We start from the raw sequence: 72,089 nt of genomic DNA, 5'->3' as shown, positions 1-72,089 counted from the left end.
TTAATTAAAAGCAGACCCAAAACGTAGGGTAGTTATTAAAGTAAGTGTAGCTTCAGCATCTATCCATAGAGATCAAGAAGTATATTGGATCTGAACTGTTTATACATAAGATACCTTATATAGACTGGTAATTCATACATTTGATTATGTAAGCTGGTAATAACACATAACACTATATTTTGTTTGTTTTCTCAATGCATATGATATTAGTGAATTGATTAAGAATCAACTGTAAGTTATAAACACGATGCCCTTTTGAAATTGTTGGAGTGATTTGCACTACTGCACATGTGAAGGTGCCGCTTCTTTTACAATTATAATTATCAGTGATTGTAGTCTAGCACCTTTCTTTAACTTGCTTTTATTGGTATTATCTTATACTAGCTGCCATGGTCAACTCAGCTTGGGCTAGAGTAGGCACAAGTGACAATAATGAATAAAAGTGTACCAATAATAACAATCTTGTAGAATCCGATGTTGACGTAATGTGTGAGCACTGACTGGTTTCCCATGTAGAACTAACCAGGAGCAACACGTAAAGGAACCTAAAATTCTGGTTCTTGCTTTCAAATCTCTACATAATGCTTACAAATACCTACAAGGAGAGTATTTGAACAGCTTTATCTAATTTTGTTACACCTACGGCAATGCATTACTGCCTTTATTCTAATGTTCCAGACACTGTGTGAAATACTGCAAATTCAGTGATACTATATAAAGCTTTTTATTCCCCTAACTGTTTCTGTAAAGGATGAATGAAAAAAAAAAATCCCAAATCTGCATTTATTTTTAATGTCCGTGTGTTGCAGTCTGAAATTACTTGATCTTTAGAAGACTTAGAAGCTAAGCAGGGCTGAGCAAAACAATGCTATATTAGTGATTCTCAAACTTTTATTGAGAAGTACCCTCGCAGGGATAAAACAAATTCCCATGTACCCCTGAAATGGCCTGAGCTTAACAGGTCTTGAAAGCCAAGCAGGACAGGTCCTGGTAAGATCTTGTTAGAGAGACCATGAGAATGTCATCGCACACTGCTCTTGAAACAAACTAATCATGTTACGTTTTTCCTATATCACCAATGGTGCTAAATACAACCATACTTATTGTCGGTTTCGGTGATACTTCAATTTTGATAGTTATGGCTCGCTTCAGGTATGATGTGGACCTTTACCGACAAAAGGTCACTCCGGGTCATTCTAAGCTTAGCGTGTCTTTATGCAATCTATAGCTGTATACGGAGTAGACCCTTCCGTTCCCAAATTACTTATAAATACTGTTTACCTTAACCATTCTAGATGATAATTTGATTTATCACTAAAATAATTCAGTGTCTGAAGACCCAAAAAGGCACTGTAAAAATATTGTAATAAATGAAACAATGACTCAAATAAATATAAGATAAAAGTGTATTGGATGAATGTAACAGAATGCAAAAATAGTCAGTAAATAATCAATCTTACCAAAGTATTAGTGACAGCATATGTCCTTGTGTATGATGCTCTGCGTGCAAGTGAGAATGGAATAATGGTTGAATGACAACATCCTATCCTTTCTCCTTCAGTTAAATAGCCATTTTGTCCTCCATAAAGCAGCCCCCACCTGTGTGATTTTCCCAAAAAGGTTTTCTAACTTGTTACATGATGTAAAGTATTGCATATCTAAGTTCGGGATATTCCCTAAATGGCTCTTGCCTGTAATTAGCTTACGAAGTGTTTTTGTATACATTTAACTGACAGCACATGTGTTTTTGGAATATTCTCTAGAAGGCTCTTGCCTGTAATTAGCTTACAACGAGTTTTGTATACATTTGACTGACAGCACATGTGTTTGTTCTAATTTAACTTTAACCTTGTGGAAATGTCATTGAAAGTGTTAACTTTATCTAAGCAAAAGGGCCTGCAATATGAAAATACACCTATTGTATACAGCTAAATGTACATTCGTATTATATATATATATATATATATATATATGCACCATACCATATATAATACACATATATATTGCAAACTGCACATTAAATAATGATCCATACTCCACACTTATTACCTACATTTTTACCAAAAAAAAAACCTTTTGTCATTTACCTGAGTCCAGCAGCGATGTTCATCGTTGCTGAGTCAGGCTCTGCCTCTGCTCCTCCTTCGCCGTCGGGGGGACCTAATGCACATGCGCGCTGAGCACAGCTATCACATTAGGACTTCCCCTAGGAAAGCACTGGATCAATGCTTTCCTATGGGGTTTTAGCTGACACGGAAGTACACGGAAGCGCTTTTAGAGGCTGTTAGACTGCCACTAGAGGTGGAGTTAAACCTGCACGGTAATTACTGCAGTTTCCCAATAACTACAATAATTACAATTGCAGGGTTAAGGGGACAGGAGCACTGTACCCAGATCACTTCAATGAGATGAAGTGGTCTGTATGCCTATACTGTTACTTTAAAGGTGAGTTTTCGAATTTGAGGCGAAAACAGAAAAACTGTAAAAAAAAATAAATCCCCAAGTCAGCGATGTTTTCAGTTTGATTATTTTGGGCTACAATGTGAATTTATGTCAAGTCACACTTTACTGAATAATCCTGTTGATGTGATCAATAATTGGTACCAGACTGTTTATAAAGCTATCACGTGACCTGGAGTCGCAGGTAAAAAAAAGTTTTTATTACTATATAATTTTTATACAAGATGTTGTCATGTGAGATTTGTAGCCAATCAACAATGATCACATGACCAGACAGGAAGTGGAGGAGTCCAGCATGGTGAGTTAGAGATTGCATAATGCTAGGAGAGCAAGTATATACACAGATACAGAAATAGCTAAACTGCCTGCAATGCCTGAGCTGTGTACACATGTCATACCGGAGAATTCTAATCTAAGTACATGTATATATCACATCAGGATCACTTTATATTACCCAATGTTATGTTTGTTACCTGTGTGCACACTATCTGGTAGAATTATGTCCTGATGTGTGTATACTATTAATGGTATTATTACATGTGTACATCCTATCAGGATGCCTTATATTACTTAAACCAGTAAATGCTACCCAGAGATCAGTGTATTCATGTCATAGCATCTAATGCATGTACCTATTACTTCAGAGGGCTAGTTTGTTTTTTATTGATCATGTGAAAATCTTCCACTTAGCAGTGCGTACAAGTGTCATAAGTTTAAATTTGTACTTTAAAGGAACACTATAGTGCCAGGAACACAAAATGTATTCTTGACGCAATAGTGGTAAAATAACAGTTTAGGGTCTCGGCCCCCTCTCTTTGCTTTAAAAAGGTGTTTTTTTGCTCAGTTTATTTCCAATGCCGTGGCTGAGATGGGGTCGCTATTGCGCATGCACTGCAAAACACAGTGCTGCGCCAATCAGCATCTCCTCGTAGAGATGCAGGGAATCATTAAGTGCATCTTCATGGGCAAAGATCAGTATCTCCATACAGAGCATGGAGACGCTGAACGTCTGTGCAGCACTGGTCTAGGAAGCACCTCTAGAGGCCGTCTGAGTGACTCCAACTTGAGGTGTTACTAGGCAGCAATGTAAAAACTGCCTTTTCTGTGAAAGGGCAGTGTTTACATTAAAAAGCTTGCAGAGACAGGCTATAGACACCATAACAACTACATTAATATAGTGTTCCTTGAATACATATCACAATATTTTATATTACATATCTCCCAAGTGTCCCTATTCAGGTCCCAAATACCGCTGTCCCTCTACTATCCTAATGCCCCTCATTTCTAGGAGCTCCATATTGTTGGTGTGTCTGAGTGTATAACAGAGCTCCACAGCAATAATACTCCCAGTAATGTGTCTGAGTGTATAACAGAGCTCCACAGCTATAATACTCACAGTAATGTGTCTGATTGTCTAACAGAGCTCCACAGCAATAACACTCCCAGTAATGTGTCTGATTGTCTAATAGAGCTCCACAGCAATAATACTCCCAGTAATGTGTCTGATTGTCTAACAGAGCTCCACGGCAATAACACTCCCGGTAATGTGTCTGAGTGTATAACAGAGCTCTGCAGCAATAATACTCCCAGTAATGTGTCTTGGTGTATAACAGAGCTCCACAGTAATAATACTCCCAGTAATGTGTCTGAGTGTATAACAGAGCTCCGCAGCAATAATACTCCCAGTAATGTGTCTGAGTGTATAACAGAGCCCCACAGTAATAATACTCCCAGTAATGTGTCTGAGTGTATAACAGAGCCCCACAGTAATAATACTCCCAGTAATGTGTCTGAGTGTATAACAGAGCCCCACAGCAATAATACTCCCAGTAATGTGTCTGAGTGTATAACAGAGCTCCACAGCTATAATACTCACAGTAATGTGTCTGAGTGTATAACAGAGCTCCACAGCAATAACACTCCCAGTAATGTGTCTGATTGTCTAACAGAGCTCCACAGCAATAATACTCCCAGTAATGTGTCTGATGGTCTAACAGAGCTCCACGGCAATAACACTCCCAGTAATGTGTCTGAGTGTATAACAGAGCTCTGCAGCAATAATACTCCCAGTAATGTGTCTTGGTGTATAACAGAGCTCCACAGTAATAATACTCCCAGTAATGTGTCTGAGTGTATAACAGAGCCCCACAGCAATAATACTCCCAGTAATGTGTCTGAGTGAATAACAGAGCTCCACAGTAATAATACTCCCAGTAATGTGTCTGAGTGTATAACAGAGCCCCACGGTAATAATACTCCCAGTAATGTGTCTGAGTGTATAACAGAGCTCCACAGTAATAATACTCCCAGTAATGTGTCTGAGTGTATAACAGAGCCCCACGGTAATAATACTCCCAGTAATGTGTCTGAGTGTATAACAGAGCTCCACAGTAATAATACTCCCAGTAATGTGTCTGAGTGTATAACAGAGCCCCACGGTAATAATACTCCCAGTAATGTGTCTGAGTGTATAACAGAGCTCCACAGTAATAATACTCCCAGTAATGTGTCTGAGTGTATAACAGAGCCCCACAGCAGTAATACTCCCAGTAATGTGTCTGAGTGTATAACAGAGCTCCACAGCAATAATACTCCCAGTAATGTGTCTGAGTGTATAACAGAGCTCCACAGCAATAATACTCCCAGTAATGTGTCTGAGTGTATAACAGAGCTCCACAGCAGTAATACTCCCAGTAATGTGTCTGATTGTCTAACAGAGCCCCACAGCAGTAATACTCCCAGTAATGTGTCTGAGTGTATAACAGAGCTCCACAGCAATAATACTCCCAGTAATGTGTCTGCGTGTATAACAGAGCTCCACAGCAATAATACTCCCAGTAATGTGTCTGAGTGTATAACAGAGCTCCACAGCAATAATACTCCCAGTAATGTGTCTGAGTGTATAACAGAGCTCCACAGTAATAATACTCCCAGTAATGTGTCTGAGTGTATAACAGAGCCCCACAGCAATAATACTCCCAGTAATGTGTCTGCGTGTATAACAGAGCTCCACAGCAGTAATACTCCCAGTAATGTGTCTGATTGTCTAACAGAGCCCCACAGCAGTAATACTCCCAGTAATGTGTCTGAGTGTATAACAGAGCTCCACGGCAATAATACTCCCAGTAATGTGTCTGATTGTCTAACAGATGGATTAACCCTCAATGTAAACATAGCAGTTTCTCTGAAACTGCTATGTTTACAGCTGCAGGGTTAAAACTAGGGGGACCTGGCACCCAGACCACTTCATTGAGCTGAAGTGGTCTGGGTGCCTATAGTGGTCATTTAATATTGGGTTTTGGGGGAGTAGAACCATGGGGGGGGGGGGGAGGGAGCAGTACTGCAGGCACTATAACACTTTTAATGAGATGAAGTTGTTAAAGTCCATTCAGTGTCCTTTTAAAGGGTTTCTCCAAGCACCGTGACCACTTCTGTGATTTGAAGTTGTTATGGTGCCAGTAGTCTGTATGTGCAGCATTTTGCTATTAAACGCTGCACATACAGAGTTTAAACCCTTTGCAGCTAGAGGTGGAACTCAACGTCCGGCAGCATCTTTGAGGCATCATTAGCCAGACCGGAGAAAGAATTATGGACTGGCTGGCTGGCTAATGTCTATTCTTTGCATACTTCTATGTACAGAGTTACATTCATTGGCTGTGAGTAGTCAGTTGAGGCTCTCAGCCAATGAACGGCCGGTGGGGTATGTCACCAGGTATAGAGGATTCCTGGCGCCTCAGTGAGACCCAGATAGGAGGACAGACCTTCACTGGGAAACAAAGCCAGGGTACTCCAGACATCATAACCACTACAGCGGGATGTTTGGCAACCATTCCACAATTCATCTGTTTAATTTCCCGCAGAAACATTTACGTAATTGGTAAATACGCTTTTTGTGTAGATAGAGAAAATAATCCAACTAGAATTTGAAATTCTATTTTTTTACTAAAATGGCAAATCCAGATATTTGGTTATTTCAAGCAATGTGCACCATCTCATTTTGTACAATTCTGCTTTAAATTCAGTAATGTGCAGTTGCAAACCCCAAATAAAATATAGGATTTGAGCTATGGCAGCCCAGACCCTAAAGGCTTCATCCCATCCTATAAATTTACCAAGAGACTTGCCACTAGGCCCTCTGCCATTCCCCATGATCAAATTCCAGACCAGAATTGGCACCATGCTGATGAACTGTGAAGTCCATGTCTGGTTTCTGGTCACCAGGGCCGGTGTAAGACTATGTAGCGCCCTTAGCAAGACCAAGAGTTCTTCTGTGTGCAGTTCTTCTGTGTGTCTCTTTGCCCCCCCAGCCCCTCTGTGTGTCTTTAAGTATTCTCAGTATTAATATTCTAAGTGCCCCCTATTGTGTATTTGTTATTATTAATATTGCTGTGTGGAGAAGTTATGGTGTATAGGGAGCTTTTTCAGCTGTTAGAATTTTATCTTCACTTTTTGACTGCCTTTTCACATTTGTCTTTTAACACTAAATATTAAACATGGTTTTATTTTGCAGTACACTGATAGGCAAAATTATACACCATTTAATTCAAAGACCAAGTAACCAATAGAGATATAAAAAGGAGGCAGAGTAGAAAAATCTAGATTATATATTTATATATACAATATTTTTCTTTACTGTTCCTCATTTTTTCCCCACTCAATTGTCAACTTCTCACTGGATTTGCGACTAAAAGCAACATCTTCTGTCTGTCCCCAAACCACCAATCCTTGTTTTATTATTTTATTTGTTTATGTAACCTTTTTGGTGCCACGCACGGAACTCTGCATAACAAAACCAACGAAACAGCTTGTTGATTGTTTGTTTAGTAATTCAGTTATATGGCAATTCGAAGTTACAGAATTCAGACAACTTGCTCATTCTTTTCTATATTTTAATGTTTTGTAATTGTTTGTAGCCTAAGAAGATGGCTTCAAAAAGGCAAAACGCAGAGTGTGGGGGCACAGAGTCTGGGGGTGATCGAGCTGCGGACCCTTGTTGCTGCAGAACAGGAAACTTCACTTGATGTGCCTTTTTTCCGGTTTTAGACATGAATGAATAAAGTGTTTTGCAAATGATTTTTTATTTTTTTTAACCATATATGATTTTTATAAAATTTGTCTCTTCTCCTTTTGTTTTTATACCATTACATCCTGATAAGAAGACTTGGAGGACTACACACAGTTCTGGGATCTGAAGCATATAGTGAGTGTATTTGCATGCTTTTGTATACTCTCTATTATCTCTATTTAGCAGGGGTTGCTCTATTTTTTAACTTTTTCTTCTTTTTTATGTATGTGCTGCTTTCCCTACTGGCTAAGTGTTTGCATGAAGACATCAAGTAAAGGTCTTGGGAAAAACATAACTCCACAACAGGGGAGTGTATTTTGACTTTTCCCAATCTTCATACAAGAGAACACAACTATCCACAAAGGCTCCATAGGCGCATATAGCACGAAATTACTGATAAGGATGGCAAATCGGGTCTTCCTAGTAATCTCCAATAGATTTGATTATTGATCCTAGACTCCTACAAGGCGGGTGAATACCGCGAGTTTGGTACATACTTTTAAAAAAAAGTGCACAACCCATATATTCCTGTTCAGAGGTGTTATATGTACAAGACTGTATGTTGAAATGTGAATGCGGCTGTATTTTTGTAATTGCTGCGCTTAACAAAAATAAAGAATTACAAAGAAAAAAAAAAAAAAGAGTACATAACTATTACCCACATTATGCAATCATGAATACAGCAGGAAAATTTGCGGCTTCAGCCCGCATTAACAATCACTAAACAAAGTCAACTACAAGGTGTTCATATTATTACAGTATTTAATAAGGACAACTTATCTCTATGTACTCTGTACCCAATATTAGTTTTGTGTCTGTAGCCAGGGAATGTTATCTGCATCATGGAGCCTATAGTGCACAACGTGTTAACTCCAAATGAACAGAAGTAGCGAAACAGCCAACATAACAAAAAAGCCCAAAAAACGAGAACAAAAACAAAATCACTGTATACTGTGTATCCTGTCCAACCAGTATTTCATATACCATATATGGTGTAGGACCATCAGCATGTTTCTGCACATGCAAGTGGGGTGTGCGCTATGTGACTACCTGCCCTATGGGTCAATCACTTCTTCCAGAGAACGAGAGCCTAATTGCCAATTGGCCCATATGGAGTAATAAACTTGTAGGGTATTATTTAGTCTGTGGCTCATTTCCTCATAAATTCTCGTGGAGTTAAGTTACTCCATCACCACTGACAACGGGGGAGGTTGGTTATTCCTCCATGAAGTGGCTATACTGCTTTTAGCAGCTATTGGCACATGGATGACGATTATTCTCATCGATTTGGTTAGTTGGGCAGGTAGCATATGTAATATATAAACTTCTATTCGGAGTGGTAGGGAGATCCCTGATAGTTTATGTATCACTTGGTCTATTTTCTCTCAAAATGGTCGTATTATCCTGCAGTGCCAGAACACATGGCTGATGGTCCCCACCTGGTCCCCACATCTCCAGCAGTTTGGGGTCACATTTGTAAAAATGTGAGCTAGCCTATGTGGCATCATATACCATCTCATGCAAATTTTGTATGTTGCTTCTATGTGGTCTAAGCATTTTGTCTCCTTTTTGGTGTGCCTCAGTGCCCTGAGCCACTGCTTGGTAGAAAATTGAGTGTTAAGTACCTGATTCCATTTAAGCATGTATGATAATTTTGTGGGTTTGGTGTGTTCTTGCGAGGCTTTGTAGCAAAGTGCTAGTGGTTTTATGCCTTTCCTTATTCCCTTGTACAAGTGGATAATATCTCCCCCGTCTTTTGGAGGTCTCTGGAGGGCAAATTATATTTCAGCTCTATGTCCGGGAACGGTAGAAGGCCATTTTCGTTATATAAGTGTGCTATAGTTTCTATCCCTGCGTACCCCCACGGTTTGATAGGGAGGTCAGGTGTATAATATTGTAGGCTCAGAAGAGGTGCATACATGAGTGGGTGGCTAGGTGCGAGGAGTCTGGTTGCCCAGGGTCGCCAGACTCGTCGTGGTTAATGGTTTGAGCCTAGGTGGGTGGAGACAGGGAGTGCTATAGAGAGTGGTTTTGTAATAGTATTTTCAAGTGTGTACCATGATGGGGATTCTGGTGCATGAATAGTAGCTCCTATTTGAGATAAAGTGGTAGCGATGTAGTATTTGTGGATATCAGGAGTGCCTAGGCCTCCTTAATAAAATTGTAGTAAATGTTTGTGGCTGCAATTCGAGGTGGTTTATGCTTCCATATATGTGCGTTGAGCAGTCTTTGGAATCTTGCCAATATTTACTTTGGGATTTCAATAGGGAGTGTGCGGAACAGAAAAAGGATTTGCGGGAGCACCATCATTTTGACCGAGTTCCCTCGGCCAAGCCAGGATGTAATTTTATCCTCCCATTTCTGCATAGTTTGTTGCAGGGAATTGAGCAGCCTTATATGGTTAGCCTGGGTCAGTGTGTGTTTCGTTGACACTAGCTGTATGCCTAAGTAAGTTAGAGTTTTTTCCCGACAGTCAAATTAGAATTGTGTAGATAGTGCTGATTTTGTTGATTTAGTCAAGTTTATTGGGAGTGCTTGAGTTTTTGTGATGTTATTCTTGTAGTAGGAGACTGTGCCATAGGTGTGCAGAAGGCTCATTACATGCGGTAGTGATACTGGAGAATGAGTAGAATATCATTGGCAAACAATGCTAGTTTATGTTCACCTATGTCTGTGGGGATACCTTTAGTTTGGGTTTGTAATTGGATGTGTTTTACCAGTGGTTTCAAAACTAGTATGAAAATGATTGGGAAAAGGGGACATCCCTGGTGTGTGCCATTGGAGAGTATGAACCCTGAATTTAGGACCCTAGCTAAAGATATTTGCTTATAAAGCTTAGATTGCTCTAAGGAAATTAGGTGGGAAACCAAATTTGCAGAGTACTGTTTCTATGTATCTCCAATGGAGTCGGTCCAGCGCCAGTAAAAGCCCCGACTCCCCCCTTCTTTTTAGAATTTCTATAAGGTTTAAAAAAAAAAAGTCTGGTGTTGTCCCCAGCCTGGCATCCGGCACCAAACCTGCCTGTGCTTTGGATACTAAGGATGTTGGCGGTGGCTTGATGCGGTTGGCTATTACTTTATCGAGAATTGTAGTGTCTACATTCAGAAGCGAGATTGGGCGTAAGCTTTCGCATTTGGTTGATGGTTTACCTGGCTTTGGCAATGTGATAATATTCGCCTCTAGCATTTCCGGGGGTATGTCGCCTGTTGACATAATATTGGTAAAGAGAGAGCTGAGGTGTGGTGTTAGTATGTCTGCACAAGTAAGGTAATAAAGATTGGATAGACCGTCTGCCCCAAGGGCTGTTTGTGCAGTGTTTTTACCGCTTCGCAGACCTTCTCCACAGTAAATGGATCATCCATCCCATTTGCCGTTTCTACAGGAATTATAGGCAAGTCAGTATTATGTAAGAAGTCAACTATGGCCCTGTCAGAGGGTTGATCAACTTCCCTGTTCTCTTTCAGATTATAGAGGGTGTTGTAGTAGTTGGTGACTTCATTTAGTATATCAGTCCAATCGCCAAAGTCCCCTCCCGTATGCAGGGTGCAGTGCCTCAGCGCACCAATGCACTAATGTGTTTGACAGACTTTGGTCTCCTTCTATGCTGCATTTTTTGCAAGCTCATGTCTTTTCATTTTGTGTGTCTCACAGTATGAGATCTAGTCCATAAAGCCTCATTCACCCTAATTTATACTCATAATTTTCAGCCTGTAGAGCAATGAATTTCTCTGCCAGCAGCAACTAGTTACTAATATGTATGAAGGTAAAGATGCTGAAAATATCAGCTCACTCCCTGCTTTAAAACAGTACAGGAAGTGTGACTGGGTGATAACATTCCTACAGTCCGGGAAGGTGGAGGAGTGAATGGACTCATCTTACTGTCAGCCTTGGGTTAGCAGTCCAGAGATTGATAAAGATTGCAGTTTTAAATACCTTTATTTTAGAAATAAGATTTAAAATGTATTTATTGTATGTGGGCATTATTCTCAAATGCAGTGTTTGCATTCTGTTACCATGTTCAGTAAGTTGTACTGCTAGTAATACCTTCAGGGTCCTTACAAATACCTATAAGCAAGGTTTTTGACCATTTTTATTTATATATTTTACACCTACTATGAGAGAGAACTGCATTTTGTTGTTATACTAGCATTTCAGACCCCCCCCCAATAATTAGCCGAGGCTTGATGTAGGGTACAACATGAACACTTTATTGAGTAAAAGTAGCCTTTTTACAAGACAGTTCCCAGAAGGGGGATGGTCAAGGAAACAATACATTGTGCAATAGATTTCACAATCATGCTGCCATGGTGTCTGGGACATGACATAGCTTGATCAACTGAGAACTTTATTAATGGCCAGACACCAGGGCACATAAGTGTCCCTTAAAACCCCTTCCCCTGAGTCTTAGTCTCAAAAAATGACTGCTGGCAGGTCTGGTACATGAAGCTCCCTTAAGCCCCTCGATCACCATTCCAAATAGCACCCTGTGTGCCGAGAGCTAGGTTTTAGTTTGACTGGACCATGGCAACCCCCGTGATCCGATCTACAGTTCCACAAGATTTTAGAGTAGCTCCCGTTCAGGCACGCCGTGCTTGTAAGGGCTTCCTGTTAGTCCACGGTGCTCTCTGGATGGATAGTTTGTCTCTAGTCGAGAGGCACAGCAGTGAAGGGATTAACTAAGTGAATTACAGCCCTTTAGGGGAAGGTGGTGGCTGGGAGTCCTGTACCAGTCTATAATGAACAGGTGGTTAAATTATGTTAGCTGTGCATCCCTTGTTTCAAACAAATGTTATGCTAATATTTTTTCCCAATCCCAAAATATTCTGTATTGAAGGGATTAAAGATCCAAACTATCAAATGCACTAAAGTTGTTTTGGTGCCCAGGGTGTTCCTTTAAGGTGCACATGGCAAACTGCTGCTCCTATGAATCTTCTGTTTTCCATTTGCAGGAGATCATGCTCAAATGCAGTTTTTACGTTTTGTTGCCATTTTCAGTAATTTGTACTGCTAGTAATACCTTCAGGGTCCTTACAAATACCTTACAAAGTCCATTATAACGCTGGGTGTTAATGTCTTCTTTCTTCATTTCAGACAGTCATGGAGGTTGATTGATAGCACTGGCTGAAAAGAAGGGCAAGTAGTCAGTTTTGAGCAGCACATCCTCATCGGAAACCGGATAATACATTATCAATTCTGTCTGAAAATAAAATATTTGGAGATATTGGTCTAAAGATCAGTTCTGCTTGTATCTACTGCAAGAATTTGTTGGCTCAGCCACCTCGGTGCAAAAATACTTAATGTACAGCACTCCGGTCTTTAAAATTCAAATATTTATTAGTTCAACAAAATAAAAATGATCAATGTTTCAGTCCCCCCTGGGACTTTCAGGATCAAAAACATACAATACATACAAAACTGCTGTAATATATACCCATGTACAAATAGTGTAAATAAAGAGTGTATACAGTATAAACAATGAAAACAAGTGTGGTAGCTAAAGTGCTACAAACCACCTGAGTGGGAAAACCCCTCACACCACTCAATATAACATAAATGAATACATACAAAAGATGGTAAATCACACTTCCGGATATGTCTGTAAAAAATAAATATAACACACACAATAGTGTAATAGAGTTTGTATAGCTGAGCAGTGCAGAATTCTCAAATGAGGTATCTTGAAATCATCTGGAAATCAAGTGGGAGGAGAGAGCCAGTCAGGAGAGGGACATCCTTCCCAAAAAACGTCCCAAGGCGATACCAGTGAGAGCCACACGTCATTGGCTCCAAGTTTGTGAGTACCTCATTTGAGAATTCTGCACTGCTCAGCTATACAAACTCTATTACACTATTGTGTGTTATATTTATTTTTTACAGACATATCCGGAAGTGTGATTTACCATCTTTTGTATGTATCCATGTACAAATAGGTTAATTAACTCACCCCAGTTATCCTGTATCATTCCTGGCGTCTCCCAGAGTGAACCGCGCATGTGTGGGCGTGTTCCACCACGTGACCGCCGTAGTGATGTGTAGCCATATGCTCCGTTGCCATGGCAATGCAGGATACCGCTAAAGAGCCATGGCAACATGTAAACAGTGTACGACTTTCTCTAGTGGGCGTGATCCACCCCCTGGCTGCCGTAATGGCGAGAGCTGTTGACTCGGTTGTCATGGCCACGCGGGATGACGCTATAGTGACCTAACAACCTGTCAACAGTAAACTGGTCTTTCTAGTACCATGGGGTTCTAATATTTACAGCCACATGAATTAGTCTAAAAACGTGGTTTACAAAAAAAGCCTATTATTTTCGCTGAAAAGCCAGTGTTTACACTGGAAAGCCTGCATCGGCAGGCTACAGACACTAGAACAACTGCATCAAGCTGCAGTGGTTTTGGTGATTATAGTGTCCCTTTAAGAATTGCATTTGAAAAAAATTTGCTCGTTGAAAAGGACTGGCTCCTAACTTTTCTAGCTGGCTCCTAGATTTCAAACAAATTTGTCAAGCCCTGATCTAAGCCAATCCAGTGCTTTCCCATAGGAAAGCATTGGGAGGCTATTGTGCATGCACGGCTAAACGCCACACTGCACTAATCAGCATCTCCTCATAGAGATACATTGAATCATTGCCACTCAATGTTTACCCAGAATTCCTAAGAACCAGCAAACACCCCCAGGTAGACGCATAATAAAGCGTTTAAGTCTTGCAGAGCGTGGGGACGTTAAATATCAGCGCCTCCCACTATAAAAAGGCACTGGTTTGAATTCAGATGAATTCTATAAACTGTAGGGAAGCACTTTCATGCCCTATCTGAAAGGAACATTTAGAACACTTGGATTGTCATACTCTGACAGTAGAAGTCACCCATCCTCTGCACAGTCTGGGAGCACACCACCTATTAGAGACACTTCTGAAACACATCACAAGGCAGGAAAGTCATGATTTCGGTGCACACCTGCTGCATACATTTCAGATAAACTTCTAGTGGAAGGATTGACCTGTATAAAGAATGGAAACTTCCCCGGACAGACGTGTAGTATTGATAAACTTCTTCCAGTCATCAAACACTCCTGATTAGCATCACCTACACAGAGCTGGTGATGAGAAAAGGGCTATTTCTCCTAGAGCCAACAGCTAGTTTTAAGATCCCATCTGGCTCACAAACCGGGTTATTTACTAAAAAGTGAGAATTCAAAGTGAATTTCAAATTTAAAGGGACACTATAGTCACCAGAAAAACTGCAGCTTATTGAATTTGTTCTGGTGCGTAGAATCATTACCTTCAGGCTTTTTGCTGTAAACACTGTGTTTCCAGAGTCAATGCAGTGTTTACATTACAGCCTAGTGATACCTCTTGTGCTGTGCTGACTCTGCCTCTTTGACAGTCTCAGCCAATCCTATGTGAAAGCATTGTGATTGGCTGAGACCACCACTTCTGATGAGGTCAGCCAAGCAGGCAGATTAGGGGCAGAGCTAGCAGCAACAGATTGGAATAGAAGTAACATTTTTACTTTATTTACAGGGGGCAGATGGTGGTTTTAACACTATAGGGTCAGTAATACAGGTTTGTGTTTCTGACCACATAGTGTTCATTTAAGGCAACAGTAACCAAACTGAAATCATTGCCGACATAGCAGAATTATTCCAGTTAGGTTATTTCGACATTAAATTTGAAATTCACACTTTAGTGAATAACCGGAAACTTAATATCAAATTTCTCTCTCCACTCCTGGCAAACAAACAGTTAATAGCTTAGTGTCTTCCTCTCTGGCACACAAATAGTTAACTATTGCAACCATCTGGCACACATACAGTTACGCCAACACCCATTTGGCACACAAACAGTTAATAAAACACGCCTGTCAGCCCATGTAACTACTAAACGAAAGGAAAGTTTCTTACCTGAACCACACAGACACACTTGGGGACCATCCTGTAGTGAAACACACAGGTAATGAATGATGGATACAAAGTAGAATCGTCCCCCTCCTCTAACACCGCATACCCACCCACCATGGGTGGATTTGATTTATAGATCTGGTCTCCACCCCCTTCCAATCAGAAATCAATAACACCTGGTCTCAGTGATGCATTAACTCTCTCCTGGCTGCACTGACCAATCATTAACCCTTTCCTGGCTTTCTTTCTTCCAATCAGCAATAACACCTGGCTAATTATGTAGGAATATCTACATAATTTCCATCCCGTTGTGTATTTTTTTTATGTGATTGTGGGTTAAGTGGATACTACATGGGAGTGTTTGAGCATAACCACCATTACTACTGTGAATATTCTACACTATATATGGAGATAATGCAATTTATATAACAAGGAAGGGTAGTTGTTGGTTTTGCCAATATCGTTATGTTATGACTACCATTCTCAATGCAGCAATTATACACATGGAGAAGGAATGTTTTCATAATATAATCTATTATATCTATTAATCATTTTATAGATTTTGAACTGAAATACCTTAAGCTGCAAATCAAAGCTTTGAACATTTAACCCTAAAAATACATTGAGCTCCTGCTCCGTGCTACCAAGCGCCTGTGGTTATGGGTATGAAACGTGCCGATGGTAAGAATCCTCCCAGACTCTTCGTGGTTGTTCACCAACAGCTGTGTATGATGCCACATCTACCAGTTACAAGGCTCAACCTCTGGATTTGGGGAACAAATGAACGCCTCCTGAAAATAGTAAGTGGATGCAAAGCAGGGTTAGATATAAGCCCAATAATATTTTTTATTTATCCATTTCTTGCATTTATAAAGTGCCAACATATTCCGCAGTGCTGTACAACTGGGGGAAAGACATTACAGTCAGTACAATATAAACACACCAATACAGAAGGTGAAGCGGGCCCTGCCCATGAGCTTACGAGGTATTTAAAGGGTGATGGCAAAGAGAATTAAAGCAACACTGTAACTCCCACGCTCCACCCTGAAGATACAATCTTTATGAAGTACTCATTGTGACTGAGTTGAAATCTCACTAAAATTCCAACCCAGTCAAGAGATATACAAGGACAAAGTAGGGACTACGGTATTTCTCCTTCGCCTGACTTTCTTAGACTCAAGGTGGAGTGTAAGGGCCAATCTCAACAGCCCTCACCTGAAGAGGCACTTACTATCTGTAAGATACAGTGTAATACTGCTAAAATGGTTTGATGCTGAAAAAATGAAATACAGAACAGTAACTTTCTAATAAAATGTATATACAATATATAGATAATAAATCCTTACAATAGAAAACATACAATCATTTTAATATGCAGCAAACTAACATTAAACGATTGTGTACCATAAAGTAAAGCTATAAGTATAATGTGGATATGTACCATACAATCCAGAAATGTGGATGGGCAATACAAAAACAAAATAATATAACTAGCCCCATGGTCCAGCAGCCGGTCTGCGGCTTGTCCCCTTCCCTCTATGCATGGAATGCTGGGATATGATGTCATGCTCCCATTGGCCATTCGCTCTGTGCATCGCAAGTAGCGCCCTGCTGCTCCTCGCACCTTCTCATGCCTGCCTGGCGGTGTACTGCGGTCCCAGCCGGCTGTAGGATTCGGCAGGAAGTTATTCCACCACATCAATTACAAGTATTCCCCCCTATCCCTGCAGCCTTGCCACTTGCCCTCCGCAGGGCTAAAGGTAAAGAAAAACTGCATGTCCCGGGCAACAAGCGATGTAAAATTCCAGATCCCTGCTTAAAGGGATGCTATAGTGCCAGGAATTCAAGGCTGTATTCATGGTACTATAGCTCCATCTGCCACCCCCCTCCCTTGCGTCCCCCCATCAATGGTTTCCTAGGGAGAAAAATCTGACGCTGGATGTCCTCATGCAGAGTGTGTCAGATACCGGACCAAGGGTCCATTAGGATCCAGGAAGCCCTTCCGGTGGCTGTCCGGTAGACATCTACTGGAAGCAGACTTAGTGCTCCAATGCGAACATGGCAGTTTCTCTGGAACTGTAATGTTTAACATTGCAGTACTAAGGGCAATAGGGAAAGAGCACCTAGACCACTTTAATTAGCTGAAGTGGTCTGGGTGCCTATAGTGTCCCTAAAATGTCCCTCTACTCTTTTTCAGGTTGTAAAGAACGTATAGAATAAACCTGAAATTGGCCTTACTATTAATCTAACAGATCAGTCCTACCTGGTAACCAATAACCCTAATCCTCCAAAAGACTAGTAAAAAAAAAGGACGTATGTACAATGGTACACCTGGACCAACACCAGAATGAGCAACCGATTATCTTGAGAGAAGGTGACTCTTTGACATGAAATGGACCCTAATCAGGTTTTACTCATCAGTCAGTACCCATATAGGTCATCCAACATACATCAACAAACAGAACAAACTGATGGAGGCATACATGAAAAACCTTATTAGCATTCCAAGTATACTCAAACACGTCCACAGTATTCCTATTCACTTACCCGATCGTAACCGTTCCACCGCCGGCAATCCGTGTTCCTCTCGGGCAAATTAGTACCCTGCGGGCCATGTGATCGCTCTGAAATAGCGGTCACATGGCCGCAATAGGCGCCCTTAGAGCTGCCTTCAGGTGAAGTGCCTAAACTGACAGGCATTCTCCCTGCTGGTGAAAAAAATAAAAAAATGTTAATAAATAAAAAAATAAAAATAATATATATATAATGTCATACTAAGTGTATTTTTTTAAAATTAATATATACATATATTAATACAAAAATACACAGGGTAAAATTACACTATATATATAATATATATAATAACTATATATATATTGTATATATATTATAAAAAATTATAATTTTTAAAAAATGTACAAATCATTTTTTCATTTTTTTTTACAATTAAATATATGTAATTTTATTCTAACTGTATTTTGATTTTGATATTAATATATATATATATGTACCTGGCACCCCGACTGGGTACCTCCGTTGAAGGATGCTCCTAGCACTTCCTGAGGGCTCCAAGCACTCCAGCCAACACCATAACCACTGTAGACTCCTTCAGAGAGAAAGACAGGAACAAGCTCTTACAAGAGCTTAGGAGTTATAGCAAGGGAATATGCAGAGCATAGCAATCCCTTGTAGCAGATTCCCCCAATAAGAGACAGCACTCCAAATTGAGGGTGAAGTAGAACTGAAGCTTTAATCCAACACTCTGCTTTTATGCACATTTTACACACACAGTACCGCCCACAGGGTTTTGAAGTACAACCAATCAATACGTACAATACACTCAGACACTCCCACACAAAATCCTCCCCTCTGCCTGTGATACAATTACCTTACACAATGGGGTAATGTAATTATCACAGGCAGAGAAATACAGTTTTTACACATGAACTATACCATTCGAATTGTCGAATGAACGGTCGAATGCATTAGTTCCAGGGAAGGTAAAACTTCAGCGGTGTTTGTGCCGTTCTGTAGCCGATTTTAGTTCCATGAGTTTGACGGCACACACTGCTGACTGCATTCAAATGAATCAAAATGGCTGCCGCCACGTGTTCGGTTTTCTAATGGCGGCCACTTCGACTGCATCCGAAGTGCCATGCCAAAACGGCAGGTCCTTTCCCAAAGTACTTAAAGGGACAGAAACAGCACAATAAAGTACAATATGCCCAAATAATGTCTTTAAAGGGCAATACATCCCAGGAGCCATAGTCACATGGCAGGAGGCTGGCAATCAGTCTTCTCCAATGCCCAGTGGCGAGGTCGGTTTTGCCACAATATATATATATATCAAAATACACTTAGAATGAAATGATATGTATATCTAAATAAAAATAATAGGAAATATATAAACATCCATATACCGTATATACTCGAGTATAAGCCGACCCGAATATAAGCCGAGGCCCCTAATTTTATCCCAAAAAACTGGGAAAACTTATTGACTCGAGTATAAGACTAGGGTGGGAAATGCAGCAGCTACTGGTAAATTTCTAAATAAAATTAGATCCTAAAAAAAATATATTAATTGAATATTTATTTACAGTGTGTGTATAATGAATGCAGTGTGTGCGTATGTGTGTGTGTATGAGTGCAGTGTGTGTGTATGAGTGCAGTGTGTGTGTATGAATGCAGTGTGTGAATGCAGTGTGTGCAGGGCCGGTGCAAGGATATTTGTCGCCGTAGGCAAAAAAAATGTTGCCGCCCCCTCCCCCCCCCATATGTCCTGACTTCCCCTCCTCCTCCCTCAGTGGTCCTTACCTCCCCACCCCCGTGTTCCTTCACCCCCCCCCCCAGTGGTCCTGACTCACCCCTCCCCTAGTGGTCCTTACCCTCCCCTCCCCTAGTGGTCCTTACTTCCCCCTCCCCTCCCATAATGGTCCTTATCCCACCCCCTCCCTCTCATAGTGGTCCTTATCCCCCCCCCATCCCTCCCATAGTGGTCCATATACCCCCCCCCCTCCCTCCCATAGTGGTCCTTATACCCCCCCTCCCTCCCATAGTGGTCCTTATACCCCCCCTCCCTCCCATAGTGGTCCTTATACCCCTCCTCCCTCCCATAGTGGTCCTTATACCCACCCTCCCTCCCATAGTGGTCCTTATCCCCCCCCCTCCCTCCCATAGTGGTCCTTATCCCCCCCTCCCTCCCATAGTGGTCCTTATCCCCCCCCTCCCTCCCATAGCGGTCCTTATACCCCCCTCCCTCCCATAGTGGTCCTTAACCCACCCCCTCCCTCCCATAGTGGTCCTTATACCCCCCCCCTCCCATAGTGGTCCTTAACCCACCCCCTCCCTCCCATAGTGGTCCTTATACCCCCCTCCCTCCCATAGTGGTCCTTATACCCCCCCTCCCTCCCATAGTGGTCCTTATACCCCCCCCCTCCCATAGCGGTCCTTATACCCCCCTCCCTCCCATAGTGGTCCTTATACCCCCCCCCCCCCCTCCTATAGTGGTCCTTATAACCCTTTTTTTTATTATTATTTATTTTATTTATATATTTTTTTTTCGTCCCCCCTCCCTGCTTGATATATGGCAGGGAGGGGGGCTCTCCTTCCCTGGTGGTCCAGTGGCAGTTCAGTGGGGGGAGAGGGGGGCTGGCAGAGCTGTACTTACCTGTTCTGCAGCTCCTGTCAGCTCTCTCCTCCTCTGCGCCGTCCGTTCTGCTCTTCTGTCAGCTTACACTGTAAGTCTCGCGAGAGCCGCGGCTCTCGCGAGATTTACACTGGGAGCTGACCGAGGTGCTGAACGGACGGCGCAGAGGAGGAGGGAGCTGACAGGAGCTGCAGAACAGGTAAGTACAGCTCTGCCAGCCCCCCTCTCCCCCCAGTCTGTATTATGGCAATGTAAATTGCCATAATACAGACCTTGACTCGAGTATAAGCCGAGTTGGGGTTTTTCAGCCCAAAAAATGGGCTGAAAAACTCGGCTTATACTCGAGTATATACGGTACATAATTACATAAATAATTTCATAAATATACATGTAGACTTCAAATATACAAATATGTATATATATTTAAATTCTACATGCATATTTATGTAAAAATTTTACATAATTAAGTAATTTTATTGTTTGCAATTTGAGGGACCTGCCTGACAACCCAGGCCGAAAGTCCAGAGAATTTAATTTGCTAGCACCGTAATTAACCCTGTAACTTTCCCAGACACCCTAAAACCTTTACATGGGGTGTACATTTTTACTCGGGAGACTTCGCTGAACACAAATATTAGTGTTTAAAAACAGTAAAACATATCACAGCGATGATATTGTCAGTGAAAGCGACTTTTTTTGCATTTTTCAAACAGAAACTGCACTTTCACTGATGATATAATTGTTGTGATACGTTTTACTGTTTTGTAACACTAATATTTAAGTTTAGCGAAGTCTCCCGAGTATAACAGTACCTCCCCCCCATGTACAGGTTTTATAGTGTTTTTGAAAGTAACAGGGTTAAATATAAGGCTTGATTTTCAGTTTTTTCACATTGAAATTCGCCTGATTGGTTATGTTGACTTTGAGAGCGTATGGTAGCCCAGGAATGAGAATTACCCCAATGATGGCATACCAATCGCAAAAGAAGACAACCCAAGGTATTGCAAATGGGGTATATCCAGTATTTTTAGTAGCCACTTAGTCACAAACACTGGCCAAAATTCTAAAAAACTGAGTTCTGGTCGCAGTTTTTTTATTCTGCGATCAGTCGTTTTATTAGAATTTTTGGTTGGGTGTTCTGAGGATGTGTGAGGTAGTGGATATTAGGCAGGTAGGAGAATTAATTTTGGCACATTATTATTTAGCAGAGAGGAATAGCAGGCTCAGAAAGTAAAACTCTTTAGACAGGGACACTGAAAGCCTCCAACATTGAGCCCCTAGGTGGATCCACCAGTGAGTGCTCCACCAGAATCTTCAAGAAGGTGCTTAGGCTGTCCCGCAGTGCCAGATGAAAGTGGAGTACCCTAAATTTCAGTGCCCCAGATATACCTCCTTTCATGGTTACGCCTTCCATCACAACTGTAGAGGTTTCTGAGCCAGTCAATAATTTTATGCCTTTTAGGTTGGATGACATATTTGAGCGTATGATTGCACAAACCAACCTGTATGCCATCCAGTACCTATCTGATAATGAGCGGTCAAACTACATCTTGTATACAGATGTGTACATGCGATCTACAATGCACGACGAAAGTACAGTGTCTGTCAGAGGATTAACTGAGCATCTGAAAAAAAACAAGTGGATTGTAGACTATAGTAAAATATAGGGGGAAGTAGATTAAGTTGAAAAACGGTATCTGGTCAATTGAAAGACTAGATGTTGGTACAACATTTTTTTTTTTTTTAAATTGTCCGATATTTTATTTACCCAGCCCTCCATGCCTCCCACATTGGATGTCCACAGAATTTGTGACAAACACTTTCCATCTGGAATCTCAGAGAAAAGGCAATGTTTACATTGTTCCCTAGGTACACCTCCAGTGGCAGTCACTCTGCTGTTCAGTGTCTCCATGCAGAACTTTTTGTATAGATGCATTGATTCATTCCATCTCTATAAGGAGAGGCTGATTGGCCAGGGTGGCATTTGGTTCCACCACTGTCCGGCTTTCTTGGCTGAGATCCAAAGAATTGACGATTGCAGCCAAACCAATACTTTCCCATAGGAAAGCATCGGATTGGCTTAGATCATCAATTCTTATGATCTCAGCCAAGGAGAAACATCGAAACTCGAATGTGACGGCAGATAAGAACCATTCGGCCCACCTAATCTGCCCAATTTTTAAAATACTTTCATTAGTCCCTGGTCTTATCTTATAGTTAGGATAGCCTTATGCCTATCCCACGCATGCTTAAACTCCTTTACTGTGTTAACCTCTACCACTTCAGCTGGAAGGCTATTCCATGCATCCACTACCCTCTCAGTAAAGTAATACTTCCGGATATTTTTAAACCTTTCCCCCTTTAATTTAAGACTTTGTCCTCTTGTTGTGGTAGTTTTTCTTCTTTTAAATATAAAGTCTAATTTACGGCGTTGATTCTCTTTGTGTTTAAATGTCTCGTCTTTCCTCAAAGATATACATGTTAAATTCCTTTAATCTCTCCTTCTGAGTTTTATTCTGCAATCCATTAACCAGTTTAGAAGCCCTTCTTTGAACTCTCTCTAAGGTATCAATATCCTTCTGAAGATAGGGTCTCCAGTACTGCGTACAATACTCCAAGTGAGGTCTCACCAGTGTTCTGTACAATGGCATGAGCACTTCCCTCTTTCTACTGCTAATACCTCTCCCTATACAACCAAGCATTCTGCTAGCATTTCCTGCTGCTCTATTACATTGTCTGCCTACCTTTAAGTCATCAGAAATAATCACCCCTAAATCCCTTTCCTCAGATGTTGAGGTTAGGACTCAAATACTACATACTCTGCCCTTGGGTTTTTATGTCCAAGATGCATTATCTTGCACTTATCCACATTAAATGTCAGTTGCCACAACTCTGAACATTTTTTCTAGTTTACCTAAATCATTTTCCATTTGGCTTATCCCTCCTGTAACATCAACCCTGTTACATATCTTTGTATCATCAGCAAAAAGACATACCTTACCATCAAGACCTTCTGCAATATCACTAATAAAAATATTAAAGAGAATGGGTCCAAGTACAGATCCCTGAGATACCCCACTGGTAACTAGACCTTGCTTCGAATATACTCCGTCGACAACAACTCTCCTATCCTAAGGGGGGTAACGGGCCTAAATAGTGTTTGTAACACTATAGGGTCAGAAATGGAGGTTATATTCCTGATCCTATAGTGTTCCTTTAAGTTACTGTTTATACTGCATGTCTTCCATAAAATGCTCAATCTGTTTTATGCACAATATTTTGTCCAATATTAAACACACCTGTTAACCCAGTTACTCTCCATTCACTGAAGTGGTGATTTGACGTGTTCTACAGTAGGAGACAGGCTGAACTCTTACTGTGTACCTATATATTGAAATGCTAGCTGATAAGTCACAACATTTAAACCTTCTATAATTAACATAGCTAGGTTTCGCAACTGCAAGGCAAGGACAGGAAATAAGAGACTTGAGGTCAAAGGAAGATGATGTCCTATATACTGCAGTGGTCATGATACTTGTAGTAAGGCACAAGGGTCTAAGGAAAGGAAAACGAAGGCACAAGCGTCTAAGGAAAGGAGACACTACTTAAAAGATGAAAGATTCCGGGCTGACAGGAGGGATATAACAAAATATGTGTCCCAGCAGCTCCATTCTGAAGCCTTCAATAGCATAAGGAGAAAAAACTATTGACAGAACCCAAAAGGACATAAGACAATTAAAGCCACCAAGGTCTTTGGGGAAATTGGGATCTGCAACATATTGTGATTGACATAAATCAACTCTATGCACACATATTGTGATCTCCTACACACGGACAAGACCCCAATGTCTCGCCATCTCACTGACAGAGGTCTTGCATGTGCACAGATCTACGCACTGTAACAGACCAACCAAGGTAATTGATGGTCGAAAGGCTATGCTACGCCTGTGACAGAAGATATTAATATCATGCGTGTAAACTGGGATCTCCTACTCACTGACCGAAGCCACCACCAAGGTCACTCTGTGTTACAGGGATCTCCTATGTGCGGTGACAGAAGACACCAAGGCCAAGCAAGGATACTGGGATCTCCAACACTGCAAACAGAATACACCAATATCATGTGTGGATACTGGGATGGACATTGCATGTTCATGAAATTGCTTATCTAAAGAGCATTAATGGATGCATTAAATAAAAAGTGTCTCTGAAACAGTTCATCAGCACAAAGATGTGGGTTCTCTCCAAAAGTCAATAAGAGGAGAGAAGGACCTAGATGGTGTGCACACACATCGTTATGATACTACCAGCACCCAGACTTAGGTTAATGTGTACATCAAGTTCCAGTTACTCTAAATGGGGATTCATGATATTCTTTGGGTTATTTTTGTTCTTCAATCCCAAACCTGCTCTTACCCTTTGCCCAACAAATATTTCTGTATGTAGACTGTCACAACATACTTTTCTGGATGTTTTAGTTCAGCAACAACTTGCAGAAACATTTGCTGTGCCTATAAACACCTGTAAGGAGCCCATCAGCGTTAAAGAAATGTACACAAGCACTGGATTGGAAGAGTCGCTTCCTGGTTTGGTGAGAACTATGATCGCTTCAAAGTATACAAAATGCATCAAGAATCTTTGGTCCCTTTTAGAAGCACCACACTTACCAATGTAGTCACAAAGTAAAAAAGATTCCATTAATTTATAGTTTCATGACAGATTTCTCTAACACAAATTACTTTCAAAGTGAAGTTTTATTTAGGGTGGAAATAAACTCTGGAAAATTTGTGAACATGATACAAAGAGATGAACCCATGAGGGTCGACTTTTAAATACAGGCCAATATGCCACCAGCAACCTCAGAGCTGCAAAATGTGTTCATTTAGTCCATTATAAATTGAGAAGTTTCTCGTTCAGGGCGATCTGTGCCTGTGTCAAATTAGCCAGATAGGTGACCATCAGAAGATCCTGAATAGGAGATAAAATGAAATGTGTTAGAGATATTTAAACAATTAGCACCAAGCATAAACTTTGTTTAATCTATCCAAGGAGTACGGTGAAATACATTTCAACATACTATTCATTATGCCAAGAATCATAGTAGTTACGTGGAGATTTCAAATGCAGTGTAATAGCTAACAAAAATAAAATCTCTACAAAGTGTCCCACATTAAAGGGACGTTATAGTCTCCAATACAACTTTAGTCTAATGAAGCAGTTTTGGTGTATAGACTGTGCCCCTGCATTCTTACTTAATATTCTGCCATTTAGGAGTTAAGTCACTTTGGTTTTGGTTTATTCAGCCCTAGCCACACCTCTGCTGGCTAAGACTCCTGCTCTGTAAATTAAACTTTAATTACCATACAGGAATCTCCTGCAAAGTCTAGTAAGCCATTATCATTGCAGGAGATAAATTCTAAAATTAAACAGAATTTGCAATAAAGTTTAAATATTAGACGACTCTTTACAGGAAGTGTTTAGGAAGGATGTGCAAGTCACATGCAGGGAGGTGTGACTAGTGCTGCAAAAAACAAGGCGATTTAACTCCTAAATGGCAGAGAATTGAACAGGGAGATTGCAAGGGCATGATCTATACACCAAGACTGCTTTAATAAGCTAAAGTTGGTAACAGAGACTATAGTGTCTCTTTAAAGATCATATCTCTAGTAATATAACACACACACACAGTTTAAGAGAAGAGCTCAAACAATTTAATATCTATCAAACAGATGGTGGTACTTTAACCCTGCACCACAATTATATTAAAAGACAGCTGTGATAGAGTGAACAATGCGACAGAATTACAGGTAGCACTATGGAGGGGGCGAAAAACCCCAAATACAACATACAGATAACACTGTGTATAGGCCCCGAGCATTAACATGTGAGTATAGGAGACATTGAGAAAAAGAAATGGTACTTACATTAATATTGCTGTTCAGCATGGATTCAAAATCTTCTGGAGATATTTTAGGTACTTGGTTGACGAGATCCATCAAGTAACGTCCAACGTTGTTGTCAGCAGTGACCTTTCCAGACTACAAATTACAGAGCGATACATTTATACATCAGGTGTGTTCAATGTCAAGCAGCTGTACTACAGTTACTATAATTGAGCGCCGACCAATAGGGCTCAGACACTACAGACACACTTACCAGCACATCCTCTGCATACTGGATCACTGAAGACAAGGAATCTTGGAGGCGATTGCCCGCTGATCCCACTTGCTGCAGGTCGGATGTCAGCCCAATGGAACGGTTGGGATTGAAGCAAGTTTTTGTTATCAGGTCAACTAAAAAAGAAAGAAACAGCAAATATTTTAATTTACTGCAAACATCTCACACAAAGATTATAGCAAAAGAAACGTTAAGTGTTGTATACATTACTTACCTCCTATTCGCTCTGTGTCGTAATAGACATATTGTACGGTAAGTGGGGTAAACATGACTCCCATTGTTTTTCCAGGAACACCCATTGGTGTGCTACACAGGAAAAAAAAAAAAGGTACATTCTTTATCTTCAATATTATTTTAATCGTTACCCATCAGGACGATTAAAAGCAGGAATCTCAGAATTATAATATGGGGCACTAATGAATGAGCCGTTTTAATTACAGGATCACTCTAAGCACAATAACCATTACACCCTGCTGTATTTGATGTGGTGCCGGGAACACATGGGCATCATCCCAGCACAAAAAAAACCCACAGAACTAACCAGCGTACCCCGGGCTCCTGCACAGCTGATATGGACTGTTCATTGGCTGACACTCTCAACCAGTGAGAACAGACCAGGAATCCCGTGCTTACCTCAGAAAAAAACCCACATCCTTCTAAAAGCAGAAGTCTGAATCAAAAGTTGCAGCCAAGAGCACTCAGCAGGATGCAGATAAGATGACAACCTGTATTAAGACTGTTTGACCATTTACTGTGGGGTGATGTAAAGGTAACTCCTGGCTTCAAGACCACTACAGCCGGCTGTTATGGTTATGATACTGGTGTCTACACAAAAACTTTAACCCAGAAAAGAAACACAAACCTGCGTCTTACTCAATGGTCTTTGTTTTCCAGGCTATAAGCTTTCAGTAGAGGAATGACAGCGAGAATATTTACTTTTTTTATGCTACAGAGATTCGAATAATATCCCAGAAACACTCGTCTATTATGCAATTCAGCTCACCTGATATAGGCCTTAATGCTCATTCGCCCGTTCTGTAAGCTTGTGTCCACTGTCATATGGATGGGGTTGTTGGCTTCACGGCTGTAATACTCGTGGATCAGCACGGAATGTTCTGTGATGTCATTTCCTGTGGCGTACCTGGAAACAATTACAGTAAAACAGCTGATCAGAGAAATGCATTGTGGGAATTTTTTTTACCACGGATTAACACAAAGAACACTGTATGCAGAACGCCGTAAATACAAGACAGGAATACATCTGTTCATTGAATAGAGAAGGAATAAAAATTTAAAAACAAATATATATTATAGCAAAAATCTGGAATTCGTCCCGATTTTTGCAGAACCACATATATTCAATTTGAAAAGAGGAAAAGGTGCACAGGCACCTGACATCATGGCTACTTTCAGTGATGGTTATACAAATGAAACTGAACACAGACGTCTGAATCCCAGAAACGTGCTGAGAAGCGGTTCATGGGAAACACTCACTCACGTTTGTGAATCCACAATTGAGCACAGCATTGTGGGATATGAACATCCCTACCATAAAAACCTAATAGAGCATCCTGATAGGAGGAGCGATCACAGCGATTTCTGATGTTACAGCAGAAGCCACAGATCCAGATGACATAAAGGGGTCAGTATCTTATATGCTGTTTTTCCCCCCCCCCCAGTGGTGGCTATATGATCAGAAAGACTCTCCTGTATAATTTCTCCATAGATTATATGCAGATAGTTCTACAAATCACATTTACCAGGGAGCAAATGTCACTGCAACAAATATAAAATAATTACCAGCCCAAGATCTGCTCTGTGGATGAAACCTTCTTGTGAAGTTCGTACATGTTCTTGGCAAATTCCATGTCAACAGCCACCTGATGGATAGACAGAATATACAGGATTTATCAAAATGTCACTGTAGCTAAAATACTGTCACACACACACACACACAAAATGAACTTTACACTCTACAATATTTGCAGTATGGACCTGCCCGATGTTCAGCTGATTTAGAACCAGAACTCAAAATTTCACTAGCGAGCCATTCACTCACCAAGCTTGTAGTCGGGAGTAACTTTTACAACCTGACTAGGAGCATAGGACTTGATATTTCATATTAAATGTTTGTGACTGGTACTAGATTCAACACAGTTACATGGGTGACTTCCGTACTCCTTTTTGGAATTAGAATTTAAAATAAAAATAGCAAACACATAATACGGGAGTGCTTGTATTTTGCCAAGGATTCATTTAGTGAGGATATTTACCATAATGCTATAGAGGAGTTTGTAGTAAAAAGATACTGGGCTCATCTTCCAAAATATTAATCGATCGGGGTAACATTAGGTCATAAAACCCCAATCTATGATTTTGCGTGCCAGCTCTATATACTGTACATCACTATGTGCCGTTTCTTTCTTATATTCTAGCATCTAGCTGTATCCCGTTTTTTATCCTTATCCACAAAACCCCAAAGACTGAGGTATCTATGTACTAAGTAATCTATCAGCGCTCAGAGAAGGAAAAACACCTCTTAAACTACTGCCTTTCACTCAGGGCAATAAGAGGTAAAATAAAGAGTTTTAGAACATGTACCGGATCTTTTTATGAGCAAATTAAATTGACATAAGTTGAAGCAAAATAAACAAATAATGCGGTCTTTAACCCCTTAAGGACCAAACTTCTGGAATAAAAGGGAATCATGACATGTCACGTGTCCTTAAGGGGTTAAAGGACCACTATAGTGCCAGGAAAACAAACTCGTTTTCCTGGCACTATAGGGTCTTTAGGTCCCCCCCCTCCCTCCCTCAGGGTCCCACTGTCGCCAGGCTGAAGGGAGAGGAAGAGGTAACATTCTTACCTTTCTCCAGTGCCGAGCACCCTCGGCGCTGGGGACTCTCCTCCCTCTCCCGACGTTAGCGTTGAATGCGCATGCGTGGCAAGAGCCACGCGCTTATTCAAATCAGTCCATAGGAAAGCATTTTTAATGCTTTCCTATGGACGTCTGCGTCTTCTCACTGTGATTTTCACAGTGAGTAGCGCGGAAGCGCCTCTAGCGGCTGTCAGTGAGAGCCACTAGAGGCTGGATTAACCCTACTGTAAACATAGCAGTTTCAGAGAAACTGCTATGTTTACAGCTGCAGGGTTAACCGTAGATGGACCTGGCACCCAGACCACTTCATTGAGCTTAAGTGTTCTGGGTGCCTATAGTGGTCCTTTAAATTCACTGCACATCTTTTATCAAGTTATCTATGATAAAAAAAAGCCAACCGGAGTGTGCCTGTGAAGGATATAATGTTCCAACCCATTTTAAAAAGACATAGCAGGACATTACCTCGTCCTCAGACTCGTTGTGAGGGACAGAGAAGCAGTTCGTAACCTCCATAGAGTGCTTGTCCACAGTACCTGCAAAATAAATAAATACGCATATTCAGCACATTTTATTTTAATTAGTAGTTCTTAAAAGTAATACATTTACATCATGATTTAACAAGGTACAGCTCCCTTTTCATTAGGCATTCTATGCAAGGTGACAACGAGAAATAATTGCCCAGGCAACATTCTAAATGTGGAGCGGTTTCTATGAAAACTAACCATTTTTTACTGTACACCTTTCAGAGCTCAACAAATACCAAGGGCCAGGTCGCCATGCAACTAGTAATATTGTCCTGGCGCCTTGATGTTTGTCAGTCTGTTCGGCGGCGAGATGGCTGTAGTCTAGGTGTTCTTCCTGCTCTGCAGAGATGCCAGGAGCTGGGACGTAACGTCACTTCAGCTCTGGCATCCACCAGTGCGCAAGGAAGCAGAGCAAAAAAGAGTTTGAAGATTACAGCAGCTACACTGGACCCCAAAGGATCCACTACAGCTCTCCAAAATGGTAGGGAGGCTGGGTGGACCGAATTAAAAAAATAATTTGTGACTGTATAAGAAAATTTGTGTATCAGTGTGTGTGTGTGTGTGTGTGTGTTTTTTTTTTTTAGGTAACCAACCCAATTGCATAGGAAAGCTATTTACTCACATTTTTCCCACGCCCCGCCAATTTGCCTCCATGGCTGCTCCAACCAGCATCTCCTCACAGATGTGCATTGAATCAATGCGTCTCTATGGGGAACATTCAATATCTCCATGCAGAGCGTGGAAAACACTGAACGTAGGTAGCACCTCTAGTGGCTAGTGACAGTCACTAGATGTGTTACTAAGCACCAATATATACACAGCTTTTTCTCTGAAAAGGCAGTGTTTACACTGAAGCGTGTCCAGGGACAGGCTATAGACACCAGAAGCACCACACTAAGCTGTAGTGGTTCTGGTTACTATAGTGTCCCTTTAAGAACTGTATTTGTGTCGCTGGAAAAACTCGGCTCCTAGATTCCAAGAAAATTTGTCAAGCCTTGACCTTATAGCCCCAGAATGTTTTTACATATTTAACACTCACATAAATGTGCACTTTGACGGGATGACGCGTGTTAAAAGGCCACATTCTGTTACAGGAGGGATTATGTGCTCCATAAACAGAAAAACGGCGTTAGAATGGCACTGTACGTCGAGCATCAAAGCAAACATATTCCAAACACTAGCTGGGACACCTTTTTCGGATTCAATATTAAAAGAAATGGCTTCTAACTACATGAAGCAGTGAGTGACACTTTCTGGGCCAGATAAGTACTCCGACTAGCTGCATTCATCCATCTAAATGCAGTAGGTTTGTCCAGGCTGTGACCACCGGCACAGCTCAGTCCTCATGGAGCCGTTGGGTAATGTTTGGGACTTTGGCTTTTGTGTCCTACCTCAACTGTCTACCACATCATTTTATGGTTTAAAAAATAAAAATCCCCCCCATTTTACACACATTGCATACCTGCACAAACACACACTCACTGCATTCATTATATACGCATTCACTACACACACACACACACTCTGCATTCACTACACAAACACTCACTGCATTCACTATACACACACACTGCATCCACCACACACACTTTCTTGAAAACTAATTCTGACCGGCATGACTTGCAAAATATAAAATAAACATGTTCAGTTAACAGTAGATTTGTGTAGAAGTAGTTTCTTTTTTTTTTTAAACTGGTAAGTGTCCAGAATATCGGTGCCAGTAAGTTATCGGCCTGAAAGTTTACAGATTATCAGAATCGACTCTAAAAAAATAAAATCAATATCGGTCTATCCCTACCCTACACACACACTTTTGTAATACAATTGCAGAATGTACCAAGAAAGAGGGTAAATGGCATTGCAGACATTCCACCCGATTCTCCTTCTGGCTTGGCACACAGCACATTCTTAGCTGTAGCATCCCTGGTGGTTTTGATAAGACTGGGGCCGGTTTGCTTAATTATGAGGGGTAGTTGAGACCATGATGACTGTCTATAAAAGTAAAACATGGAGCAATTAGCAGGGACACCCTACTGGTGTCCACAGCCACTGCTTCACATTTAGAATTTTATCCCAGAATTACTCTTTGCACCTAACCCTAAAACAAATACGTTACAAAGCTAAATTACTAGAAAACAGACTGTTCAGGATCAGCTTCTCTCACAAGTCTTAAATTGGTCTTAAAATCTGGAAACATAGAAACATAGAATGTGACGGCAGATAAGAACCATTCGGCCCATCTAGTCTGCCCAGTTTTCTAAATACTTTCATTAGTCCCTGGCCTTATCTTATAGTTAGGATAGCCTTATGCCTATCCCACGCATGCTTAAACTCCTTTACTGTGTTAACCTCTACCACTTCAGCTGGAAGGCTATTCCATGCATCCACTACCCTCTCAGTAAAGTAATACTTCCTGATATTATTTTTAAACCTTTGTCCCTCTAATTTAAGACTATGTCCTCTTGTTGTGGTAGTTTTTCTTCTTTTAAATATAGTCTCCTCCTTTACTGTGTTGATTCCCTTTATGTATTTAAATGTTTCTATCATATCCCCCCTGTCTCGTCTTTCCTCCATGCTATACATGTTAAGATCCTTTAACCTTTCCTGGTAAGTTTTATCCTGCAATCCATGAACCAGTTTAGTAGCCCTTCTTTGAACTCTCTCTAAGGTATCAATATCCTTCTGAAGATATGGTCTCCAGTACTGTGTACAGTACTCCAAGTGAGGTCTCACCAGTGTTCTGTACAATGGCATGAGCACTTCCCTCTTTCTACTGCTAATACCTCTCCCTATACAACCAAGCATTCTGCTAGCATTTCCTGCTGCTCTATTACATTGTCTGCCTACCTTTAAGTCATCAGAAATAATCACCCCTAAATCCCTTTCCTCAGATGTTGAGGTTAGGACTCAAATACTACATACTCTGCCCTTGGGTTTGTACGTCCAAGATGCATTATCTTGCACTTATCCACATTAAATGTCAGTTGCCACAACTCTGACCATTTTTCTAGTTTACCTAAATCATTTTCCATTTGGCTTATCCCTCCTGGAACATCAACCCTGTTACATATCTTAGTATCATCCGCAAAAAGACACACCTTACCATCAAGACCTTCTGCAATATCACTAATAAAAATATTAAAGAGAATGGGTCCAAGTACAGATCCCTGAGGTACCCCACTGGTGACAAGCCCAAGCTTCGAATATACTCCATTGACTACAACCCTCTGTTGCCTGTCACTCAGCCACTGCCTTACCCATTCAACAATATTGGAATCCAAACTCAAAGATTGTAGTTTGTTGATAAGCCTTCTATGTGCAACAGTGTCAAAAGCCTTACTGAAATCGAGGTAAGCAATGTCTACTGCACCACCCTGATCTATAATTTTAGTTACCCAATCAAAAAAATGAATAAGATTAGTTTGGCATGATCTCCCTGAAGTAAACCCATGTTGTCTCTGATCTTGAAATCCATGTGTTTTTAGATGTTCAACAATCCTATCCTTTAACATGGTTTCCATCACTTTCCCCACTACTGAAGTTAGGCTTACTGGCCTATAGTTGCCCGACTCCTCCCTATTACCTTTCTTGTGAATGGGCACAACATTCGCTAACTTCCAATCTTCTGGGACTACTCCTGTTATCAATGATTGGTTAAATAAATCTGTTAATGGTTTTGCTAGTACACCACTAAGCTCTTTTAATAGCTTTGGGTGTATTCCATCAGGTCCCATTTACTTATTTGTCTTTACTTTTGACAGTTGAAATAGAACCTCTTCCTCTGTAAACTCACGTGTAATAAATGACTCATTTATCCTTTTTCTTAACTGAGGTCCCTTTCCTTCATTTTCATCTGTAAATACCGAACAAAAATATTCATTGAGGCAGTCAGCTAGACCTTTATCCTCATCTACATACCTTGGACCTTTATCCTCATCTACATACCTGGAAGAGCAACGTCCATGCACTTCTATGGTAAACTCTGAATAACTAATCAGTCTTTTCTCTAGTAAAATCAAACTGGCCGCCCCACATTTGGTTGGCTTTCTACAAACCTGGCACCATAACATTTCAAGGGAACCTCTGAATAAGTAACCAAGCTTCTCTCCTATAAAAACACCCTGGCTCGCCCAGACTTGGTTTCTGCTAAGGGGGCATTCCTCTATATAGGAAAGTGCCTGAGCCAAACCGGGCCCTCCAATATTCATGCATTTCAATAAAACATACTGAGAACAAGTAACCAAACTGTAACTATCAAAACGATCTTGTCTCACCCAAATGTGGTTTCTTTGTTTTACTAATTACCGTAGTCACCACATTACCCTAATTGCCCAGTACAGCATAAAAGTCCCCTTGAAAGGCCATGTTGGGGGTGCCGGGTTTGGCCCTAGAAAGGCCATGTTGGGGGTGCCGGGTTTGGCCCTTGAAAGGCCATGTTGGGGGTGCCGGGTTTGGCCCTAGAAAGGCCATGTTGGGGGTGCCGGGTTTGGCCCTTGAAAGGCCATGTTGGGGGTGCCGGGTTTGGCCCTTGAAAGGCCATGTTGGGGGTGCCGGGTTTGGCCCTTGAAAGGCCATGTTGGGGGTGCCAGGTTTGGTGCCACATTCTAAGATCAGTATAACTTGGTTCAGCCCAGACCGATCTCTTTCCAGTTAGCAGTAAATACCAGGGGGAGGTAGCCTCCTGCACTCCAGATGTTGTGGGACTACATCTCCCATAATGCCTTCACTGCCATAACACAGGCAAAGCATCGTGGGAGTGCCGCAGATCACCTGACCCTGATATAGACCGACATGTGAGCTGGTTCTGATAGCCGGCTTACAGTAGCTCCCTGTGTGGGCTGTGCCTCCCGGCCATGGCAGCCTCCCTCCCCCGGTGCCGCGGACACTCACCCAGCAGAGTCCCGATGACCCTGGCGGCGCCCTCATTCCGCCTCTCGTAGCTGTCCACGATGGAGGCCAGGACCACGGGGTGAACCTTGACGACCGGGCCGTGCACGGCGCCCTGGGACAGGGCAGGCTGGGGAGCCGAGCTAGGAGCAGCCATCTTGCCGGGGGAAGGAGTGAGTGTGAGCGAGCGCCGTGCGGAACGCAGGATCGGGACCAATCAGCGGCGAGTACCAGAACGGAAGTCCACAGCTGGACGCGCTGATTGGACGAAGCGATGTCAGTCTGCGAGGAGCGCTGTGATTGGTCGGAGAACAAACCAATGGGCAGAGAGTTAGAGCTGAGCCAAGGAGGGAGGTTAACCCCTTCCTGCCCAGTTTGAGCTTTCCCAGCATGCCTGTGGTCCTCCAGCCCCACTCAGAGCAGAGGCAGCAGGAGTCCAGTCACTGAGTCACTGGTCCATGCAGGGCTGGCTGGGAGTCCTGGGAGCTGGAGATCTGTAACACACACCACACTTGGAATCAGGGCTGGGTAACCATCAGCACTACATCTCCCAGAATGCACTGACAGCCATACTGCTGGCAAAGCATCATGGGAGATGTAGTCCACAACATCTGGAGAGTGAGAGCTTGCTGTGTGTAGCATTCATATACTGCAGCAGGACATGAAACCATTATACACTGAGAGCCCTGCCAGCCTGCTAATATTATAATGTGTGACACTGGAGTATGGAACTGGCTCTGACTGGCAGACATTATACTGAGCTCCACACAGCATGGTACACCCTGGACACACCACCTGCAGGGAGAGTGGGAGCTTGCTGTATGTAGCATTCATTTACTGCAGCAGGACATGAAATCCTATGTTAATCCTATACTGATAATACTGCAGGGCAGCACTGGGCCCACACACTGAGACACTTTATCTCACTCTGTATTAACCCACGTGGAGCACAGGGCGCCATGTTGGATCACGTGAGGGCGTGGTGCTAAGTTTCTGGAGGCAGGGAACCGGTAGAACTCGCGCATGCGCCTTACAGTGTCTTAATTGCCACGCCCATGGTTACTGTTGCTAGGAGACTGCTGTAGAGACAGAAAGCAGAGCTGGGAGTAGCAATATGGCCGCCAACTACAGTGCAAACCAGGTAACTATGAGGACTTATGGCCACAGGGAGATATTAGAATGATATACACAATGGGCTTCTTAACCTCCGATATAAACACAGCTGCTGGGTTATGTTACATGTGCAGCCAGGCTGCTATAAGGGGGAGGGCATTGATTAAACAAATCATTAATAGTCTGTGTCTCCAGTGACTATAATTAATGGCTGATTTATTGATTTATTATTCTCCCCAGTATCAGAGTGCGTTTAATGCCAGGAGCCTGCAGAACTGGAATGTCTCAAAGCTCTCCAAAGAGGTAAGCATTGTACAATGGGACCCATTTCAAATGTTAGGGTTACTCACCTAAACCAGCGCGGACACCTTTCTCTCCCTCTCTCGCAATCTGTTCTTCGCATCTGATTATTATTTTTTAAGTAGGGACTGCTTTGTTTTATGCATTTTTCCTACACTTGACCTTCTTTGACCAAAGGACCCCCCCTCCCGACTCCTCTACATTTAATTGTCCCCCCAGACACCCCAAATGCCCCTAGGTTCCCCTTTTCACCATTTTTTACCCTTCGTTTTGAAGCCCCTATCTTGGTCCTCACAGCCGCCATCTTAGTGTGAGCGGATAAAAGCCCTGTGGGACACGTCATCTGTCCACACTAGCTAGCACGGTGAAATTCCCACACGTGCCCAGTTTAACTTGGGCATTCGCTATGGTCCAAAACTCTGACTGGAATGTAGGCTGTTTATTCATCAGAAAAACAAATTAACAAATAGAAATTACAAAGAACGAACGGTCCTCGAACTAACAAAGACCGTTTATTCAGTTTATTACAAGGAGGGAACTACCAGCTCGTGGCTCCCTCCTTGTAATATGTAAAAATAGAAGCGGGCCAGGGGGGCAGACAGTAGGTCATCCCCCCTTTGTCAGTGAAGGACCTCCACTCGCCGCATACGGGTGGTTTAAACCATTTTAACCTCCCTTATGCTAATATGGGCATCTTTTTGACAAATGAACGAATAGCCAAATTCCTGTCCGAATTTAGGACAATAGCAAATGCTCAAGTTAAACTGGGCATGGTCGGGAATTTCAACGTGCTATTTAGTACCCCAGCCAAGACCCAGGCATGAATTCCAAGGGTAAAGTGGGGGACCTAGGGGCATTTTGGGGTGACTAGGGGGACAATTAACTGTAGTGGAGTCAGGAGGGGGTTAAACAAAACAAATGTATGCAGCCATGACAGTGCCACTTTAAGTGTACATTTTTGAGAATTCAAAGTAAATAACCCAGTTTATATTTTCTATTAGCAATCAACATTTGATATGCTTAGTTATTTAATATAAGTTTGCATCCACCCAGTTTATCGAGTACGTATTTTTTATATACTGTTAAACTTTTTTTAATGCCGATTTCAGGTGGGCTAAATCAAGTCTGGGCAAGAGTTGATATTTTATTCACCGTTCTCAGCTTGGCCAAGTGGTTTAAATTTTTTGCCCCTCGACTCTATCAGACATTTAAGCACACTGGCATTTATATGCTAAACAAGAATTTGGAAGAATAATTTATTGAAAAAAAAAAATGGGAATTGAGGATACACCTGGAACATGTATTTCCAAGTGGTGGTACTGCCGTAAAGACCAAAATATCTACAAAATACAGATTAGGCAACAGGGCGCACACAGTTTTAAATTTTACAAGGCTACTTAAAATCGGCTCTCTACAAACAAATATGGTGATACAGTTACCAGCACCCCATTTATCCACTATAGGCGCCCCTTTGGAGGTGGCTACAGGAAAGCATAAATTGGGGAGAGTATCTAGAAACTGTTTAAGCAGTATTGCAGTTAGCATGTCTCATGTTAAAATTGGTGTAGGACCAGAGCTACCTCGGGATTAGTTACTACTGGGGGGCCCCAAAGCAGCTGCAGAACTGGAGTTCCCCGTGGGTATCACGTAACAGGGGCCTAGGCGGGTGCGGAGGGCTTTTAAGAGTGCGACCGTACCCCTGTAGTATTGGCCGGCTGTCCCAGTTTAAACAGAGAGCTGTGCGGGAGGGAGAAGGAGGAACAAGCAGCAGCGGGGAGTGAGCTGCTGCAGACCCACACACATTTCACCCTCAGCCAGCAGCACCCTTCTGCAGACAAAATGTATGCTAACAGGAGGGTGGCTGCAAATATAAAAATTGTGGATGTGAATGTGTCAGTGTGCACAGGGCCAGACTGGGGAAAAAATGTGGCCCGGGCATTTTTCAATCACAGCGGCCCCCTGAGAAAGTGGGAAATCTTTAAACTCCCCACGAAGGCACACAGCAGGGCCGACGCTCAGGTAGCGCTGGCCCTGCAGGAGCTGGCAGGGGAGATTCTGTGATCTCCTCTGCCGGCCTCGGCCCACGGCCATCGCAGTCCACCGGGCACTTGCCCGGTATGCCCGATGGCCAGTCCGGGCCTGAGTGTGTATCATTATACGTATCTATGTATGTGGATGTGCCAGTGTGTATCATTAGGAGTATCTGTATGTGGTTGTGCCAGTGTGTATCACTAGGAGCATCTGTGTATGTGGATGTGCCAGTGTGTATCATTAGGAGCATCTGTGTATGTGGATGTGCCAGTGTGTATCATTATGAGTATCTGTGGATGTGCCAGTGTGTATCATTATGAGTATCTGTGTATGTGCCAGTGTATGTATCTGTGTGTTGATCTGTGTGTGAGTGTGTATATGCCAGTGTATAATCAAGGTGTGTGTGCGTGTGTCAGAGTGTTTATATTTGTGTATCTGTGTTAATGTGTATGTATATCTGTGTAAGTATGTATGTGCATACATCACAGCAATTTAACACAACATGCAAACAAACCCCTGCAAACAAAACCATTGCATACAGACACACCTTTGAATTCAAACTCCAGAATTATATACAAACACATCCCTTCGCTCAAACACCAATACTACACACAAATGTACATCCACATTCAAAAGACACTACATCCAAACACACCACTGCATGCAAATGCAAAACATTACATACAGACACATCCTGTATTAAAATGCTAAAATGATATACAAAACACCAACTCTACACACCAACTCTACACACAAAAGCACACCTGAATTTAAAAGCCAACACTACATACAAACACACACAGCCCTGCATTCAAATGCAAACACTACACACAAGTACACCACTGTAAAAAGTTATTTCACCAGAACCCTCTCTACTTTAGTTCCGCCACTTGGTCACATGCTTGGCCAGGGTTCAATCAATATTACAGATGGACCGGTGTGGGACACACTAATATTGGGGTACTGCGACGTACTGGTGGGCTTAACACAATATGGCCATATGGTGTAACGGAATCCCATATTGGTTTGCTAAGACAAGTGACTTAAAGAATACTTTACTGCAATCCCAACACTAACCAAACTTTACAGGGATGCACAAAGGATTTGGGGCAATTTGAAGCTAACCACAAACCTTATAAGGTCCCAAATATCTGGTCTCTCTTCAGCAACATATAATCTGAGTGATCAAAAACAGTCTTATTAACCATGGCATAGGGTTTGAAATAATCCAAAAGGCTAAATTCCTAAAGGTTTTTGTTGCAGTCCCCTGACTTCTCTGAATATTGTATAGCTCTAGGAATGTACCTGTCTCCAGTCTCTTTAATTAATTATGTGTGCCTATAGGTCTTCTACATTCCACAAATGTGTCACATTGCCCTTTTAAAATCCACTAACTAAAAATGATTAGGCAAACAGGTTTATTCACCCAAGTATTAAGTATTGGGAATTCAAAATATTAGTTTTAGGTAAAACCAGCCAAACTGTACATTGTGCCAACTTGGAGAATTTTTACAAATGTGTGTATTTGAAATTCACTTTGATTTTCCAACAATTTAAAGGTTAATGAATATCATATAATCTTTCCAAACAATAATGTGGTTTTGTATGCAGGAAATTATCTTACCTTTATGATTATCCCATTAACTGCAAAAGTGGTTAGATCTCCAGCAGTCACTCATTTGTGGCCACTGGGATCCAGAATGGCGTTGTTTTGGGGACAGATTGCAAATGATGCCGAATAAGGTGACTGAACATCTGTAAAGGAGTCTTCCTTTAATATATAGATACAAATATTACATGAAATCCCAAGGATGTACTTGGAAAAGAGTAATCTGAATGTACCTTTCCTGGTTAAATATTTTGTCAACAAGAATCTTATAACAATTTGTACCCGTTTAGTAGCTCTGACTGTCCACCAGGAGGCATTGTTTACACGTGTACTGTATTTTGTGATGATGCCTTATAGTTTGACATCCAGCTGGGGCAGTCAATGACTCCCATTTATACTCACTGCAACATTTGGCTGGATTAGCATCATGGGAATTGTAACCTGCTCCAGCTGTTCCACCATAGTTTAGTAGTCACAGTTTGGATGCTTCAATAAAGTTAAAGGGAAGAAGACGGAATAAAACCAATTACTTAAGATTGTAAACAAGTTTGAGCAGGGCCCTCTCCGTACATCTTTTTCTGGTTTTATTATATCCCCATCGTAAAGTGGTACAGAATATATATCTATTGTCATCATTAAATAGGTGAGTTTGACAAAAATGTTGTTCCCATTTTAGAAACCTTCCACCCACGACGGTTACGCTCAGTTCATAGCGAACGACCGGGGTCATCTGCTTCCAGACGTGCCAAAGTCCAAGGTCAGAACTCTTCTCACTTTCAGGAGAGCCATGGCATCAGCCAACTCAGATCTGCGAGGATGTGCGATCCCTTACATGACTCTCAGCCAAACAACGAAGCAGGGAAATTGTGCATAAATATATTTTAGGGCCCTACAGATCTTAAAATATTCCCTCTCACATTCACATTTTCTTCTTACAGAAGACAGACACCAGTTTTACTGCCCACATGCCCAACATTGAAAGGCTAAGGCCCCTAATACTAGGCTTAGGATTACACCCAAGACTGTTGTCAATTATGAGCCTCCTCACTACATTAGGACAGCTCAGGTCCACTTTGCTGTATCCTAAACAAGCTAGACAAATTTATTGGTAGCGGTTTTAACTCTCTAAAGTCAAAGGGATATTTTGATCAAAATTCCAACGGGATTCAGACAGGGTGCTAATTTTAGGAGCTACCAGGAGATCCTGGTCTCTGTTTGAGGGTTCCCAGCTTAATTTTTATAGGGACCTTTGCAGACTGATGAATGACTAGTGTAAAAACCTCTGAACATTTCAGAGTCAATTTAAAAGAGGTTTCACATTTGGAGTCCACAGAGCTGGGTTGGATGAGTCAGATATGATTCTACTTTACGGTTTTTGGCTAAAATTTGAAATTCCCTATACTTTGAATTCCTGAATGTCGACAACGTGTGGGCACGTAATTATGTGACCACCCTTGGTTTCTAGTAACAGTCCAATGATATTTGTCATCTCTGGGCTTTGTATCCAGCGTGTTTGACATGTTCTCTGTTGTGCAGGAAGACCCATGGGGATCATTCGTCGGAACCTGGGACATGCCAAAAAAAATGCCTCCTGCTAAAATTAGCCTGACCTCTCGCTCAGTGCAGGCATCAAAGCGCCTCCTAAACTGGATCGACAACTCTTCGTCCTTCATCAGTGCCAATAACGGGCTGCGTCCAGACATTACAGGGAAGGTGAGGCATGCGGTGATAAAAAGTATCTTCCCACCAGTTCTTGTAGACAGCATCTCTGTCTCATGATGCTCTTCATAAGACAAATCATGCGGTTATCACCTGGTGGAGAGGGAATTCTTTTGATCACCCCTATTGTATAGCATTTTAACAATAATGCAAAGTGGGCGAATAATTTTTGGGTTCACTGGTAGTAAGAAGAGACTTCATATGTTTTTTGCCTACAAAATAATATAAAATAGGGAGGGGGTGGGTGTCACACTTATTCCTTGAGGGATGTGATCAAGCTTTAAGATCGATCCAACAGTTAACAACATATATCTCTAACAATGTTCTGTTATAATCCTAAAACTCATACCAGCGGATTTGGCATAAATACGTTGGTGAAGAAGACCATTTCCTTTTGATGTTATCAAAATAGGAACTATGGAGTTGGGTAATATCTATAACACTAGGATATAGTTTTAAGCCAGATATATCCTTTGACTAAATGTAAAAATACAAAAGGAATAATTCTCACACCATAACCACTACTGCGTGCCTTGGCACCACACTGAAAATATTCTTGCAAATGATTATATGGAGACATCAGATAAGTATTTTTCTAAAATAACTGTTCTTTTGCATGTTATGTCACGAGAAAGCACTAACACAATACAGTCAATGACTCAGAATAACTATTCCTACAATTCAAAAGCTTTAAATGATATGAAGTCCCAGGCAGTAGTTCAGTCAATTGTTTCTAGCGATGTATCACCTTAGAGACACTTGGGTCCCTTAATTAAAATCAGAATAGCTGGTACAGGAACACTTGGTGTTTCCAGCACGTATGTGTTCTTTAACAGTACTGAAAGCAGGTTAGATGGCAACAGTGACATACAATAGCAATGATGTGTGTGTGTGTGTGTGTGTGTGTGTGTGTGTGTGTGTGTGTGTGTGTGTGTGTGTGTGTATATATATATATATATATTTTTTTTTTTCTCAAGTCATAAGAATGTTTACATTTTCACATGTAACATGAGATTTTGTACTACTGTTGTCTTTCTTGTTTATTACATGAAAATTGGCTTCAGCCTTCAGGGGACGTACAAGATGTCTTGAAATGCAGTAACACTATTAGTCATGAAAAGTCTGAGTGTCATGCAGAGAAGAAAATGGAGACCAGTGCACCTCCTCCACCTAAGAACCGGTCTAGGCCTAGCACAGGAGGTCCTGAGCGCTCCAAAGCACAAACCATGAAGAGCCCTTAAAGGACCACTCTAGGCACCCAGACCACTTCAGCTTAATGAAGTGGTATGGGTGCCAGGTCCAGCTAGGGTTAACTAATTTTTTTATAAACATAGCAGTTTCAGAGAAACTGCTATGTTTATCAATTAGTTAAGCCTTCCCCTTTTTCCTCTAGTGGCTGTCTCACTGACAGCCGCTAGAGGCGCTTGCGTGATTCTCACTGTGAAAATCACAGTGAGAGCACGCAAGCGTCCATAGGAAAGCATTATGAATGCTTTCCTATGCGACCGGCTGAATGCGCGCGCAGCTCTTGCCGCGCGTGCGCATTCAGCCGACGGGGAGGAACGGAGGCGGAGAGGAGGAGGAGAGCTCTCCGCCCAGCGCTGGAAAAAGGTAAGTTTTACCCCTTTTCCCCTTTCCAGAGCCGGGCGGGAGGGGGTCCCTGAGGGTGGGGGCACCCTCAGGGCACTCTAGTGCCAGGAAAACGAGTATGCTTTCCTGGCACTAGAGTGGTCCTTTAAGGCAGGAAAAGGCCTCAAGCAGACAAAGATCACCAGCAACAGAGCGATCCCAGAGAGAGGATACAATGAGAGACATATGAAACACAAGTCCACATTACCCATACAGAGATCACAGCAACGGTGACACATTTCTTAAAGAATGCAAAATAAATAGGTGAAAGCAAAGCCTTGAGTGTTGGTTGAATTTCATAAAATTACCCTTTAATTTTCCGCTTTTGTAGGCTCTCGGCTGTTGAATGGCTGTTTTCCTGTCATTTAAAACCAAGCATCATGGTGTGGGGTTTTACAAGTCCCAGTTCTTTTATAGTCTTCATACTCAAATCAGTAACATATAATAGCATGTACAGTATATAAGTGCCGCATTATAGGCTTATTCACTAAAGTGAGAATTGTTGGGAATTCAAAGGCCTAAGTAGCTGAACTGGCAGGAAAAGGGACTTGGAAGCACATTTTGTTAAACAACCCTAACCCAGAGAATTTCCAGAATTGTCACTTTAGTGAATAATTTGGAAGGTCTGCTACATAAACCAATCTGGGATTTTATTTACTGCGTCCAAGTAAAGAATACAATGTGTGTGTCTGTGTCCGCAATGAGACCCGCTAGCGTATAACTACATAGTAGCTGCTAAGACAGGTCGGACTCCGTTTGGGTGGATAGAACTCACTGCATCACTGATTCTGAGCACATTCACCAATGCCAAGGGGAAAAAAAAAATTAGGAAAAGGAGTCTAGCTACATGGTCTAACCAGGGACGTCTATTTCTGTGTGCCCTGAATTTGTGTTTTCAATTAAAAGAAACATGAGATATTGGAGACAGTGCTAGAAGGTTTAGCAATTTCCTTCCATTAAAAGATTAAATCAAGGATATATAGACACTGGTCTGCATCACACAAGCCTCTGCCAATGCATAGGAATCTTCAAGCAAATGTGAACTTTTAAGCCGCTTTGGACATTAACCCCTTAAGGACACATGAAGGAAATATTCCATCATGATTCCCTTTTATTCCAGAAGTTGTGTCCTTAAGGGGTTAAGGTTGTCATCTTTTGTAACTGTACCCTTAAAGCGGCACGGTCGTTGCTGTATTTTTTTTGTTTTTTCTTCTCTCCTGACTTTTTACTTCTTCATTGTGTCCCCTATCACTTTCAAATGCCTCATTTCAGGTTTGGGTCTTTTTTTCTCAGTACCACCATTTTATTTCTGCCTACACACCCTTCCCGCTGTTCAATTCCCACACATGCCAACTTCAGACCACTCCTCCAACATCATGGGGACAGCCCATAAACTATATAAGGTCATCACATGATGTTCAGCGCTCTCAGGTGTGCTGGCTGTCACCTTTTACATCCCCAGTCTGTCTCTTATAAAATGAAAAACGTAGAAAGCACAGTCAGAGCCGCAAACAACCAGTATACCAAAAATCAAAACAGAGCCATTGCGCATGCGCAGCCCTCAGAAAGGCCGAAGGCACATTACACAAAAATACAGAGGAAGGCTGGCTTGGAAAGGCGAGGGTTTGGGGAGAAATTGGGTAGGCAGGAGAAGTTACTCCAGCTTTATCCAGTGTCTAAGAAAGTCCAAGCGTAAGAAAAATACAAAGACAAAGTAATCCCTACTTTGTCTTTAACCCCTTAAGGACACATGACGTGTGTGACACGTCATGATTCCCTTTTATTCCAGAAGTTTGGTCCTTAAGGGGTTAATTCTCTTTCCATCTGATTCTAACCCAAAATATAAGACAAAGGAGGAAAGAGGAAGCGGTGGGGAAAAGGTAAGTACGATGAGCTGGTGCCACTTTAAAACTACAGGCTGAATGTGTTGAGAACAAGAGTCAAGTCATTATACAAAAAATAAACCCTTTCAGTATAACACCAAGAATACTTCACTGCATTTAAAGAGAATTTCAGTTTTGTTTTTCCATGTAGAAATTATTACCCCAGTCAAGAACTTGGACCTGCTTGTCTGTTAGTGGCATTTCGTGCTGGAACAGCACCTAAAAAAAAAACCCAGCAGCATAAAATCAAAGTAGAGAAAACTCCAACTACCTACCGAAATTTCACAACTCTGCAAACTTAAATGTTTAGTGAATAAGGCCCTTATGTTTAATGCTTAAAAGGGACATGCATCACTTGACAATTATTTTTTTAAGCCAGCAAACACTGAAATATACAAACCAAAATAAAGCAAGAAAAACAGGTAATTTCTTCCTGCTACTGCTCACAGAGACAGGAGACGTATCTGTAATATTGTTAAGCAAGCAAAGCAGGAAGGGGAATTGGATGTACTTGTCCATTTAGGGACAAATGACTTGGCTTGCAATGAGGTTTCAGAGGTTAAGGAAGTTTTTAGTGTTTTTGCCAATGATATACGGCAGGTTGCTTCCACATTGTCATTCTCTGAAGTTCTGCCTGTGCATAACACTCAGAATGACAGGCGGATGCGTATTAGGGACTTTAACTTGTGGCTTGGTGAATGGTGTCGGGAGCAAGGATTTGGCTTTATTGCTCATGGTAGCTCTGTTTGGAATGGAAATAAACTGTACAAAAAAGATGGTTTGCATCTTTCTCAAAAGGGAACAAATGTTCTCAGTGAGCAGTTCAGAGGTTTTGCTAGGATGTATTTAAACTAGGAGGGGGGGGCAAAAGGGTGATAAAACATCAATCCAATTGTCCCCCAAAACAAGGACAGAAGGTGCCTGTAGCAAGTGTGTTAAAAAATGATAAGCTTAGAGTCATGTCTACAAATGCTCGCAGTTTAGGGAATAAGATCCATGAACTTGTGGCAATAATGGCAACTGATAGTGTAAATTTAGTCGCTGTTACTGAGACATGGTATAATAAGAAAAATGACTGGGACATAGCAATACCAGGGTACTCTTTATATAGAAAAGACAGGGAAGGCAAGAAAGGGGGAGGGGTGGCCCTGTATGTAAAGGATAGCATAAAATCTAGCCTAATAAAGGTTAGTGAGGCGAACATAGAGTCCGTTTGGGTTACGTTAGAATTTGGTAATCACACAGTAACTCGTGTAGGTGTGATTTATAGGCCCCCAGGACAAATTGAAGAGTTAGATAATCTACTAGTTGAAGAAATAGCTAAAATGACAATGAAGGGGGAAGTTATCATCATGGGTGACTTTAATCTTCCTGATGTGAATTGGAAAACAAAAATAGCTACTTGTGCCAGGAGCACACATATTCTAAACTCCCTACTGGGATTGTCTCTAAAACAAGTCGTTGAGGAGCCAACTCGTAAAGAGGCCATACTAGATTTAGTGTTAACAAATGGAGATTTGGTATCAGATATTACTGTAGGTGAAAGTTTAGGATCCAGTGATCATCAGTCAGTGTGGTTTAATATAAGAACAGTGACTGAGTCACACCACACAAAAACAAAAGTTTTAGACTTTAGAAAAACAGACTTTTCTAAAATTAGAATATGTGTAAAGGAGTCATTATCAGACTGGAGCAATTTATATGGAGTCCAAAAGAAATGGGATTATTTAACCCCTTAAGGACACATGACATGTGTGACATGTCATGATTCCTTTTTATTCCAGAAGTTTGGTCCTTAAGGGGTTAAAAGTTGCACTACTGAAGGCAACAGAAAATTGCATTAGGCTTGTCAGTAAAAGCAAAAAATTCAAGAAACCACTGTGGTACTCCGCAGATGTGGCCAAAATAGTAAAAAACAAAAAGTTAGCATTTAGTAATTATAAAAAAACCCAGAGTGAGGAAGACAGAATGACCTATAAGATTAGGCAGAAAGAGGCTAAGCAAGTTATAAGAGCTTCCAAATCCCACACAGAAGAGAAAATAGCACAGTCAGTAAAAAAGGGGGACAAAACTTTTTTTAGATACATAAATGAGAAAAGAAAAGTAAAACAAGGATTAGTTAGATTAAAAACAAAAGAAGGAAGGTATGTAGATGAGGATAAAGGTCTAGCTGACTGCCTCAATGAATATTTTTGTTCGGTATTTACAGATGAAAATGAAGGAAAGGGACCTCAGTTAAGTAAAAGGATAAATGAGTCATTTATTACACGTGAGTTTACAGAGGAAGAGGTTCTATTTCAACTGTCAAAAGTAAAGACAAATAAGTCAATGGGACCTGATGGAATACACCCAAAGCTATTAAAAGAGCTTAGTGGTGTACTAGCAAAACCATTAACAGATTTATTTAACCAATCATTGATAACAGGAGTAGTCCCAGAAGATTGGAAGTTAGCGAATGTTGTACCCATTCACAAGAAAGGTAATAGGGAGGAGTCGGGCAACTATAGGCCAGTAAGCCTTACTTCAGTAGTGGGGAAAGTGATGGAAACCATGTTAAAGGATAGGATTGTTGAACATCTAAAAACACATGGATTTCAAGACCAGAGACAACATGGGTTTACTTCAGGGAGATCATGCCAAACTAATCTTATTCATTTTTTTGATTGGGTAACTAAAATTATAGATCAGGGTGGTGCAGTAGACATTGCTTACCTAGATTTCAGTAAGGCTTTTGACACTGTTGCACATAGAAGGCTTATCAATAAACTACAATCTTTGAGTTTGGATTCCAATATTGTTGAATGGGTAAGGCAGTGGCTGAGTGACAGGCAACAGAGGGTTGTAGTCAATGGAGTATATTCGAAGCTTGGGCTTGTCACCAGTGGGGTACCTCAGGGATCTGTACTTGGACCCATTCTCTTTAATATTTTTATTTGTGATATTGCAGAAGGTCTTGATGGTAAGGTGTGTCTTTTTGCGGATGATACTAAGATATGTAACAGGGTTGATGTTCCAGGAGGGATAAGCCAAATGGAAAATGATTTAGGTAAACTAGAAAAATGGTCAGAGTTGTGGCAACTGACATTTAATGTGGATAAGTGCAAGATAATGCATCTTGGACGTAAAAACCCAAGGGTAGAGTACAAAATATTTGATAGAGTCCTAACCTCAACATCTGAGGAAAGGGATTTAGGGGTGATTATTTCTGATTACTTAAAGGTAGGCAGACAATGTAATAGAGCAGCAGGAAATGCTAGCAGAATGCTTGGTTGTATAGGGAGAGGTATTAGTAGTAGAAAGAGGGAAGTGCTCATGCCATTGTACGGAACACTGGTGAGACCTCACTTGGAGTACTGTACACAGTACTGGAGACCCTATCTTCAGAAGGATATTGATACCTTAGAGAGAGTTCAAAGAAGGGCTACTAAACTGGTTCATGGATTGCAGGATAAAACTTACCAGGAAAGGTTAAAGGATCTTAACATGTATAGCTTGGAGGAAAGACGAGACAGGGGGGATATGATAGAAACATTTAAATACATAAAGGGAATCAACACAGTAAAGGAGGAGACTATATTTAAAAGAAGAAAAACTACCACAACAAGAGGACATAGTCTTAAATTAGAGGGACAAAGGTTTAAAAATAATATCAGGAAGTATTACTTTACTGAGAGGGTAGTGGATGCATGGAATAGCCTTCCAGCTGAAGTGGTAGAGGTTAACACAGTAAAGGAGTTTAAGCATGCGTGGGATAGGCATAAGGCTATCCTAACTATAAGATAAGGCCAGGGACTAATGAAAGTATTTAGAAAACTGGGCAGACTAGATGGGCCGAATGGTTCTTATCTGCCGTCACATTCTATGTTTCTATGTTTAATAAATGTTTATAAATTCACTATAAGCATGGTCAGATTGTATTATTGGACGCGGTTGGAGAGTTTCGTGAACCCCTCCCTCTTACCTGCCCATCTCAGTTTCAGACCAGTCCATTAATGACAAAAAAATAAACAAAATTCACCTATAACTTGTGTGACCCTTAGAGAGAAACCAGACACTGGAGCAGGTTCTGCATGATCATACTCCCTTTATTCTCACCCTGTCATGATTCTGCAATGTGAAGAGAACTTCCAGCTACACATATACATTTTTAAGGCATGCCCAATGCTTTTTTCCAGCATTCCTAGGGATAGGACAGTGATTGGTGAGATCAGTGTCTCCCCCTGGAGTGGGTGTGGAATGCATAAGGAAGAAGCAGCAGTGAAATGGGGAAAAAATAAAATCATATTAACCTGCTTTTTTTAGCTCACACAGTAAGGCAACAGTCTCATTCAAATCTAAAGTGATGCTTGTCCCTTTAAGAAACCACCCTAACCAAACTGAAAATCATCTATAACTTGTGTTACACTTTTTTTCCCCCCACGTTGATGTTCTATCTTCTTTTAAATTCATATTAAAGATTTAGCAAATGTCAAACCATCTCACCCCTAGCACTAACATTTCTCTCCTCTCTATGCTGCCTGCCAGGAGTAAAGGACAGAGTTTAGAACGAGTGAGAGTTGTTTATATTCACCGCCTAGAATATTAAGAATTCTAGGAATTGACATTTCCCCTTTATTGAAAGAGTTGAAAATGTCCCAACACATTTGTCGTTGATTAATGTTCAAACTACATGGGTTTTGGCAATACGTGGCAGAATCTATACCGTCAATGAAATTAAAAAGGACAATCTTTCTCTGCACACAGCTTGTCAAACATTTAGTGCGTCAAGTATTTTATTACAATTTTAACTTTCACAACAATGCCAGATTTGAAAAGTCCATTGTTTAGCACTTGTAAAAAATGTTATACATACCAGTTGTGTCTCATTTTTTGGTGTTGGACCCAAGGACCTAGAAAGTTGAATGTGTACATAAACAGGGTTATTCACTTAAAGGGACACTCCAGGCACCCAGACCACTTCTGCTCATTGGAGTGGTCTGGGTGCCAACTCCCACTACCCTTAACCCTGCAAGTGTAAATATTGCAGTTTTCATAAACTGGGTTAACTCCTCCTCTAGTGGCACGCTATGTGAGGACCTCCAGCGTCGCTGAAATCCCCATAGGAAAGCATTTTTTAATGCTTTCCTATGGGCAGGTCTAATGCCGCACACGCGCATTAGGTCTCCCCCGCCGGAGGAGCGTGGGCAGACCCTGAACCAGCGCCGAGGGACATCAGCGCTGTATACAGATAAGTCACTGAAGGGGTTTTAACCCCTTCAGCAACATGGGATGGGGGGTGGGAGGGAGAGGGGACTTGCAGTGCCATGAAAACTGTTTGTTTTCCTGGCACTGGAGATTCCCTTTAGGTGCAAGCTTTTGGGAACTCAAAGTGAATTTCCAGTTTTAGGCCAGGATACCTGAGCAGAAACCATAGATTTACTAGGAACATTTTAACATTACAGCTATTGCGGCCCAAAATGTTATATTAGCTGTTAATTCCTGACAATTACGTGAGCAACCTTAGATTGAAGCAGTCATGCAAATTTTCACTTACTGGATATTGCTCCCATGCACATTGCATACACCATATATTACAAAGATACGCGGTGTATTCAATGTAAAAATCCAGCTTTACTCCTTTTTCCCCCGTTCCAGCACTGCTATCTTCAAGCTTTGTGGGTGTTACTCTTAGTATAACACCTGCATACAGGCCTTCCTCCGCTCGAGCTCCTACCACAGTCGTCTTTGATTTGCCCTGCTTGGGAAGCATCCCCCAAAGCAGGGCAAATTACGTCAGTACACTGGCTTCATGCGCTGCGGTTGCTATGGGTGGAGAGCTGATGGACCTTTTCTGAACCATTATCAGTCAATGCCTTGGCACCAACTGACAGAAAAAAAAAAAAAAAAAACTATTTTTAAATGTTTTGTTTTCCTCCTGATCCATACATTTGCTAACAAAACTACTAGCACAATGTATAGATAGAATCGTATGCACAATCTAATAAGCATCATTTTTGTTGGACATGACAGGTGCCCTTTAACATAATTTTAAACGTTAAGTACCCAGTGATGCAAACCTCTCTATGAGATTCTATCTCCCAGCATCATTTAGTCAAGCGCATTAATTTCAATACTTCATACCACATCATTTGAGCAAGCTGGATGAGGGCAGGATTATAAGTTTAGCGGTAAACAGCAGGAGCGATATCTATAGGCTAACCCCGTACCAAGTTGTCAGTACAAAGACAGCTTCTATAAACAGAAATTCTTATAAAATGTAACAGTCACCAGAAAAACCAATAATGTCATCTTGTTCAGTGTGTAAAGAACACATCTCTGTAACTAGGGGTTTTAACACACATGACATACTTAAATGAGTCAGGGATATTTACAGCTGGAGAGCACATAACCATTACCCTGCACATAAAACATGCAATTACATTTCTTAAAGAAGAAAAGCTTGGCCTAATACCGATCAGCTGTCATTCTGCACACTGTCACTTTAACAAAACAAAAAAACACAATGGAACAGACAGTGGGAGAAAAACAGTGCATGTTACACATTCCTATTGCACACAATGACTTATTATGGATTTTACAAAAACAACAAACCTTTTGTCCTAAATCACGAGGGAAGCACACAATTAAAAACAAAGGAAGCAAAAATAAACATTTCTCTTTTTTATTAAAGAATATATTTTTGTGTTTTACAGAAAAATGTGGTTTAAACAATTAGAACTTTTCTAATCAATGTTGAAGGGGAAAAAAATAAAGTAAAAAGTTAACCCGACCTGATAATGTGTCACGCAAGTAGAACTAATTGCACTACACCATACTGATCACAGAATAGTTACGGGTGTGTTGTGTCGAGTGACTTTCCATTAAAAGTGGAGGACGGCATGTATCAATGACCTGTTCTAAAATAACCATATAAGCACAACAGAATGTTTATGGAGCGAGAGCCAAGGTCCCTGATTGGCCCAAAACACTTTCAATGCTAATATTCCCTTCTCAAGTATACAGAGACACTATAGTTTTAGGGGATTCCCTTTGGACAAGACAATAAGAGTTAGACCACTAAAATAGATGGCTTTCCAAGCACAATGATCTAAGGATTGCAACCAAAAACAAAATTCATGTTTGTCATCAATCAACTGATAAGATCGAGTAGAGGAGGATGAAGTCAATATTGAACGCACACGGTCATGGAAAGAGTTAAAGGGACACTGTAGTCACCTAAACAACTTTAGCTTAATGAAGCAGTTTTAGTGTATAGATCATGCCTCTCAGGTTTCACTACATTTTAGGAGTTAAATCACTTGGTTTCTGTTTATGCAGCCATTGCCACACCTCCCCTGGCTCTGAATGACAGAGCCTGCATGAAAAAAGAAAAAAAAAGTTTCACTTTCAATCAGATGTAATTTACCTTAAACAATTGTATCTCTTGCTCTGCAAATTGAACTTTAATCACATACAAGAGGGTCTTGCAGGGTCTAGCAAGCTATTAACATAGCAGGGGAAAGAAAATCTAAATTAAATAGAACTTGCAATAAAGGAAGGATAAACATTAGATAACTCTTTACAGGAAGTTTTTATGAAGGCTGTATAATTCACATGCAGGGAGGTGTGACTAGGGTTCATAAACAAAGTGATGAAACTCCTAAATGGCAGAGAATTGAGCAGTGAGGCTGCAGGGGCATGTTCTATACACCAAAACTGCTTCATTAAGCTACAGTTGTTTTGGAGACTATAGTGTCCCTTTAACTTTTTAAATTCGTGACCAGACAGGATACAGCTCATAACATTCACTGCAGCACAGTAATAAAGCACCTTTAAGGATGCATAGATCTGGTCAATAGAATGAAAGGGATTCCCCCTAATGATCAAGTCTATGTTCAAAGACTGGGCTTCTCAATCCAGTCCAAGAACCCCTAATGATCCAGGAGTAGGAATTGTTCTCAATCTTGCTCCTGCAAGGATACCACTAAAGCTAAACACCATCTGTGGTTCTTAAGACTAGTTTAAAGACAACTGTTACAGTGAATCATCGTTGCATCTGAGATCAGATTTTAGCATCTAAATCTATAACAGAGCATTTTATCTGCCCTTTCCACATTTCCCACACAGATCTTGCTGGAATTTAAATATACTTCCCACTTTATAGTCTGGACAAAGAACTAGTTGTCCCTCATTGCAAAAAACAGAAACTCTCTACAATAGGAAGAGGGCAAATAAAAAATAAAAAAAAGTTCCTTGTCCTATCTGCGATCCCTCATCTGAACAAAACCAAGTTTTAGCAGTTAACAAGATGGCAAATCATTTGAAAAGGCTGCAATGCTAGCCAGTAGCGATGACACATTAAATGTTACTAGGACACTTTGATTTTATATCAAAAAGTAACCCCCTAACGTTTCACGTGAAGAGCGAGAGAAATGTCTCCCAATATTCTAGATTCCCTTTTCAGAAGGGAAACCCAAGGGAACGGAACCCTGTCATTTTCTAACCTAGACTATTAAAACAAAGACAAATATTAGTATGTCCCTTTGAAAACTGCATAATGTGTGTAAATAGAGGTCCGAGTTACACATACTGACAATATGGGGAACATCTAACAAGAAGTTTCCTTTTGGTAACTGGTATAGTTGTATCAGTAGCTTTGCTGGAAAGTTTGTAAAGTTAGAGTGTAGCAGGTGATTGTAACAATCATTTCTGTACAGAGTCCAAATTCTACCTGCTTTCCAACAGACACACTTTCAAGGTCGATGATACTAACAAGAACAGGATTCGGTTCACCTTTTGAGCCGAAAATACTTTGTGTCTAACTTTGCACTTTACACTGCAGGAGTGAAAGCATCAGTTAGCCTTATACTAGGAAACATTGTGAGAAGGATTCAGCCTTTTAGATTGTATCTACATTGGAGTTATTGAATGTGGGGAATAAACCATCCAACTCATTCCATAAACGGAAGTAAAAAAAAAAAAAATGTATATATGTATTTTTAAAGTTTTGTTCAATTTAAATAATTGCTTGGAGAGGCAATTTAAGAAAAAGTTGCCGATATGTTAAATTAATTTGTGAATTTAATGATGGGTGTTGTTTTATCACCGGAGGTGTTCAATCATATGGCGGCAATACTGGCAGAGGAGAGGAGCGTTAGAGCCAGTACGATGATTCCAGACTGCTGCACCTGGGGGATCTTCAAACATTTGCCCAAGTCCCAAATCTGCAGGGAAACAAACAAAGGATGGTCATAAATCACATGGACCTCGTGGAACCACCAGCACATTGGAATTGGCCATGCTCCCAAATTTCACACAGAATGTACTCACCAAATGTCTTATCCCATTCCAGGTGTGGAACGTAAAAGGGAACGCCAAGGCAAATTTAGCTGAGTAGATCAGAGCTGGCCCCATACTTAAGGACTTAATCAGTTCCAGGTATGAGGCAAAGTCTCCAGGAAGAGCTAAAGCAGCTAATCCAAACAAAGACACACCTGGGGTAAGAAGTCAAGAAAGAATCATTAGACAGGGAAGTATATATTCATTCCGTCTCAACACAACTAGAATTCCTTTAGAATAATAACCCACATAACTAATGGTTTAAATGCTTATAGAGTGTCCCTTCAAATTAAAAAAAATTCTAGAGAAGGCAATATTTTGTCAAGAATAAAACAAAACTCCTTAATCAGAAGCAACATATATACAGGAACACACTATGCACGGAGCAGGGCAATATTAAATATAAGGACACAGGAGGTTCATTAATACATTATTACACCATATACCAATTATGAAGGTGTTTAAAAAAACTCTGATCTTATTTTCGGTTGTTGGTTTAATATCAGGTCTAGAATTTGTTTTTGGTTTTTTTAATGAAAACGTCTGAAGCCAAGCTAAACAAAATTAACAGCATTAACTGGAAAAGTAAAATTCGGTCTAATCATTTCGTTATACACAATAGGGCAACGAATACCAGGTTTAAGAAAAGTTCTCACCAAGACTCAGCCCTACTCCGGTGCCTCTGTGTGTGATAGACATCATCATTGGTAATGACCACCTGCAACAGAGAACATAAGGAATTAGAAGAGGGCATTTAAAACAATATTCAAATATTTCGGATAATGAAAAATAAAATCAATATAGCCCTCCATACCGCAATATAAAAATTAATTGAAATTTTTCAAGAAATGTTCACACTGAAACTTTGACCATACTTGGAATTCTTGAAGTCTCTCTCTTAACCCACGGTTAGTACTGTATATACAGTGTTTTAACGGACTGGAATAGATATTTCAGGTTCATTATGATGCTTTAGAACTTCTACAGGTTGATAAAGTGCTGTAGGACGGTGCTAAACTTCTAGGGGTCTAGAAGTAGAGTAGACAGTTACATACCAACGTTATACACATGCATTGAACATTGGGCTTTAAGTGAAAGGTTTAAACCCAGTGTCTGGACAGGCAGCAAGCAAAAAGCAAAGGAAAACTGTAACAAATATGAACCCAGTAATGAATGATGACATTTAAGACATTAATAAGTATTGAGTTACGACTAGTTGTGTCATTGAGGTGCGTGTTAATATTAAAAAAAAAAAAAAAAGTGTAGAGATTTGGCTCTAGGTAGCAGCAGACATTTGTGTCAGTCTGGTAAACACAAGTTGAAAATAAACGGTCGCTAGAACTAGTGAACTATATATTTTACAGAAACATTAATAACGCTGGCCAGTATTGCAGTGTTACATTTTAATGTAATCATTTTATTTTTATTTGATCATTAATTATGAATCAAGAGGCTTTATTGAGGAAAACCAAAAAGAGATTGGGGTAGTTGGGTTAAAACATAACATTTTCTATCAACATAAAGTGGTGGGTGGCACAGCAGGCACAAGCTGCTTCGGACGGTGCCCAGTGAAGCCGTGTTAGCACATTCTGAGCAGGGGCTTCAAGAGAATGTGGCAGGAATGTGCCCGAGGGGGGAGATGCAGAGTGCACGCTTCTCACCCCGGCTCCCTAGATAGCAGAGTTATTCATGCTGCCGTGGGGAGCTGGTATTTGAGCGGGTGGTTGAATGGCAGATTTTGGCAGAAAAAGCCTAGTGGGGAAAAAAGCACAGAGCAGTGAGAAGAGAAAAGAGGGAGGGTTGGGGTTGAAAAGAATGCTTTCTTTATCCTTGGGTAGCAAATGCCCACTCTGTGTCTGCAAAAGGAGAGGAATTTCCAGCGTTAGAGCTGTACAATGGAATCAAACATGGAAAATCATCAGCTTGGTTTTGAGAACAGAAGATTGAAGCTATAACATTATAAATATAGTATAGTTTGTTCAGCCTTGTCTCTCCAAGTCATTCGAGAGGGCTAGACAGATCGCAATAGCATATTAGAGGTTATGACAAAAACATAGCATTTTACAAACACAAATGGGTCATATATTTGTTACATTATTTGTGAGCATATCATATTTTCAGCTCTAGTCCAAAACAAAAAAAATAATTAAAAGAGATTGGTTTTGTTAGTAGCAGAGAGCCAACAGGTGTGCTTAATTATAGAATGGGGCTAGCTGACAACGTGGAATTTACATACAACATAACGACAGAGCCCAGATGTGAAGAAGGCCCTGCTCAAACAAGCTTACAATCTATCAATATACAACGGTAAAGCAAAAAACAAAAACACCACGTTGGGGTTCTGCTGACATCAAAATTAAACACAGATTTTCGCTTTCCTTCATTGTTGTATGCCCAAGTTTATGGCATTATTTTCCCCATACACAGATTTTATTTTCTCCTTATATCAATAGACACAGTAGTAGAAGGTAGAGGTTAAGACATACATCCCATGTCTACATTCACAGCCCACATACAGAGCAGTGGGTTCAGAGCGAGTACCCAGGCTTGTCAGCAGGAGTTGCCAATACATTGGACAGGAATCTCGCACAGTTTGCCTGGCTATTAAAAGAGCACACTTTGTTTGATTTTGTGTCTGTTGGATATGTTACATCTGACAGATATTCGTTTAGTTTTTGGTTTGTTTGAGAGGATACCGATCTTTCTGCTGTGTTATATTGCGTTATCACTATATATAAGTCTATTCATTAAAGAATATTCAGCTACCGTTCATGTAAAAGTGCTCCATGAACAATCTAATCTAAGAGCATGTTCAAGGACGGCGTCCAGCATCGGAATACTCTGCATTCTGATGTATTTCAATAGTAGAATCTGTTTCCACCTGAGGGCTGTTTCATTGACTTTCACTAGCAGGCCTGCACATTACAAAATGTTTATCAGAAAGGGCAGTGTTTTCACTTGTAAGGCTGCATTGGCAGCGTCTGTGGCCCAGCTAGACTTTCCCTTTTATATTATCCCACAATTGTGCTTCAACAAAGGATTAGTATTCGAGGGACCCCGTGTGGTTTTCTCAAGTTGAAGGTGTTGACACAGGTTTCGGAATCGCCCTTTTGGGGGCCCTGAGCAGCTATCTCAGTCTGAGGTACATTTCTGCAAAACAGGGAAAGTTCTAAAACTCAAAGCAAGTGCTGAAACACACTCGCAGCTTATAGAAGCTGAACAGACGGCGACAGCAGCCGCCACCACGAAGAAAGCAAGTATGGTTTCTGACAATCTAGGGGGTGGACACAAGATGGGAGCCATGAAGGAGCAATGTGGGGGAATAAAATGAATGGCTACAAGGAGCAATAAGGGGTTTATGTATGTGAGAGTCATGCTTCAGTTGGCAGCATATCCACCCTTGTGTGGCAGCTGGGGGCTATAAAATAATCAGTGGGTGGGGGTACTCTATTGTCCATAAAAAAATAAAATTTCAAAAAAATCAATTTGTGCCCATGCAGGGCTCCGGTAAAAAATTCAAGGTTGGTAAAGCATTTATAAAGGCATTTTCATGCTTTGAATTGTGAGTTAGAATGATCTGACACGTAAGACTTGCCCTGTAATTTCTCTTGAGAGGCAACACTAGCAGCAATATAGATTGGATAATTAATATAGGGGCCAGGATTTCCAAAGTTCCCCATACAGAGCAAAATAGATTTTCTATTTTCCCCATTTGCTGCAGGGCCATTCACACTTTAGTAAAATAGACTAGAAAATATAAAAAATTATAACAAATTATAGCTCCCCTTTCAAATAAAAGATAATGTTTAATGTCACCTTAAAAGAGCAAAAGGCTTATTTCTGCACTTCCATCAACCGATGTTGGTAATTATTGCAGAATATAAAGTTCAACCACTTACCCATAGATTGTAATGTGAGGAGACAACGGGCGACTGAGACGTGTGTTTTTGGCCCAGTAGCGATCCATCTCCTGCTGGGCTGAAGTCCCCATGGGCACAGCACTGATAAGAGGAGAATGTTAGTGTATTCTATAGTTGATCATAAAGGAACAATCAGAGCTGCGGATTACGAATACAAGAAAAGCTCATTTTTAACCCTAAATTGGTGAACCCCATTAAAGAGAACCAATATTCTAGAGATGTCAGATGGTAAAAGGTCCCTATAACCAGACTAAACAGATGGAAATCATTAAATCTATATTTAACATGTTACTCCAACTACTTTTGCTTTTAGAAGTGGTCGTGGTGGTATGAATCTGTACGTGCAGTATTTCTGCTTAAAACACTGAACATACAGACATATTTGCACTTTTGTTCCGGGAGCTAGTTGAGCCTCAACACACATGACTTGGGGAGCTTGGATCTCTGTTACAGACGGCCCAATGTAAATCTTATGCAAAAAAATAGGTCTGTTGGCTGTACACACAATGCCGTGGCAACAGATGTTATCAGTTCCTAACCTTGAAGCAGCGCTGGGAGTGCACTTGCTAGAGGAATCCCACCCTCAGCACGCTCTCTCCATTACCAGCTATTCTTTTTTTTCCCCCTCCATTGTCCATGCACCACTCTATACCCACTCTGGCTCAGAGCGCATGCATGAAAAGAATTTGATTGGACCACAGAGGTGGAAGGAGTGACGTCAAGCCGTGACTGGAAGGCACCAAAACTAGCCTCACCTGGTGCTGGATTCCACTTTTTTTAATATCACAAGGGGGGTACCGAATGTAGAATATTCTACATTAAGTTAGTAGTTTGGCTAAAAAGAGTTGGAGTAAATGTATTACAGCTTAAACAAAATCCTTTACACTGAAACAGGATTAAAAATAGTGGGTACATTGGGATATTACAGTCCAACCTTTTAAGGAGTCAATCTATTGCATGCGCTTTTGTATGACACTAAAATCAACTTTCTTGATAAACTAGTATTGATCAAGGCTAAGCAAACTGGAGACCTTTACTCCAGTAATGATACAGAGGCACAGTTGTGTTTGGTGCTTCCTTTCCTAGCTCAGTAATGCTCTAACCAATTTATCTGGGTGTGGGAAAGATTAATGGTCACTTAGTTCCAGTCCTTCCATAAACCAGAGTTTCAAATTCTTTATTAAACCATTCGCCCAAGTTACTGTACCTCTAGTCTAAATTGCGTGTAACAAGCAAGTAGTAATCTCAGTTTTTCAAGGCTCCGAAAAAAAACTGAAAAAACTCCTGAATATGGCAATACTGGTAGGTTTTCGCAGAATATAGGATGGACTGTATAAACGCTAAACTGCTCAAAGGAACCCGCATTCTGAAAGGTTGACAGCTCTCCTACTTACTGTTTCATGCAGAAGACAGGTCTGAATTGGGTACGGAGACACTGACGGCCTGCATGCCTGCAACATAGAAAGTCAGGTCAGAATGCAGATTTATGTAGAGGTCTTTGATTTCGTTTTTAAGGGATTCCTTCCTCAGTACACCAGACCCGTGATTGCACAGATCTCCACCATTCCCAGCACTTGGTCCTGACACTATCTTTACAGGAACACAGGGGCTTTCCCCCCCTGGTATCAATAGAGTGTATCTGGAGCCATCTGCTCTTACATGCATGTCACCACTTACCACACAGTCTTTAATACGTATTTTAAAAGGTGTATTTATTTGTGTCATTTCATACAACATTTCTCTGACATGTACAACTGTGCCCACAATTACAGTTTGTCAGTACTCATATGTAAAGTCTTATTAGCAAGGAGTATACTTAAGTTCCTATTTAGTAGTTCCCTACCCTTTGTCACTATATTCCTACTCCCCCCCCCCCCCCACAATAACCCTGCTTCTACATATGGAAATTCACTTCAGCAAGAATCACTATATTGCTGTACCCAGTGATGCACTCCAATCAATGTCACTACATACTTGTATGCCCTTCAACTAAAATACAGGCCCTACTCAAAGATACACAATATTCATACCCCTAATCAGATACACTCTAATGCCTCCACCATAATAAACATCAGTCACTATTGAGAGATGTTTGCCCTTGTCACTATACCCCAGCCCTTACATGTCACTATATGCCAAGTCCCAGGCATTACTCTTGCCCCTGCCACTACAGCCCTCCCAAACCAGTGGCAATCATTCGTCTGCCACTATAACCTTGTCCATACCTATTGATACCCATGCCTCTGACACTATAACCTTGTCCATACCTATTGATACCCATTCCTCTGACACTATAAGCCTTCTCTACCCTGTAATACCCATATCCTGACCATTACCTCTCCCTATCCAGTGCTACCCCTGTTTCAGCCAGGGGTGCCCATGCCATCCCCAGCCAGGGGTGCCCATGCCATCCCCAGCCAGGGGTGCCCATGCCATCCCCAGCCAGGGGTGCCCATGCCATCCCCAGCCAGGGGTGCCCATGCCATCCCCAGCCAGGGGTGCCCATGCCATCCCCAGCCAGGGGTGCCCATGCCATCCCCAGCCAGGGGTGCCCATGCCATCCCCAGCCAGGGGTGCCCATGCCATCCCCAGCCAGGGGTGCCCATGCCATCCCCAGCCAGGGGTGCCCATGCCATCAATAATCAGGGATACCCATGCCATCCCTAGCCAGGGGTGCCCATGCCATCAATAATCAGGGATACCCATGCCATCCCTAGCCAGGGGTGCCCATGACATCCCCAGCCAGGGGTGCCCATGACATCCCCAGCCAGGGGTGCCCATGACATCCCCAGCCAGGGGTGCCCATGACATCCCCAGCCAGGGGTGCCCATGACATCCCCAGCCAGGGGTGCCCATGACATCCCCAGCCAGGGGTGCCCATGACATCCCCAGCCAGGGGTGCCCATGACATCCCCAGCCAGGGGTGCCCATGACATCCCCAGCCAGGGGTGCCCATGACATCCCCAGCCAGGGGTGCCCATGACATCCCCAGCCAGGGGTGCCCATGACATCCCCAGCCAGGGGTGCCCATGACATCCCCAGCCAGGGGTGCCCATGACATCCCCAGCAAGGGGTGCCAATTACATCAATAGTCAGGGGTGCCCATGACATCCCTAGTCAGGGGTGCCCATGACATCCCTAGCCAGGGGTGCCCATGACATCCCTAGCCAGGGGTGCCCATGACATCCCTAGCCAGGGGTGCCCATGACATCCCTAGCCAGGGGTGCCCATGACATCCCTAGCCAGGGGTGCCCATGACATCCCTAGCCAGGGGTGCCCATGACATCCCTAGCCAGGGGTGCCCATGACATCCCTAGCCAGGGGTGCCCATGACATCCCTAGCCAGGGGTGCCCATGCCATCCATAGCCAGGGGTGCCCATGCCATCCATAGCCAGGGGTGCCCATGCAATCTCCAGTCAGGGGTGCCCATGCCATCCATAGCCAGGGGTGCCCATGCCATCCATAGCGAGGGGTGCCCATGCCATCTCCAGTCAGGGGTGCCCATGCCATCCATAGCCAGGGGTGCCCATGCCATCCATAGCCAGGGGTGCCCATGCCATCCATAGCCAGGGGTGCCCATGCCATCCATAGCCAGGGGTGCCCATGCCATCCATAGCCAGGGGTGCCCATGCCATCCATAGCCAGGGGTGCCCATGCCATCCATAGCCAGGGGTGCCCATGCCATCCATAGCCAGGGGTGCCCATGCCATCCATAGCCAGGGGTGCCCATGCCATCCATAGCCAGGGGTGCCCATGCCATCCATAGCCAGGGGTGCCCATGCCACCCATAGCCAGGGGTGCCCATGCCACCCATAGCCAGGGGTGCCCATGCCATCCATAGCCAGGGGTGCCCATGCCATCCATAGCCAGGGGTGCCCATGCCATCCATAGCCAGGGGTGCCCATGCCATCCATAGCCAGGGGTGCCCATGCAATCTCCAGCCAGGGGTGCCCATGCCACCCATAGCCAGGGGTGCCCATGCCACCCATAGCCAGGGGTGCCCATGCCACCCATAGCCAGGGGTGCCCATGCCACCCATAGCCAGGGGTGCCCATGCCACCCATAGCCAGGGGTGCCCATGCCACCCATAGCCAGGGGTGCCCATGCCACCCATAGCCAGGGGTGCCCATGCCACCCATAGCCAGGGGTGCCCATGCCACCCATAGCCAGGGGTGCCCATGCCACCCATAGCCAGGGGTGCCCATGCCACCCATAGCCAGGGGTGCCCATGCCACCCATAGCCAGGGGTGCCCATGCCACCCATAGCCAGGGGTGCCCATGCCACCCATAGCCAGGGGTGCCCATGCCACCCATAGCCAGGGGTGCCCATGCCACCCATAGCCAGGGGTGCCCATGCCACCCATAGCCAGGGGTGCCCATGCCACCCATAGCCAGGGGTGCCCATGCCACCCATAGCCAGGGGTGCCCATGCCACCCATAGCCAGGGGTGCCCATGCCACCCATAGCCAGGGGTGCCCATGCCACCCATAGCCAGGGGTGCCCATGCCACCCATAGCCAGGGGTGCCCATGCCATCCATAGCCAGGGGTGCCCATGCCATCCATAGCCAGGGGTGCCCATGCCATCCATAGCCAGGGGTGCCCATGCCATCCATAGCCAGGGGTGCCCATGCCATCCATAGCCAGGGGTGCCCATGCCATCCATAGCCAGGGGTGCCCATGCCATCCATAGCCAGGGGTGCCCATGCCATCCATAGCCAGGGGTGCCCATGCCATCCATAGCCAGGGGTGCCCATGCCATCCATAGCCAGGGGTGCCCATGCCATCCATAGCCAGGGGTGCCCATGCCATCCATAGCCAGGGGTGCCCATGCCATCCATAGCCAGGGGTGCCCATGCCATCTCCAGTCAGGGGTGCCCATGCCATCCATAGCCAGGGGTGCCCATGCCATCCATAGCCAGGGGTGCCCATGCCATCCATAGCCAGGGGTGCCCATGCCATCCATAGCCAGGGGTGCCAATGCCATCCATAGCCAGGGGTGCCAATGCCATCCATAGCCAGGGGTGCCCATGCCATCCATAGCCAGGGGTGCCCATGCCATCCATAGCCAGGGGTGCCCATGCCATCTCCAGTCAGGGGTGCCCATGCCATCCATAGCCAGGGGTGCCCATTCCATCCATAGCCAGGGGTGCCCATGCCATCCATAGCCAGGGGTGCCCATGCCATCCATAGCCAGGGGTGCCCATGCCATCCATAGCCAGGGGTGCCCATGCCATCCATAGCCAGGGGTGCCCATGCCATCTATAGCCAGGGGTGCCCATGCCATCCCCAGCCAGGGGTGCCCATGCCATCCCCAGCCAGGGGTGCCCATGCCATCCATAGCCAGGGGTGCCCATGCCATCCATAGCCAGGGGTGCCCATGCCATCTATAGCCAGGGGTGCCCATGCCATCCCTAGCCAGGGGTGCCCATGCCATCTATAGCCAGGGGTGCCCATGCCATCCCCAGCCAGGGGTGCCCATGCCATCCCCAGCCAGGGGTGCCCATGCCATCCATAGCCAGGGGTGCCCATGCCATCTATAGCCAGGGGTGCCCATGCCATCCCTAGCCAGGGGTGCCCATGCCATCTATAGCCAGGGGTGCCCATGCCATCCCTAGCCAGGGGTGCCATGCCATCGCGAGCCATGATTCTGCCCCCATACAGTCAGTAAGGTTCCCCATGGCTGACATTGTCTCTGACACTAACTCCCACCCAGGACACTTGGTAAATCATTGCTCTGTATGTCCAGCTATGTCCTCCCGCTATATCCCTGCCCTAACCCAGGAGCCCGGTCTCCCCCGCACGCAGCCCGGTCACCCCCCGGTATTACTGCCCCCAGAAGGCAAAAGTCACCTCAATAACAAAGACGCCATCTTGGACAGTCTGGAACTGACGTCACAGCCCCGCGATTCCCTCCCAACCTTGACTTTGCCAAAAACAGCCCCTCCCCCTCTACGCTGATTGGCCCGCGCTATCAGTGGGCGGGGACTCAGCACGAGCCGCTAGTGAGGTCACCCCTAATGAGCCAAAACCACGTGGTCAGCTGTCACTGCCAGGGGAGAGCCACAGCTGTGCTGGAACTACAACTCCCGTGATGCTCTGCCAGCCTTTACAAACATATGGGAGAGGGGGTCACTGACTTACCTCAGATAATTAGTACATGTTCTAATAGTGGGGGGGTCACTGACTTACCTCAGATAATTAGTACATGGTCTAATAGTGGGGGGTCACTGACTTACCTCAGATAATTAGTACATGGTCTAATAGTGGGGGGTTCACTGACTTACCTCAGATAATTAGTACATGGTCTAATAGTGGGGGAGTCACTGACTTACCTCAGATAATTAGTACATGGTCTAATAGTGGGGGGGGGGGGGGTCACTGACTTACCTCAGATAATTAGTACATGGTCTAATAGTGGGGGAGTCACTGACTTACCTCAGATAATTAGTACATGGTCTAATAGTGGGGGAGTCACTGACTTACCTCAGATAATTACTACGTGGTCTAATAGTCGGGGTCACTGACTTACCTCAGATAATTAGTACATGGTCTAATAGTGGGGGAGTCACTGACTTACCTAAGATAATTACTACGTGGTCTAATTGTCGGGGTCACTGACTTACCTCAGATAATTAGTACATGGTCTAATAGTGGGGGAGTCACTGACTTACCTCAGAGAATTAGTACATGGTCTAATAGTGGGGGGTCACTGACTTACCTCAGATAATTAGTACATGGTCTAATAGTGGGGGGGGGTCACTGACTTACCTCAGATAATTAGTACATGGTCTAATAGTGGGGGAGTCACTGACTTACCTCAGATAATTAGTACATGGTCTAATAGTGGGGGAATCACTGACTTACCTCAGATAATTAGTACGTGGTCTAATAGTCGGAGTCACTGACTTACCTCAGATAATTCGTACATGGTCTAATAGTGGGGTTCACTGACTTACCTCAGATAATTAGAACATGCTCTAATAGTGGGGGTCACTGACTTACCTCAGATAATTAGTACATGGTCTAATAGTGGGGGTCACTGACTTACCTCAGATAATTAGTACATGGTCTAATAGTGGGGGTCACTGACTTACCTCAGATAATTAGTACATGGTCTAATAGTGGGGGGGTCACTGACTTACCTCAGATAATTAGTACATGGTCTAATAGTGGGCGGGTCACTGACTTACCTCAGATAATTAGTACATGGTCTAATAGTGGGGGTCACTGACTTACCTCAGATAATTAGTACATGGTCTAATAGTGGGGGAGTCACTGACTTACCTCAGATAATTAGTACATGGTCTAATAGTGGGGGGGTCACTGACTTACCTCAGATAATTAACACATGGTCTAATAGTGGGGGTCACTGACTTACCTCAGATAATTAGTACATGGTCTAATAGTGGGGGAGTCACTGACTTACCTCAGATAATTAGTACATGGTCTAATAGTGGGGGTCACTGACTTACCTCAGATAATTAGTACATGGTCTAATAGTGGGCGGGTCACTGACTTACCTCAGATAATTAGTACATGGTCTAATAGTGGGGGTCACTGACTTACCTCAGATAATTAGTACATGGTCTAATAGTGGGGGAGTCACTGACTTACCTCAGATAATTAGTACATGGTCTAATAGTGGGGGGGGCACTGACTTACCTCAGATAATTAACACATGGTCTAATAGTGGGGGTCACTGACTTACCTCAGATAATTAGTACATGGTCTAATAGTGGGGGGTCACTGACTTACCTCAGATAATTAGTACATGGTCTAATAGTGGGGGGGTCACTGACTTACCTCAGATAATTAGTACATGGTCTAATAGTGGGGGTCACTGTCTTACCTCAGATAATTATTACATGGTCTAATAGTGGGGGAGTCACTGACTTACCTCAGATAATTAGTACATGGTCTAATCGTGGGGGGTCACTGACTTACCTCAGATAATTAGTACATGGTCTAATAGTGTGGGGGGGTCACTGACTTACCTCAGATAATTAGTACATGGTCTAATAGTGGGGGAGTCACTGACTTACCTCAGATAATTAGTACATGGTCTAATAGTGGGGGTCACTGACTTACCTCAGATAATTAGTACATGGTCTAATAGTGGGGGAGTCACTGACTTACCTCAGATAATTAGTACATGGTCTAATAGTGGGGGGTCACTGACTTACCTCAGATAATTAGTACATGGTCTAATAGTGGGGGGTCACTGACTTACCTCAGATAATTTGTACATGGTCTAATAGTGGGGGAGTCACTGACTTACCTCAGATAATTAGTACATGGTCTAATAGTGGGGGAGTCACCGACTTACCTCAGATAATTAGTACATGGTCTAATAGTGGCGGTCACTGACTTACCTCAGATAATTAGTACATGGTCTAATAGTGGGGGAGTCACTGACTTACCTCAGATAATTAGTACATGGTCTAATAGTTGGGGGGGTCACTGACTTACCTCAGATAATTAGTACATGGTCTAATAGTGGGGGTCACTGACTTACCTCAGATAATTAGTACATGGTCTAATAGTGGGGGGGTCACTGACTTACCTCAGATAATTAGTACATGGTCTAATAGTGGGGGGGTCACTGACTTACCTCAGATAATTAGTACATGGTCTAATAGTGGGGGGTCACTGACTTACCTCAGATAATTAGTACATAGTCTAATAGTGGGGGAGTCACTGACTTACCTCAGATAATTAGTACATGGTCTAATAGTGGGGGGGTCACTGACTTACCTCAGATAATTAGTACATGGTCTAATAGTGGGGGGTCACTGACTTACCACAGATAATTAGTACATGGTCTAATAGTGGGGGAGTCACTGACTTACCTCAGATAATTAGTACATAGTCTAATAGTGGGGAATCACTGACTTACCTCAGATAATTAGTACATGGTCTAATAGTGGGGGGGTCACTGACTTACCTCAGATAATTAGTACATGGTCTAATAGTGGGGGGTCACTGACTTACCACAGATAATTAGTACATGGTCTAATAGTGGGGGAGTCACTGACTTACCTCAGATAATTAGTACATAGTCTAATAGTGGGGGAGTCACTGACTTACCTCAGATAATTAGTACATGGTCTAATAGTGGGGGGGTCACTGACTTACCTCAGATAATTATTACATGGTCTAATAGTGGGGGAGTCACTGACTTACCTCAGATAATTAGTACATGGTCTAATAGTGGGGGGTCACTGACTTACCTCAGATAATTAGTACATGGTCTAATAGTGGGGGTCACTGACTTACCTCAGATAATTAGTACATGGTCTAATAGTGGGGGGGTCACTGACGTACCTCAGATAATTAGTACATGGTCTAATAGTGGGGGAGTCACTGACTTACCTCAGATAATTAGTACATGGTCTAATAGTGGGGGGGTCACTGACTTACCTCAGATAATTAGTACATGGTCTAATAGTGGGGGGTCACTGACTTACCTCAGATAATTAGTACATGGTCTAATAGTGGGGGAGTCACTGACTTACCTCAGATAATTAGTACATGGTCTAATAGTGGGGGGGTCACTGACTTACCTCAGATAATTAGTACATGGTCTAATAGTGGGGGGGTCACTGACTTACCTCAGATAATTAGTACATGGTCTAATAGTGGGGGGGTCACTGACTTACCTCAGATAATTAGTACATGGTCTAATAGTGGGGGGTCACTGACTTACCTCAGATAATTAGTACATGGTCTAATAGTGGGGGAGTCACTGACTTACCTCAGATAATTAGTACATGGTCTAATAGTGGGGGAGTCACTGACTTACCTCAGATAATTAGTACATGGTCTAATAGTGGGGGAGTCACTGACTTACCTCAGATAATTAGTACATGGTCTAATAGTGGGGGGTCACTGACTTACCTCAGATAATTAGTACATGGTCCAATAGTGGGGGTCACTGACTTACCTCAGAGAATTAGTACATGGTCTTATAGTGGGGGAGTCACTGACTTACCTCAGAGAATTAGTACATGGTCTAATAGTGGGGGGGTCACTGACTTACCTCAGATAATTAGTACATGGTCTAATAGTGGGGGGGTCACTGACTTACCTCAGATAATTAGTACATGGTCTAATAGTGGGGGAGTCACTGACTTACCTCAGATAATAAGTACATGGTCTAATAGTGGGGGAATCACTGACTTACCTCAGATAATAAGTACATGGTCTTATAGTGGGGGGGTCACTGACTTTCCTCAGATAATTAGTACATGGTCTAATAGTGGGGGAGTCACTGACTTACCTCAGATAATTAGTACATGGTCTAATAGTGGGGGTCACTGACTTACCTCAGATAATTAGTACATGGTCTAATAGTGGGGGGGTCACTGACTTACCTCAGATAATTAGTACATGGTCTAATAGTGGGGGGGTCACTGACTTACCTCAGATAATTAGTACAGGGTCTAATAGTGGGGGGGTCACTGACTTACCTCAGATAATTAGTACATGGTCTAATAGTGGGGGGGTCACTGACTTACCTCAGATAATTAGTACATGGTCTAATAGTAGGGGGTCACTGACTTACCTCAGATAATTAGTACATGGTCGAATAGTGGGGGAGTCACTGACTTACCTCAGATAATTAGTACATGGTCTAATAGTGGGGGAGTCACTGACTTACCTCAGATAATTAGTACATGGTCTAATAGTGGGGGAGTCACTGACTTACCTCAGATAATTAGTACATGGTCTAATAGTGGGGGGTCACTGACTTACCTCAGATAATTAGTACATGGTCCAATAGTGGGGGTCACTGACTTACCTCAGAGAATTAGTACATGGTCTAATAGTGGGGGAGTCACTGACTTACCTCATATAATTAGTACATGGTCTAATAGTGGGGGGTCACTGACTTACCTCAGATAATTAGTACATGGTCCAATAGTGGGGGTCACTGACTTACCTCAGAGAATTAGTACATGGTCTAATAGTGGGGGAGTCACTGACTTACCTCAGAGAATTAGTACATGGTCTAATAGTGGGGGGGTCACTGACTTACCTCAGATAATTAGTACATGGTCTAATAGTGGGGGGGTCACTGACTTACCTCAGATAATTAGTACATGGTCTAATAGTGGGGGAGTCACTGACTTACCTCAGATAATAAGTACATGGTCTAATAGTGGGGGAGTCACTGACTTACCTCAGATAATAAGTACATGGTCTTATAGTGGGGGGGTCACTGACTTACCTCAGATAATTAGTACATGGTCTAATAGTGGGGGAGTCACTGACCTACCTCAGATAATTAGTACATGGTCTAATAGTGGGGGTCACTTACTTACCTCAGATAATTAGTACATGGTCTAATAGTGGGGGGGTCACTGACTTACCTCAGATAATTAGTACATGGTCTAATAGTGGGGGTCACTGACTTACCTCAGATAATTAGTACATGGTCTAATAGTGGGGGGGTCACTGACTTACCTCAGATAATTAGTACATGGTCTAATAGTGGGGGTCACTGACTTACCTCAGATAATTAGTACATGGTCTAATAGTGGGGGGTTACTGACTTACCTCAGATAATTAGTACATGGTCTAATAGTCGGGGTCACTGTCTTACCTCAGATAATTATTACATGGTCTAATAGTGGGGGTCACTGACTTACCTCAGATAATTAGTACATGGTCCAATAGTGGGGGTCACTGACTTACCTCAGAGAATTAGTACATGGTCTAATAGTGGGGGAGTCACTGACTTACCTCAGAGAATTAGTACATGGTCTAATAGTGGGGGGGTCACTGACTTACCTCAGATAATTAGTACATGGTCTAATAGTGGGGGGGTCACTGACTTACCTCAGATAATTAGTACATGGTCTAATAGTGGGGGAGTCACTGACTTACCTCAGATAATAAGTACATGGTCTAATAGTGGGGGAGTCACTGACTTACCTCAGATAATAAGTACATGGTCTTATAGTGGGGGGGTCACTGACTTACCTCAGATAATTAGTACATGGTCTAATAGTGGGGGAGTCACTGACTTACCTCAGATAATAAGTACATGGTCTAATAGTGGGGGAGTCACTGACTTACCTCAGATAATAAGTACATGGTCTTATAGTGGGGGGGTCACTGACTTACCTCAGATAATTAGTACATGGTCTAATAGTGGGGGAGTCACTGACCTACCTCAGATAATTAGTACATGGTCTAATAGTGGGGGTCACTGACTTACCTCAGATAATTAGTACATGGTCTAATAGTGGGGGGGTCACTGACTTACCTCAGATAATTAGTACATGGTCTAATAGTGGGGGTCACTGACTTACCTCAGATAATTATTACATGGTCTAATAGTGGGGGGGTCACTGACTTACCTCAGATAATTAGTACATGGTCTAATAGTGGGGGTCACTGACTTACCTCAGATAATTAGTACATGGTCTAATAGTGGGGGGTTACTGACTTACCTCAGATAATTAGTACATGGTCTAATAGTGGGGGGTCACTGACTTACCTCAGATAATTAGTACATGGTCTAATAGTGGGGGGGTCACTGACTTACCTCAGATAATTAGTACATGGTCTAATAGTCGGGGTCACTGACTTACCTCAGATAATTAGTACATGAAGAAACATTTATAACTTGTCTTATATTAACTGGAAAATGCCGGAAGGGGAAATGGATTCAATCTGCAGAGGGTTGTTGGTTTATTGTAACTCTTCTACAATGTAATGGATTGATCTGCCCATAGAAACGTTTCTAAGGGTAATCTGCAACCATGCGCCCGGATACCTGATAAATCCAGCATGTCTAGGGATGCTGACCGCTGCTCTTTATAGCCCCATGGCCGCCCACACTAGTAATGACGTCAGCGTGCGTGTGACATCACGCGCTCGCACGTTTTGGGGTCAAAGTCCGGTTACAACCAATCGGAATAACAGGAGGGTTATTTAAACTACTTTTTTACATTCTCTCATTGCCCTGTCATGATTTCATCCTGATGGTAATCCGAGAGTGCGTTCCTGATCTTGATTTTTTGGTATTTGACTTTGGCTTCGTTCTGACTTCCTTGATTTCTGGTATACATGACTTTTGTCTTTTTCTCATCTATTTTTCTGATTCTGTATCCCTGACCTCGGCAAGTATTCTGACTATTCTTGGATACGTTAAGTCCGGCCATTCTAGGATCCGGTTAAACGTTATCCTTAGTCCTAGGTGTGATACAGTTCTACGTGCGGGATCAATTAGTAATCCTGATCCGCGATGGCCACGGGCCGAGGCCGGCAGGGGAGAATTCAGGATCTCCCCGGCAGGACCCGCGCTATTTGAGCTCCGGCCCCTATAACTTTTTTTTTATTAATAAAAAAATATATATAAATTTAAATAAAAAATATATTCACACAGCACACTCACACTAACAGCCCCCTCAGACACACAGCAACCTCAGACACACACAGCACCCTCACTCACACAAAGCACCCTCACTCACACAGCACCCTCACTCACACAGCACCCTCAGACACAGACGTCACC

General features: G+C 42.5%; 3 protein-coding genes across 3 annotated transcripts; 1 reads left to right on the top strand and 2 right to left on the bottom strand.

The window, feature by feature from the left end:
• Positions 1-25,309: 25,309 nt before the first annotated feature.
• Positions 25,310-35,228, bottom strand: EIF3F (eukaryotic translation initiation factor 3 subunit F). The gene is made up of 8 exons (XM_063440404.1): positions 35,044-35,228; positions 30,092-30,162; positions 28,552-28,631; positions 27,755-27,892; positions 26,966-27,057; positions 26,731-26,867; positions 26,499-26,612; positions 25,310-25,542 (listed from the first exon to the last, which is right to left on the bottom strand). Exons 1-8 carry the CDS (start codon positions 35,195-35,197, stop codon positions 25,465-25,467), a joined length of 864 nt encoding a protein of 287 aa, XP_063296474.1. The 5' UTR covers positions 35,198-35,228; the 3' UTR covers positions 25,310-25,464.
• An 885-nt stretch (positions 35,229-36,113) lies between these two features.
• CFAP126 (cilia and flagella associated protein 126) lies at positions 36,114-43,053 on the top strand. The gene is made up of 5 exons (XM_063439305.1): positions 36,114-36,181; positions 36,394-36,456; positions 40,770-40,850; positions 41,630-41,806; positions 42,877-43,053. Exons 1-5 carry the CDS (start codon positions 36,155-36,157, stop codon positions 43,051-43,053), a joined length of 525 nt encoding a protein of 174 aa, XP_063295375.1. The 5' UTR covers positions 36,114-36,154.
• Positions 43,054-51,971: 8,918 nt separating this feature from the next.
• On the bottom strand, positions 51,972-64,504 carry SDHC (succinate dehydrogenase complex subunit C). Its single transcript, XM_063440438.1, has 6 exons — positions 64,415-64,504; positions 59,957-60,013; positions 58,542-58,643; positions 55,299-55,360; positions 54,634-54,797; positions 51,972-54,527 (listed from the first exon to the last, which is right to left on the bottom strand). The coding sequence occupies exons 1-6, from the start codon at positions 64,432-64,434 to the stop codon at positions 54,423-54,425; spliced, it is 510 nt and encodes a 169-aa protein (XP_063296508.1). The 5' UTR covers positions 64,435-64,504; the 3' UTR covers positions 51,972-54,422.
• Between the last annotated feature and the right edge of the window lie 7,585 nt (positions 64,505-72,089).

The sequence above is a fragment of the Pelobates fuscus genome, chromosome 13 (genome assembly GCF_036172605.1).
Source record: "Pelobates fuscus isolate aPelFus1 chromosome 13, aPelFus1.pri, whole genome shotgun sequence".
In the NCBI taxonomy this organism is placed as follows: domain Eukaryota; kingdom Metazoa; phylum Chordata; class Amphibia; order Anura; family Pelobatidae; genus Pelobates; species Pelobates fuscus.
Note: the sequence above shows the minus strand (reverse complement) of the source record. Positions and strands in the feature narration are given on the sequence as shown.

Coding starts and splice junctions, on each gene's coding strand:
- EIF3F (XM_063440404.1), bottom strand. CDS start 35,197: ATGGCTGCTCCTAGCTCGGCTCCCCAGCCTGCCCTGTCCCAGGGCGCC. Junction 28,632..30,091: donor ACAACGAGTCTGAGGACGAG/GTAATGTCCTGC, acceptor TCTATCCATCAG/GTGGCTGTTGACATGGAATT. Junction 27,893..28,551: donor ACAGAGCAGATCTTGGGCTG/GTAATTATTTTA, acceptor AATTGTTTCCAG/GTACGCCACAGGAAATGACA.
- CFAP126 (XM_063439305.1), top strand. CDS start 36,155: ATGGCCGCCAACTACAGTGCAAACCAG. Junction 36,182..36,393: donor CCAACTACAGTGCAAACCAG/GTAACTATGAGG, acceptor TATTCTCCCCAG/TATCAGAGTGCGTTTAATGC. Junction 41,807..42,876: donor GTCCAGACATTACAGGGAAG/GTGAGGCATGCG, acceptor AATTGGCTTCAG/CCTTCAGGGGACGTACAAGA.
- SDHC (XM_063440438.1), bottom strand. CDS start 64,434: ATGGCGTCTTTGTTATTGAG. Junction 58,644..59,956: donor CCTGTCTTCTGCATGAAACA/GTAAGTAGGAGA, acceptor TCCTCTTATCAG/TGCTGTGCCCATGGGGACTT. Junction 55,361..58,541: donor CCTCACATTACAATCTATGG/GTAAGTGGTTGA, acceptor TCTCTGTTGCAG/GTGGTCATTACCAATGATGA.